Source organism: Ascidia mentula, chromosome 1, assembly GCF_947561715.1.
Source record: "Ascidia mentula chromosome 1, kaAscMent1.1, whole genome shotgun sequence".
Classification (NCBI taxonomy): Eukaryota; Metazoa; Chordata; class Ascidiacea; order Phlebobranchia; family Ascidiidae; genus Ascidia; species Ascidia mentula.
The window spans coordinates 14,909,594-14,981,682 of record NC_138566.1 but is presented as its reverse complement, the minus strand read 5'-3'; the positions used below and the strand labels follow the sequence as shown (position 1 = coordinate 14,981,682).

At 38.8% G+C, this 72,089-nt stretch overlaps 3 protein-coding genes and 1 pseudogene across 3 annotated transcripts; 1 reads left to right on the top strand and 3 right to left on the bottom strand.

The window, feature by feature from the left end:
- The first annotated feature begins 17,999 nt into the window (after positions 1-17,999).
- LOC145888398 (general transcription factor II-I repeat domain-containing protein 2-like) lies at positions 18,000-18,738 on the top strand. Its single transcript, XM_082979139.1, has 3 exons — positions 18,000-18,077; positions 18,242-18,434; positions 18,494-18,738. The coding sequence occupies exons 1-3, from the start codon at positions 18,000-18,002 to the stop codon at positions 18,736-18,738; spliced, it is 516 nt and encodes a 171-aa protein (XP_082835265.1).
- A 21,255-nt stretch (positions 18,739-39,993) lies between these two features.
- On the bottom strand, positions 39,994-40,539 carry LOC145888387 (uncharacterized). Its single transcript, XM_082979127.1, has one exon. It carries the CDS (start codon positions 40,537-40,539, stop codon positions 39,994-39,996), a length of 546 nt encoding a protein of 181 aa, XP_082835253.1.
- A 330-nt stretch (positions 40,540-40,869) lies between these two features.
- LOC145888376 (uncharacterized) lies at positions 40,870-45,076 on the bottom strand. The gene is made up of 3 exons (XM_082979117.1): positions 44,671-45,076; positions 42,401-44,503; positions 40,870-42,173 (listed from the first exon to the last, which is right to left on the bottom strand). The coding sequence occupies exons 1-3, from the start codon at positions 45,074-45,076 to the stop codon at positions 40,870-40,872; spliced, it is 3,813 nt and encodes a 1,270-aa protein (XP_082835243.1).
- A 3,046-nt stretch (positions 45,077-48,122) lies between these two features.
- LOC145888370 (uncharacterized) lies at positions 48,123-49,323 on the bottom strand (annotated as a pseudogene).
- Between the last annotated feature and the right edge of the window lie 22,766 nt (positions 49,324-72,089).

Genomic DNA, 72,089 nt, shown 5'->3' with positions numbered 1-72,089 from the left:
CTGAAATATTCTTCCATTTTCACTTGACAGCAAGTTCAAAAACTTTGCATAGTCTGTTTTAAACCCTGTAATAGCACATATTACATGTGGACAAAAACACTCATAACTCCAATATTGTACACAATTATAGGAGTTTCCAAAAACAAATCATCTATACAAACACATGTAAAGTCAAAATGTTGATGATCTAATTTGTAAATACCATAATGTGGAAAACTATGAGCAAATTGTTTGGAAACAACAAAGTGAATTTTAGTACCAATCATAAATATGCAACTTATTTTGCCAATATGCCAATCGCATCCTATTTCACACAAAGCAATGTACATTCCAATTTTATATTGAATTGACTTAAAAACATTTTGTGAGTACTGTGGTTGGTCAGTGCCAAGGATGGTATCTGACAAAAACAAGGGTGTCTCCAGCAAACATGCTTGCAAAAGTTGGTGACTATGTGCTAAAGTATAAGTTACATTAACAAAGTTTTTCCTCTGTATCCTTTACATAAGACAAAATTAAAAGAGGAAAAACTCTCAAAAAACATAAGTTTTGACTTGCGTTGCCCGGAAGCCTTTTTGCTCCACGTCCAAATACTGGTGGTTTTGAGAGTAAATCATTTTCAGCAAATGGAAATGACTGCAACTGAAAGTTTAAGTAATCCAAAGAAAACTATTTTTCTTTGACAAAATAGTAAAGGTATAATATCGTGTCATATGGAAAAACTCCTTTGAAGAGATCATGTGCAATGCAAGGTGGTAGTCCTGGAGCGGTAACTTTAAAATATTTCAATTCATTAAAAATGCTACCTTTCTTGACACCTTCAACTGGGTTATCACTGTTTAAACACAAATCTACTGCTGAATTGTATGATTGTACTGTTCGAATAGACTTCTCTTTTTTCCAAGCAGTTTTAAATTCAGATCGCGTTATTTTGCAATACCCGCAAATATGGGAGGATGTGCGGAAATTTGTAGTAAACCCCCCCCCCCCCCCCCCCCAACCAGTGACTACCCAAATTGTCACCCATAATGCACAAAATACTGCCATGTACAGGATAACCAAACCCCAAGTCGATTCCTTCCTCCTCTAAGATCTTTATATCTTCTATTAGTGGACGAAAGAGAGTGTCCTGACTGTTTGTGGTAACAAAACGCTCTTTGCATAACAGAACCAGCTGGAATCCATCAATCTTTGACCTATTATGAGGGTATAAATTGGCCAAAGTGTAGTACACAGCTAGAATTTTATGCTTACATCTTCCCAAACCCAAAGGATTTGCAACTTCAAAAGAATCTTGATACAAGATCTGGAGGCTTTGCTTATGAGAATTAAGCAATGAGTTTTTTTTAAATACCAATCCATCAGAAAAATCATTCCACTTTTTATCGGAGGTTAAGAGTTTTTCAAACTGATGTTTAACCATTGAATCTGTAAAAAAAGTCTTCAGAGATTCTAGAATGGGGACATAATGAAAAACATGTTCATCACTTCCAACAGTCATACCACTGCCAATTTTCATCGCCACTGGTGCAACATACTTAAAGTTTGCTTGAAAGTAACGTTCTCGGCAATATGGAGATCTAAGTGGACCTGTGGTATGGAGTTCTTTAATCTGACTGCCAGCACTTAAAAGCAAAATTTGAGCTACAACCGTTCTTGACATTCCATGATTTTCCAAAACAGATTCAATTTTTGAATTAATCGCACTTGAGTGCTCATCCATAACATCATTGAGATCGGTAACTATTTTATTTACAGTACTTACAGGAATAAGGTATTTGTACTGCAATATAAAATAAAACCAGGCATATATCAGCAGGTTTTTCTCTTAGATTTTGACTCGTTGCCGACGCCGACGCACACGGAGATTCATCTCCCAAAATGCTTCCAAAACAGTTCGAATCACTAAAACTTGTGTCATGACTATCAATCGAGGGCAAGTAGCTGTGACAGCGAGACAAGTGTGATGTAAATGATGATAGAACTCTGTACCTTTTAAAGCATAAATCCATAGGACATCGAATTTCGTGGCCTTGGCGGATATGATGTTTTGTGTGCTTGATCAGTCCTTTCATACAAATAAAACTTTGTTTACATATGTCTACAGAGCACACCAAATTTGATTCCATTGCTTGGTGCCTCAGCTTTAGGCCTACTAAAAATAATTTAGTGTTTAAACTTAAATCATCTACTCTGATAATGGGCTACTGCGTGCTACTGTTACACATAGTCCTCTCTATAAAGCAACTTTAAACACATTATGCACAAAAAAGTAACAAAAACCTTAACTGGTCAAACTATGCACGTCTGCCAACAGAAAGCCACAATCCTGGCTTGAACCTACGTCGTCGAAAAAAATATGTCAGCAGTTTGGGCGATTTGGATTGGATTATGCATTCATCCGGAACGAAACATGCTCGATTTACGGTCATGTACGCGTAAACAAAACTTACATTTCGCATCCGTAAAAGTTTACGTAGATTTTACCAGTAAAATATACGAGTTTTTTTTTTACAGTGTTGCTATGATTAAAACGTCATGCGTCGCTCACCTTCATCGAGAAATCTTCTTGCCATTTTTCGAGGTCTCTCAATCTCATCACAGCTCTCCATATTTGATGTTTGCAGGGCCAAATTGCATTTCTGCAGTGCTTTTGCGAATTCCACTTTTTTAAAAAAACAACATATTACAATATATGTGCAAAAAGCCATATTTTTGCAAAGCTGCAGACAGGTTATGTTCACGCACTGTTTCGACCTGTAAGGTTTCATCATCGCAGCTGTTGAGTGGCACTGTGCTAGCTTTTATACTAGCAGGCACACTAGTCTCCACAACAGAGACGACGAACCACTGTGGAGCGCACTATGGCCAAACAGATCTGCTTGGTAACCGATAGTGCAAAAGGCAAAAACACCAATTTAATATATGTGCAAAAAAGCCATATTACTGCAAAGCTGCAGACAGGGTGTGTACATGCACTGTTTCGACCTGTAAGGTCTCATCATCGCAGCTGTTGAGTGGCACTTTACAACTTTATGCAATTTTAAGAATTATAATAGAACAAATCGGATTTGTACAAAATCCTTATTGGGTGTTGTCCCCAGTTTTCCTCGTCTGGCAACTCACCTTTTTTGGCTTTTTGCCGGGCTCCCACCTTGGGCCAGTAACACATCAAGTTCTGGAAATAAATACAACATAATCAAAAATTCAAACTTATAGACAACACATACTTTTTCCTGCGTAATAAATATACATGAGTTATGGACAATTTCAGCTGTTTCTTCATTAACAAATATTACAACAACAGACATTTTTAACAAAATATGTTGAACCTGCAATTAATACCACAAATAGCACTCTGTAAACAACAAATATCATATTTCATGCACAACCGCCATAAATATGCATTTATGACCAAATTTCAAAACAATAGCTTTTGTGACGGCCAAAATTTATTGGTTGAATGTCACGCATAGCCCTACGCTATCGGTCTGCCTATACCGGGTCTTCGTAGGTACCAACGTCAGGTACGATGAGTCAGAAATTCGCAATCGCACCCCAGTCTCTTGGTTTTTAGTGAATAAATTGTGCAGCGAAAGAACAACGAATCAGTACGCTAAATCGTTCACAGATTCGGGATGACAGCAGTGTAGAATGGGTGAGACAAAATACATCAGCAACAAGACAGTATCGGGGTAGACAGTACAAACAGGGCACAATTGAGATTTCTGAAGGTCACAGTACCACGTTTCTAAAGGCACTGTGGAGTTATCTTAGCGTCTAAAACACGCAAACAAACGTCACAAATTTGCTACATAGTCAACTGGCTTACAAAACACTGAAAGAGGCACATGACAGGCCTTTAAGTCTACATAACACTTGTCACAAATATGGAAAGTACTACTAGAATCTCGACAAGGTCTAATCTACATTAATGTTAACGATTACTGTGGCTATTTCCCGCCAGGAAACCATGCGAGCACGCTTTGCGAAACAAAGGAATGCGATGATGTAATGCCAATGTGCACATATACACACAAGGGTTCAAGTTACACAGAAATGTTAACATCTTGCTTTAATACAACTGTTTTAGTGTCCTCCGCAGTAGTAACAAATATGCCCAGGTTTTTAGAATAATGTGGTGCAAGAAAAAAACTTTTTGCATTATTATACACACGACAAAACAATTTTTCACATCTACGTGCTTCAAGGATTTCTATGCACATCTCACCCTGTTGAGCAAATTCACAATATAACCATTATTCGGTTCCTTGGTATATGTTTTTTGTTGCTTGTGGTCACTTTTGCTATCAGCCTTGATTTTTTCACTAAGGCCGGGTCCACACAGAAACTGTCGCGAGCGTAGCGTACGCACGCGCTGGCGCATTGGCTTCCACACAGAGAGAAGAAACTTTGGGCTGGCGAGCTCGCGCGCTGGCGGAAAGAAAAAATCGGCGTCCTCACTCACGCCCGGCGTATTTTCGCTGCCAGTTATCACACTTAGTCCTTTCTTTTGTATGGCGTTGAAAAACGTGGGATTTCTGCTGTTTATTACCGAAGACATTACGGCCGTGGTGAATGCGGGTCTAAAAGGCAAAAAGTACTGCATTAGTCCAAACCATTACCAAGAACAACTGAAGTATGTTTGGCTGGTTATGCACAACTCCTGCAATTACCACATTCACAAGGCCCTGTTTAAAAACTTTTGCCTGCATCTACAAAGGAACAATAACACCAAATGAAACCTTTGAAATGAGAAGTTACTGGTTTGAAATCAATGGCGGATATTATGATCATTATGTTTATTACTACTTCAACCACTGGAATATATTGTCATGGTGAACTAGTATTCTGAACAATGCGGCTGATTTTTAGCAACGAGTGCTGGATAAACACAGAAAAATGATATTTTAGACAAATATACAGTAGCATGAAATCATACAATGTATCACTTAATCAAAACATCATATCACATGCAATTTTAAAACTAAACAGTAGATGATGCAAAAGATAACGATACCAAACATAACAATTCAACAACCCGCAATTTCTTACACATGTTTATTGTTAGTGGATGCATGTTCATATTAAAATGAAAGATACTTCACTTAAAATAGAAAGCAGACTTGCTTAAAGTATTTCAAATAAAACCAAATGAAATACTGCTCCAAAAGATATTGAAATCATGTCTAAATATCCATTAGTTTATTGTACAACAAAAAGCTGTTTGGTGAATTGGCCAGAGTACAATTTACATTTTCTATTTGAACAGCTTTCTCATTAGCTAAATGAAACTACCTAAACTATGCAAAAGCTGGAAAATAGAAACATGCCATATAATCAATGTCTAAATTATCATAGATAAGTTAATTTTGTTTTTCTACATAATACTATGCGTGTTCTTTTGAAGCATTAATTCAACTAAAACTGTTCTTACAACTTTATAAAGCGATCATAATTTAACAAATTTCTATTTTGGTTTCAAAGGTAAAATGTGTTGTTAATTAACGTTTTTTTAAAATAAAAATGTTTGTGATTAATTTTCGAAAGTAATTAAACTCAAAAAATACTCTGGCCCACATCAAACTTCCACTTACAACCCCCATACCTTCGACCCATAACCTATTTCCAAAGCTTGCGGGCGTGAGCTAAATCAAAATGATTTCGCCGGCGTATACGCTCGGCTCACGCTTCCAAGCTTTGTGGCTTTCTCATAAAATATCCTGGAATATGGGGCTTCAAGAGAACAAGTTTGTCTGAAATTATGTCCAAATGTTGCACATACTGGTTTAGGTCCACGAATACACATGCACGAAAGTTTTTTCATTACTCCAAGGCACACTTGGTGCGTGTAATCAATAGGAAACTGATCTACCATAACAATAGGTAGTTGGCAAAAAGGAGATGTAATATGATGATGTTCTGCACTACTTTGGTGGGTAAGTCAGGCGACCACACCACATTCCTTTTTGGGAACATTTATCACATCCATAGAATCCTGAATATAGTTTTGAACATTTTTGCCCTGGCTGGTGCATCACATATAATGCACTTAATCCTGAATTTAAATGTACATTCACCAACTTCTAATCCGCTTTTTAGAATTTCGTTCAATTCATATTTATAAAATCTAAGTTGGAAGGTTTAGATGTTCCATATGTTAGTTCAACAGGAAATATACATCTAAGTTCAACAACACTGCCAAGCACTGGCCAAAAACAAGATTTTGAGCTCTTGAACAATGGTAGCATGGTTTTTCACATTCTGCAATATAAAATGTAGCTACTTTCTCAATCCAAAGAAGTAATACTGTATTCCAGACTTAATTTGTACATCTACACTTTTGGCTGTTGACAAAAGGGTACGGCATGTACATGGCAAATTACTGACACAAACAACTGGTCCACACTCCTGCATAACTTTAAGCAAACTATCTACTGCAGCATGGTTGACATTGCATGTAGTGACCCAGTTGACAAATTGTTCTCTAAAGGGTACAACTGACTTTTCTTCATGATAAGTTGGGATGATGCAGCTAATCTTTAAAAATACTGGGTGCTAGTGCCTTAGGCTGAAAAACAGCCTTTTGGAAGGATGCGGAAGCTTTAGTTTTGTTTACGTCAAGGTCGTAGCTGTCAGAGGTACTGTAATAGGTACACAATGTTTTTTCTCTTGATGCGTTTACACTTAATCCATTCCGATATTCAAACACAACAATGTTAAATTACACACAATGCAAAAAGGTTTGACTATGTTATATACACACTCGTTAACGGACTGTTTTGGTAACAAGTTCGTTATATCACACCACAGTTACCCGTAGATTCAGTTACTTGGAAATGGACATCTTACTTAGCTTGCACCATTGTTGTCCATTAATAGGTGAGATGTAAAAAACAGGTGTTACTCTAATGTTGCTCAACGTCCGAAAAAGGCCCTGGTAACATATAAAGTACAGTCCTTATTTTACATTGGATAAGGACAAAAACACGAGGCAACATTTTCGGGAGACTTCACCACGTGTGTATGTTTAAACTTTACAGAAAAATAAATTGACGCAAAACAATATTATTATTAATTAAACTATCAAAAGGAAGGCATTTTTCAAATAAAAATGTTTCTGACAACGGTTTCTTCGTGTGTCAAAACACGTGACGTCAAGTTTTGTCTAACGTTTGCATTATTTGGTGTACTACACGTAAAAAAACAACGTGTCGAATCAGCGTCTTTGCACCGTTCGTTACTTCAAAATGCAATAAACCAACGTTTACTAACGTTAAATCCTTGTTATAAATGGGTTCATAACGTTCGAAATCAACGTTTATGTTAAAACAAGCGTTAAATCTTTATTGTCAATGAGTTTCATTAAGAGCGTACAAAACCAACGTTCATGTCATTTTAAACAATGCCCAATCGTAGTTTGAAACGTATGAAACCAACGTTTATATTACGTCAATCGAATTTTGGAAGCATTATGCTTGGCCCAAGAAATGTTTCCCATTAATTGCCCGTTCTTCTATATATGGGGTATGACACGAAAGTGAACATCCGGCCAAACTTCGACCGTCAGTGATGTACCTTGCTTGAATGTTTCACATGTCCCATATATATATACATATATATATATGTTTGGTAACAGGAACATCACCACCACATCAGTCACAGGTATTGTGTCACTGCTTGAACTACTACTGATCTTTCCGCTCCCTGCCTCCGTCCCAATCTGCGGCACTGGCCAAACAAATTTGAATTTCCTTTGGCAGCTGATGCCCGAAGTTTTCGTGTTTGGTGTGATGTAGAACATCTAAGTTTGAAAACAATATCAAACAAAATGCAATGCTAAAAAATGAACTTTGACACTACGGTGATTGATGTTCCACGGTGATGATTTTTATCAATTTGAGAAATGACCTAGCAGGCATACATGATGTGAGACTGAGTCATAATGACCAGTGATTTGACACCTCTCACAAGAATTATATCCACTGTGGGCCGAGTAAAGAGAAAATCAATGTCTGGTCGACTTATCTGTGCAACAAATCCATACAGTCTTGTATATGGAATGAGCAAACAGTAACTAATATTTCCTGAAATGCATTGAAATAAATATTTCAAAGACTATTAAGGACTTTCATTCGGTCAATCGATTATTAAAGAACGTCGATTTAGAAATTAAAACCGATTAACATATCTGCGCGAGATTAACCCATCTGGAGCGATTGACCTACATGCCAGCTGCGCTTGTACGGAATTTCAATACACAAAAAATGACGTTTAATCAAACAGTTTCTCTGCACCACCATTCATAGGTCTATATGTAAGGTTGGGATTGGGTATGAGAGTTTTGTATGATCGAGGTAGTTCTTTGTGAAAATGGTGCAAAGCTTGCAAGAGTCTTGCTGTGATTGGTCATATGTATCACAATCATTACTATCTAAGAAAATATCATCAACTTCCTAATTTGAACTGACAGAAGTCATCGATGTCCCGCATACATTGTGTGACACATTGGCAATTTTGCGACGTTTCCATTGCTGTGTTCTTGCAAGTTTATGGTAAGGTTTGTGAAACGAACGTTTCGTTTTGGTGCGTCCCACAACGACCTAATAAACATACATTTATATCAGTTACTGTTGGTTCTAATCGGGTTCATTTGAAACGTATCAAACAAATGTCGAATCGTAGTAAACGTTTCAACGAACGTTTATATTACGTCAAATACAACCCATATCACGCCACAGTCACGTCTTTTTTAACGTCGTCGTTTAACGTCGTCATCCAACTAACGTCCATATTCTACGTCAAATTTTTCGACTTTTAATCGACATTTACTTAAAAATTAGTCAAGCGAGTCTAAAACAACGGAGTGTGTTTGCTGGGTAGTTATTTGTCCATATATGCTTTGAACGTTAACGGCTTTAGCCAGGCAACCAAGAGGCCCTGTTTCGCGATACCTTTCCTTTTTGAACTTTTTTCCCCCATGTCCCATCCTCCTTTCTTAATTCCGTTTCCGGGAAAATGCATGCGGTTGGCTCAGTGCTAAACTTCGTGTCCCCTTGTATGTTTGCTATCACCAACTCTATTTGTAATATGTATCGAATTTTTACCAAAATACTTTTTAGACTTGTGTGGATGTGGCCCGACAACCACATAAAGTACTTGGGAGTTAAAATCCCATATAAAAGCACAAAGATTTTCTTGAATACGAAAATATTTGAATTCAACCATAACAGTAAACAAAATGGTATGCATTGCATGCAGAGCAAAGTCTGGGTGGCCCTTATTACTATGTAAATGAAAAGTTTTATTTCGCAAAACAAGTTTACGAATATTAAGCTTCAAGAATGGGCAATCCCTAACGGAAGCCCAATAGCACTCGTTATATACAAATAATTTCAAACCCCGGAAACCAAATTAAAGTAAATTTGAGGGCATTGGTAAAGAACGACGTTTTATTTGGCTTCAGACTGGTTGACACGGGTGAATATGTTTTTTTGTGGACACGAAACGGAAACAATTTATCATATATGTAAGTGCATCGCTAGATGCGAAATTAATGAAAATTTTTTTTATCACTGATCAACTTAAACTTTTTGGTACAGAAAGGAAATTACAAATCGGGAAAAACTAATTAATTTGATTTTACTAATAGCAAGATTCTGTGTTCCTTTGACAAGTACAGCAAGTTGGGGCAGCAGCAGAAAAAAATGCATTACGAACTAATCAAGTAAACGAATATTGAAATACTTTTGTATTTCTTGAGCTCTTGTTAAGAAAGACAAAAAAAAATATTATACTGTTTGGACTATTAGGTGTCCCGAATAAAATATTCTTAGGCTACATTTTCCACTTAATCGTTTGTAAAGTCCCCCTGCAGTTGCCTCCTCGGTGTCCTGCAGCAGGCATACTCTTTTTACCGCTGCACTTGGCGTTCAAAATCAGCATTCCGAGTGCCCGTGATTTATGATCTGTTGTTATCGAGGACACTGTGCAAAGCCAGCACAGTCCTTCTCAGGGCTGCGTTTGTCTAGAGAGGAGAGCTGCCAGTGGCCACCCCGTTCCGTATTTGTGGAGACGCACAAAAACGAGATATGTTAAACTACGCCCAAGCAGTAGTTTCCCGGCCTGCTGTTCCGGCCCTGACTTCCAACAAGATCTCTCCCAACATTATCCCCTTCGGCAAACCCTAGGCCCTTTACACCCAAATCCCATAGACTCCAACCTCAACATTAAGATCAAATTTAAATCCCTCCGCTCAGAACCCTCCTCCTACACCACCAATTTGAAACAGCACGCCAAAAAGTTGACGATTGCCCAACTTTTCCCTTCACGTAGAAAACCCCTAATTACACCAAGGAAATATTAGAATATACCCAACAATTTTACGCAGCATTATACTCATCTCAACATCTTGCCTCGCCTCCCCCTACTGACGAACTTGCCCAATTCCTTCACAAATTAATCCCCGATCAATACTAATCTTGGCCATATCACAATAATACATAAGCAAAATGACACCACCCTTTTGACCAATGATGTGTTGTGACAGACTTATTGAGGACACTGAGCAAGGACTGCTTTTGTTTTGAAAGGAGAGGTGAGCTGCTAGTGGCCACCCCGTGCGTTATTTGTGGAGACGCACAAAAAATCATGCTAAACTACGCCCAAGCAGTAGTTTCCCGGCCTGCTGAAATCTAGATGTCGAAGCCCGCTATAACCCTGGGCTTAGAAAGCCAGAGCTGCATAAACTATTAAAACAGCTAAAAGTCAGTACGGAAAGGTCGTATTAAACTGCGCTTCCGCAGAAAAGGCCAAAGAGCTTGCTGCCAACGCGCACTGTGACGACGAGATCCGGGTGTTTCTGTCCAAAGTTCACCCGCGCATTAAAAATCGACGCACGCCCCGGGGTGGAAAGTCTATGACGAAAGCGTCTATTGTGACAAGCGCGTTACCATTATGAAGAGCTCTGTGTTGGCCCAAAACCACATACCTGAGCGCCTTCGCCTGGGCAAGAAAATTATTGAAGTAACAGCCCACGTTAAGGCCGCCCCGACAGCAAAATGCGAAGGCTCCAGAAACGGCCGATAAAGCCGTTGCGACTCCAGACGTCACAACTGTTGGCTGACACCGCTGCAACGTCAACCAACAACAACAAGTCTTCAGAGGCGCAAGCACCCTCTAGCCCCAATGTCGGCGATAACAAGAAGACACCATAGGCGGTACGTCGCAGTATCCTGCAGCCCGTGTTAGTTGACACCGCTGCAACAACAGTGGTTTCCAGTGACGCAACCAATGGCGTCATCCACCCCGAAGCCATTGAAGCGGGTCGAAGAGGGTAAACGCAAGACCTGCCCAACACCGTCACCGAAGAAGAAGACATCATGTTGCCACACCGCATACACAGGCATTTAAAATGTCGCTGTGGTAACTGGGCTCTCGTTTCACCAATAAACGGTGCTATCGCTTACTTATCAGCTGCACTTGCGGTGTGTGCTATATAAACTTATGCCCGGGGAAAAGGTTGTTTGTAATTGCAAAGCCATATTTCCCGACGACTTTAATGCAACTTTTTTTGTAAAGCCACCACTGCCACCCACCCATTTTGTTTGTTATTTTGTTTATGAATACAATGGCGTCGTATTTGCGTAATGCACCCAAGAGGAGGGCCATGTTTAAGAGCCCATCACCCAAGAAGCAATACACAAAATGTTGCCACGAAATCCTTCCTACTGACGAACATCATCATACATGCAAGTGTAATACAATTCACCGGAAATGCCATTGCAACAAATGGTCACCCCAAATTAATCGATGTCAAAACTGCGAATGTCCAAGACTTCACATCCGACTGAGTGCGCGAGGACCTCAATGCAACAATGAAACTTATTGTAAACTGTCATTTTTAAGCCGTATCCAATCTCCGTTATTGTTTAAACCCTTTTTTTGCGAAAAAGCATCATACGTGAGTTATTTTCTTTATTAATCATCATTGAAAGGATGTACCATTTTGTTTTTGGAACTTCTTTTGGAGCTAAATTGTCAACCGTTAATGTGCATCGAGGAAGAGCTTGAGGTCGCTTGTTTAGCCTGTCCGGCCCTTTTTAGGGCCACTACTTTGTTCTAATACGGACGAAAATTTGGTGGACGCCCGTTTTAACCCAGGGCTAAAGCGTCCCGAGATTTTGTCGTTGTTGCGGCAACATAACATTCGCTGGCGGACTTTCCTAGAAGGTCTTTTACAATTCTCAAATGAGACAAAGCACGTGAATTTGCCATGGCGCTGAGAGCTACTGGAAAGCCAGTGTACGCAACCGCACATTGCGAGGATGAGTAACCCTCACAAAGGTTCCCCCGCGCATCCCGATGCAAGCGCTACTTACTTATTTTGCGAAATACGCCCCTACACTTAGAGGGTGGAAAACAAATGATGACTGCGGCCTTTATGGAGGCAAACGCATTAATATTATGAAGGGTTCTGTGCTAAAAGAAAACTCAATTCCAGAGCGGGTGCCCCTCGGCAAAAATGTGGTCGAGATCAAATATAACGTCCAGCCCAAGAAATGCGAATTTTGCATGGAAATGGGCCATACTAAAAGCGAAGGCAAGCCGAAGAGCGAAAGCAGTCAGCCGTAAAGAGAAGTACTGGCGATAAAGCGCCGAATGTACAAGACAAAGAAAACCGGTCAGATAAGAAGGATCCAGAGGCAAATATGTCTAACGCCGCAACGTCAGGTCCGGCAGCTGATGATGCGCCGGACCTCAACAAGCAAGCGTTGATGTAAGGCAATCGCTTACGCCGATCACCCTAGTGGTGGCTCATCGGCATTCCCTCACCAAAGCCCTCGGCCTCGTTGATAATTTTAACCCCACCAAAACCGAAGCGATTGCCATTCTTCGCCCCCCCCCCCCCCCCCCCCCGTTATGTGAGATAAAATGGAACCCTAAATCTATAACATCGCTAAATACCCCAGGCGCACCATCATACATTACCGCGGCATGGCGCAAAGCTCTTTACTATCCCGCGCCAAATCTATAAGTAACCCGTTTCTTACTTTTGATTCAAAATGAATCCTCACGAAGACTATACTTTTACCCTAAATTTCATACCTTGCTAAAACTTACTCCCTACCGACCCTGCAACGAGAACGGATCGACGGCATTGTGGTAAAGTTCGTCGTCGGCCCAAACAATCCAACCTTGCCAATTAACAACCTGGCAGCCCGTCCGTCGTGACCATTGCGGTTACGGCGCGGCAAACATTCCCCTCTACGCTAACCTATCACTTCTCTATCCTATCAAACAATATGACAACCATAAGCTCTTTAAACTCGTATCAGAAACATTCTTCCGCACGCAACAACACCTTTCCCCCACTACAAATTCCTTTTCGACCTTCTCGAATCCTTGAACCCCACCGAACTGATGACGCGCAAAAAAAACCCTATACCTCCAAATTATCGACAACGCCACAACACCTCACCAATTCAACGATTGGGCCCAAATTCACCACCCGATATTACCTAAAATCTTTTAATCATCGCCTCGCCCACAAAATTTTACTTTTAAACTGTCAAAAATCATACCTCCCTGTGGACCAACAACCCAATGTTATCTGTGTAATTACCCTTTTGAAACCTTTACTCACCTTTTCCACAATTGTCCTTCCATTCAGTCTCTTCTCACCTCAATCCGCAACGCTTTTCGAACTTTATCTGACCTAAACACCTCTCCTTTTGACACACCTTTACACATCGCCCTTCCCAAACTTCACAACACCAAAACATTAGTAGCACTACGAAATACCTCACTAACACACACTATTTAGAAAACACGAAACAGAATTAAACACGACATACCCCGGCACTTGGTAACATCCTGCAAATCCTCTCTACATTTTAAACTAGATGTCCAGCGAAACAGGGGCAACCCCTTTCTCTAGGAGGTCCTGGCCGATGTTGTCAACGCCCTTGACTAGAGAAATACCGACACCCCACGGATAAACAAAACATAGGCAACAGCCGAAATAAGCGTAAAACGCCCCACTTATGGAATATAAAGACCTCAACAAGTAACCTTTTCTCTGTACACGTTTTTATTGTTCGTTTATTCGCATTTGTGTTTTCTCACGTGCCATTAAATTGCGCCCACGCGAGGACGAAACAAAAAGAAGACACTTCATCAGGTGAGGAGTCACCTTACTCCTCCTCTCCACATGTGGTGTACTCTCCACCAATGTCAGCGTCTTCAAACATCAACCTCCACCCCTTGCAAGACCGCTGGGAACAAGAAGAGCAACTCCCCCAACAATCAGTTCACAACTCAGTGGACCTACAATGATTCGCGCTGCAGCGATCCTACGTGCAATCGGCTCCACATCCGGTGCACCTGTGGGCGATACCACGCAACCGAAACAGGCGTAACGTGTAAATGCGGCATAAGAATCCCAGAGGGCCCTTCTCGCTTATTAGTGTATGCCACTCCCTTTTCTTTCTTCGTGGTTGTGTTACCTAACGCGCCTATCAAAAGCAGTGATTTCATCCAGTCTTAGAAGTTGTCTGTTAATGATCTGTTGTGCTAAACTATGTTGAGAACACTATGCAAAGCCAGTCCAGCCCTTCTAAGGGTTGGTTTTGTCTAGAAAGGAGGGGTGAGCTGCCAGTTGCCAGCCCGTGCGATATATTTGTAAACGCACAGAAAGCAGTTAATATGTTAAACTACGCGCAAGCAGTAGTTTCCCGACCTGTTGTTTCGGCCGGAAATGTGCCAGCGGTCGATCCATTTGATACCGACCCTAATCTCGACGTTGAAGCCCGATTTAATCCCGCACTCAAGAAGCCGCTCTTAGCTTTACAAGCTCTTAACACAGCTGGCTTTGGAGGTTTTTTTCCCTACCCGAATGAAAAAGTTCTTGAAGCTAAAGAGCTTGCTGCCACTATAAGAGCTAGCGGCAATACAGTCTATGCTAACGCAGTGTTTTTGCCAAAGGTACACCCGCGCATAAAAATGTCGGCGTTGTTAAACTTTATGTCGAATTACGCCCCAGTCAAGAAGGGGTGGAATGTTTATGACGACGAGAGCGTCTACGGTGGCAAGAGCTAAGTTTTGGCCCAAAATCATATCTCCAAGCGCCAGCGTCTTGGCAAAAAAAAACTATTGAAGTTACGTATGAAGGCCAGCCCAACAAAATGCGATCATGAAATGGGCCATGTCAAAAGAGATTGCCCAATCTTTGCAAATCACGTGCAAGAGCGAAAAGCGGCTGCAGGTTCTGAACATCAGCAAGTGCAAGATAATGAACAAGAAAGGAGTGGAAGCCCGTGCATTACTTCCCCCTAGAAGAACAATTAACGATAACCCAGCCCCTTTTCAGATCAGCATTTACATCCTCCGCACCCTAACAATAAATTTCTCAACCATCCTTCAAAAACTACCCCCGATCAACTCTTCGACACGCTTTCAAGCCCCATAACCCAAAAGGAAGTTAAGCACCGAGTTCTAGTCGCTCTGCTGGGACTTCAAAATTCTACATCTCTGCATCAAACCCTTCATTTCCTCAATTCTATCCCCCAATTAATTCGCTACAGCCGGTAATTCTACATCTGAAGCAACTTCCCTCCATCGTGACCACGCCTATTCATTTCACTCCATTTCCAAAGAGCTTTTAACTATTTCTTTCCCAAGGCTACTTCTTCAGTTAAACCTTCGACGCTTTCCCCCTCTTTTTACTGATTATCTTTCTGCCCTTTATACTTCCGCCAATTCCCTGATCTATGTCAATGGTTTCGCCACCATGGAATTTCCGATCAGGAGAGGCGTTAGACCCCCTTAGTTTGTCCCTCTTCCTGATCGCCTTAACCAGTGTTTTTTCATCCTGTGGGACCATCCGCACTGGAGCGGATGTGAAAATCTGCAGTCGCCAATATCCACCAGCAGAAATTTGTAATTTGCATCACATACTGCTAAAAGGATAATAGAAAAGTACCCTTTATGATTGAAAAACTCAGAGCCACTGTTTGGTGGACATTTAATACGAATATGCTTCCCATCTATTGCCCCAATGCAATTTGAAAAATTCCAATGATTTTCAAAATCCTCTGCAATTTGTTTAAGATATTGAGGTCTTGCTAACTGTGGAATGACCAACTCTAAAGGAGTAAGATAGCTGTCTTTGAGATGCTCCTGTTGCCAAATATCTGCATAAATGTATCCACACTTTATGTACCAGTGGCAATAATGACTTAATACAACTGCTGACTTTACGTACTTACCTAAAGGTAAGTATCAAACGTTGTTTTGGAGTAATTGGATTGCGAAAATCAGTATGTCATTAAACTGCTGTGGATTTAACCTCGAATATTGCCGAAACTTTTCTGGGTCATTCCGTGTTAGCAATTTATCCACAAGTTTGTATTCCGACTGTATGTCACGCTCCAAAAAAATGTCATCAACCCAAACATCTCTGAAAATTATGCAGTTGTTGGTATTGCAGAGAAATCCTAAAAAGTTCATTACCTCGGCGAATTTTCATCAAAAATAGAATAACAACATACCAGCTGCTGTTGGATTAAAAACAGTTTTTCACACATGAGTTTACATTGCCATTCGTAGGTCAATGACATTCTGAAGTCTTACTAAACGGAAGTAAAATGATTTGGTAAAGTTACCTGTGCTTTAGTAGTCATTAAAAATCAAAGCAAACATGCAAAAAAGCTTTCTGACGCGCTTACGACGCACGATGGAGAAGAACTCAATCCTACTCTATCGCAGCGTCGTTAGATCGACTTCTTTCGTCGTAAGCGGCGCCGCCGATTGCTTCTCCGACGCAGTGGGCATACAACTGCTAAGAAGGTCGCAACCGTCGTATCGGAAGGCCCTTACGACGCGCTTACGACGGCAGTGGGCATCAGCCTTAAGATACCCTCATATTAGAAATTTGGACTTGCACTAGAAAAGTGAAACGTGTTGTTTCCCAGTGAAAGTCTGCGATTGCGATAAAGGGAAAAGGCGTGTTGTTCTAAACCACACAGTTATATGCACCAAAAATGTATTAAAAATACAGTAGTAGGCATCTGCAAAGAACAATAAAAAGAACAGATAAGCAGATTTAATACTCAAGTATAGCTGGCAGTTTGAGGTAAGAAATAGGTAAAACCGGAGAGATTATGCTTTTGACAATTTAAAAATCATATCCATTATCTTTCAAAATGGTGTAGAAAGTGTCTACCTTACTTGGCCTTACAACAGTGTTTTTGGAAACTGTATGCACCGGATCTTCTGCAAATAGCGCTGTTTGTTTGTGGCGCTTATGATATTCAATGTTGTCACAGTAATGCACAGCCAGCTACAGAACAAAGCAATCAAAAACATTTGGCTTCTTCAGTTCGCGACTGTCAACCCACAAAAATGCTTGGAAAATAAATCCACCTTCGTCTACATTGGCGACAATTAGAGGTTGCCGGGCTTTTTTAGGTTGATAAAAATGCATCACATGACAGACACTATTTACCCAAACGGTTTTCACAGGCGTGTGATTTGGTGCATCTTTAGATCTATTTATATTGTAATGTGCAACAAAAAATATTAATCAAAGATTAAGTATATTCATACTCTGCAGTCCTAAAAATTGTTATAACATTTAACCTTCAAATTGGACATTTTAACAAAGTTTCTGCTTTAAATGCATACAAATAGTATTGTTTGATTAATTATGAGCAAATGAATGTTACACCCACCTTAAAATCGCGTGACTGTTCCATGTGGCCCGCGTCAAAATTTCTTTACCCAAAATATATTAAAACAACAGCTCAAAAAAAATTGGCTCTGCATTCTCGGTATATTGCGAATGGCCTAGTTAATCGATCATAGAAGGCCATTTGTAACAACAACAATGTGTACGTCACAATGTGACCAGTTATTGTTAATCGGTCAGTTAGGCTATTCGTGAAAAGCGTTTTGTAGAGTAGCCTACTTCTTAAATTAGCAAAATTTCAAGTTGTATAATGGCTTCTGGAAAGAAAAGAAACATAGGTGATGAAGGCAGAATGTTCCAGAAAGATTGGACAAACTCGTACTTCTTTGTAAATCTGTAGCAGCAAAGAAGAAAACAAATTTAGAGCGTCATTATGACTCCTGCCATGGTAATCTGAAACAGCTAACAGGGCAGGCGAGGCAGAATAAGATTAGTGTCCTTAGAAGAGAGTTACAAGCGCAGCAAAGCACTTTGTCAAGGTACTGCAAACAGGAAGAAGATATTGTCAGAACGAGTTATGAAGTTACTGAACTGATAGCGAAGAAGCTAAAACCACATGCAGATGGAGAATTCGTGAAAGAAAGCATTATCACCGCTGTCAAGCTACTAGCGCCGGATAAGGTGGAATTGTTTCAGAAAGTCAGTCTGTCTCGAAGAACCATCACAGATCGGATTAAGGATATGGGTGAAAATATTGAAAAAACATTGAAAGAAAAAGCTCAAGCTTTCGATTTTTTTCTCTAGCCCTGGGTCAGTCGACCGACATAACCAATACCGCCCAGCTAGCAATCTTCATTCGAGGAACAACTTCAGACTTTGAAATACAAGAAGATTTGTTGTCATTGGAAACTATGCATGGAACAACAAGTGGTGAAGACTTGTTTGAGAGGCTTGTAGTGGCAATGCGCAAATTTAATCTACCATTTGAAAGGTTGAGTGGTCTTGCAACAGATGGTGCTCCAGCCATGGTGGTTCAAGAAAGGGGTTAACCACACTCGTAAAAGAGAAATGACACGTTACGGCCTTAATGCAAGTGATTTAGTGGTATGCCACTGTCTCATTCACCAAGAAAACTTGTGCGCGAAGTCGGTTCAGCTTAGTAATGTCATGCCAATAGTGATAAAACGCATCAATTTCATCAAAAGCAGAGGTATGAACAGCCGCTTGTTTAAGCAATTACTGGAAGATCTGAATACTGATTACCACGACCTTGTCTACCACTGTGCCGTTCGTTGGCTGAGTCGCAGCGACATGCTTAAAACGCTTTTACTTGTTGCGAAACGAAGTCGAGACATTTAATGCAAGATTTTTGGACATAAAAAAATAAATGGAGTTAGATATTTTTGCCTCTCCTTTCAATGTGGTTGCAACTGATGTTCCTAGTAACTTCCAACATGAAATAATAGAGCTTCTGAGTGACGTTGAAAGCGATGTACCAAAACATTCCACTGCTCAACTTTTATCAACACTACATAAATGCTGATGATTTTCCAGTCATGCGGAAACATGCTTTGAAATATGTGTCTCTGGTTGGAAGCACCTACCATTGCGAGCAGTTTTTTTCCAAATTGAATCTAACAAAAAGTCGGCTTCGCTCCTGACTGATGAAAACGTGGAGATGCAGTTAAGAGTTGCAACATCTTCCGTGTCAGCAGACATCACACGACTCACCAAAATGAAATAAATCATTGCCTACTTCGCTGCATTCGAAATTTTTAATGGCCCGCCTGTGTTATTTCTCACCCCTGGTTTAAATAATCACCATCTGTTGGCTCCATAATCAACCTGGAATAGAAAAATTATTACAAAAAAATCACTGCTATTCTATATATTAAATAAACAGGATTTTCATTTACACAACATTTTTCAAAATTCTCCAGACAAAACACAGGATTTGAATGTACATGATTAGAGTTTAAAGTAAACAAGACCTTTCAGTTTGGTTTAAGTCACCAATGATTTTTGCCACTGTTTTCGGTACTTCAGTTCAACGATTTACTAAATTTTCTCAGCACAAAAGGGGTCTGCAAGTTGTGGGAACCTTTTAATAAGCATAATATGTCATAATGGCAAGATAAATCATGTCTTAACGATAAAAAGAATCTTGCTGACTGTCGGATGATTTTGACCCTAACCATTGGTACCAAATTCTTCTTTGGCAAAGTACCGCTCTTACTTGATGATGAGATGATTCCACATCTCCTTTGTCCACAGTTTGTGAAGACTAAATATAAAAGCTGCACATTAATATGGGCCAAAAAATTGGCAAATTATATCGACGGGGGGACTTCAAGCACAAATAACATCCGAAACAAATTGTTTGTTCGTGCAGTTAACGGTTTACCCCAAAAAAGCCTAGAAGCAAATATAAGTTTACTCCATTAATAATACTGGAGTCGCCTGTCTACTGATTTGTAAGTTGTTTTAAACGACTTAATCGCGGAGAGTAAATACGCTCACCTTCCTTTGAAACGCCTCGACAAAGTTTCCCGACGAAGTAATTTCAGGTGTGGCCTATGCAAAACCTAGTCATCATTTTACTAATTAAAGTAGATAAATATTACAACATTAATTTATTTTTTGTCTAATAATGGGTAGAAATCCTTGCAACAATATTTACGACGTTTTCACAAAGCAACCTTTGAAAACCAGTCTTTGCAAACTTTTTCTGAAGACCAGCAGATGTGCAGAGTTACAATGCAATGCCAAATGTTGTAAATCACAATAACGGAGATGAGTGTGCAAAATTTCTGCTGTCATTGAAAGCAAAGCACTCAATGAATGATGTTTCAATTGATGATGTAAATTTTTCATTGGTTACGTTTATTGAAAGTTATGCAAAATCCCTGGAAATAAGTTTAAGTGAGGCATATCTGACTGGCGGTATTAGTCTCCAAAAAATTAAAGTTATATGCAATGTAAAAGAAGCATGTGACTTGGTTGTTTTATCGTAAGTTTTTTATCGCCTATTTTCGGTTGGTTATTGTGTAATTTACCAAAAACAATGCTGTATGCAAAGGAACTGGGATATCGATGGTTGTGAAAATATAAGACCAGGGGCGGCATGATGAGAAGTTCCTCGTTCGTTAAACTACCGAGCTCGCTAAAACAGACATTAGCGAGGCGTTTACGAGCGAGGACCTCGGTACGGAAAATGGTATGCCGAGCACATCTCGTTAGGACCTCGTACAAAGGCGCAAAGAAAACGAGAGAATGCGTCACTTTTCAGGAGAAAGGGACCTTTGCGTCGCCTCAAGTCCCATGTTTCTGAATGCGAGTTGCGCAATTTGCCATAACTTGCGCATATGCGGTATAGAATATTGAAATTAACCCCACATTTTTTGTTCGTTTACATTATTTAGGTAAGTTTACGATAATATGAGACCGAAATCACAAATCAAATTGTTGCTTTGGTTTTAGGCTTAACAGTTAAGCAAATGTCCTAACATTGTACTGATCAAACTCATTTTTAATTGTTATAATTTTTTTTAAATTATATTACAATTTTACCACACATTGCGAGTTATTTAAATCATTTACACGCCGGAAACGTACAATAGGTATTAAAATACTCATAGTCTCCCGATTAATATTGTCAAAATTTTTAAAAATGCACAATAAGTTGAGAAATATCGTCAGAAAATTTACAATTGGTTATATTGTATTTACTTAGACGTTATGAAAAACAACCCATGCAAAATTGACACTAATATATATTCGAATGGTGTGGTTCTCTCGATGAATATTTTTGTAAAAATATGTTGTTTTGCTGTTAAATACCCTATATTTTAAAGCTTTTGGAAATCTTCACAAAAATATTAAAACATACTGCAAATGTAGGCAAGCAAAATTAAACTATTACCCCCAAGTGAAACATATCCCATGAATACTTGGTTATTTTTAGCCTATTTTTATAACAAATAATTGCAAAATATGCTGCCATAATGCAGTTTTTCGACAAAAAATAGTTTAGCGAGTGGTCTGAGATCCTCGTTAGTTAGCGAGGAACTTAACGAGAATCGCTTAGCGAGAACGCGGCTCGTCATACCAAAAGTTGCGTTAGCGAGGTTTTGCGTCAATAGCGAGCTCGCTAAACTTAGCGAGGTGTGCTCATCATGCCGCCCCAGTACGATTAAACACAAGAAAGCGATTATTAATGAAACAACCTGAGAAGTTTTATTCATTTCACTTTTGAAAACCACTCCATCTTCTAAAAAATCCTAATCTACTAATGGAAATTGATGAACATCAAACAGAAACTTTTGGAACTTAAGAGTTTTTGCGATGGCATGTTTTGGAAGTTTCGTCCCCTGTCCAAACCCATTTGGTTCTAAAGCAACTAGGCACAAGAAGTAAATTTCTTGGGAGTTATAACATAATTTGTGACTGGGACTGAAGATTTTATTCACAATACTAGTGTCTTTGGAATGATAGGATGTTTTTACTGGATGTTAATGATTGTAAAACCAGTTTTGATCTGCCATTCATAAGGAAATATGGCATTGATCAAATCTTGAAACCGTTTGTTGATTATCTCAGCATTCTTTCATCGGTAAGAAATGTGTATATGCTGCTTGCTTACTGTTACATATGTATACAGCATAAGATGTTGTTGACAAACACTTTTCGTGATTTGATGGAAGAAAAAATATCCAAGGTTGCTTAGTTGCATTTTTGGATAACAAGGTATTGGTTAGGCTACAAGAATGTGTAGAACATGCTATTGTTGCAAATCTACTGAAGGGAATGAAATGGCAACAAAGGTGCAGATGAATTTTATGGTAACTTTTTCTGAAGATTTTTAAAGAATTTATTGCCACTCTGATTTTGAATCAAGGACGTTGTCATTGCAACATTATAAAACAGTCATTACTGAGCTGTGGTGCATCATCTTCTTGGTCTACATTTGGGGAATTAAACGACTGTCTATTCTACATAAAGTTAAATCAAACTGCGCTATGTCACAAAATGGCAAACAAAGAAACAGGCAAAAAAGGTTTTTTTTTCATGAAGATTTACCATTGCTAGTTTCTGTTGCATTAATGTTCCAGCTTTGTGCATGATTGAATAAAGAACTATTCCTAACATTTTAGTCAAATACGCACCAGTTCTCCCCATTTTAGGGCCCGCTAATGGACATCCCTTTTTGGTTTTATTTTGTCATACACTACGCACACAGAAATTGGACATAGCCAAATCAACTATCACATTAACTAATGAAAATATATCAGGATTTCAATGAACAGTGTTGCATTGCCAAGTTCTATAACATCTTACATGAAATACAATTTATGTTCATCTGACTGTTCCTAAATGGATGGCAAGGTCCTTTCTTTCGGTAGACTTGTCTATAAATATCTAAACTAAAGAAAACCCCCTGAAATTGCTTAGTGATACAAGTGTAACACAAAATATATTCTTGTTTATTCCCATACTGGGAAAGACAACACCAACACAGAAAACAAACAAAAATGTGGTGGTATTAGGTTTTTATCACAAAATTTTTTCAAACTATTAAATTTATTTGTTGTTATTCCAGGTTCTTTCTTGTAGAGTTGTGGCAAATTAGAGATGGGTTGTTCTTCGTTGCTTAATGACCTTCTTGTGGAGGGCTTTGCATTGGAAATAACTAGTTTTTGAAAATGATTGATCAGAGTATTTGTACTTAAATAAAACCAATCCAGGTTTATCTTTTTGTAACTTCAACTGCATTACCTTGGAACAATAAATCTTTTCGCCTTTATTTTTTCCTTCATTTATTAAACAAGTGGACCTCCAGATTGGTGCAAACTGGGGAAAACTTGATGGAGATTCAAAATCATAAACACTGCTGTAACTAAACCTCTCAACTGATGGCATATGTTTCTTGAACGCCATTTTTATAGCCATTTCCCATTGGTCAGTAGAATATATAGTTTTCTTCCTGGTTGCACCTTCAATTAAAGAATGAGCATTGTTACCAAAAAATTTAGAGTTATCTCCTGGATGTCAAGAACCAAGGTAGCATAAGACAGCATCACAATGATAGTTTTGTTGTTGTTTTGACGACCGCATCTGTCACAAAAAAGATGAACTACTCTTTTGCCAAGTTTTTCCAAACTGATTAAATACTTAAACACAGCTGTTGCAACTTCACAAGATCCTTTTTTTGCCTGAAAGGACAGAGTAATGTCATCTCAAAATCAAAAGCAACAACTGCAGTTATTGGTGATGTTTTGCCGGATTCTTTCATTGCTGCTTTAAAAATTCTTGATTCATCTTTTTCTGATATGTGATTTAGATATTTTGAAGTTTGCTCCTCACTTTTGCTTTCAAGAGGAGTGTTATTGTAACTAACACATAGGTCACAACAATCTTTTTTTGGTTTATGAATTTTTAAGTTGAACCGGGTGTTATTTGTACATTCTGTGCATTTGTTGCACGGTCAAGTTATCAGGAAGATACTCCCAATTTGAATCTTTCCTGACATAGTGCGACTCAACTGTGAGAAACTGCTGAATGTGTTTTGTGACAAGACCTTCTCTTTCACTGTCGATTTTGTTGTGGTTTCCCATCTTGCCCCGTTTATCTGGCTGCATTGTCCCGGTTTCGCTTATGAAACCTTCTAACTCTGGGTGATAAAAGTAATATTTCCTTGCATGTTGTCTGGACCTTCTTTCTCCTGTATTTGTTTCTTTTCTGATTCTACATCTTTGTTTGGGAACTACTTTAACATATTTTGCTATGAATGATCGCTGTAAGTTCTAGTATCCAGAAGTTTGCATTAATTTTCTGTCTAATTTCACTGTCAAAGTTTTGGTTACATTTACTTCTGCATATGTCACAGCCTGTATTTATGTTTTCAAACGTTCCATTTTCAGATGCTGAACCATATTTTTCAGACTCCTCGGTCAGAGTCGCTGTCTGTAAAATCAAAATCATCTGAACTTTCATCACTGTTGTATTGCATTGTGTGTGTATTGACTCCAGAAACAATTTATCTGTTTCTATGTCCCACTGCACTATCCATTTTTGACCTGAAGCTTGTAACACAGTTCCTAAAACTCTATAGAGTTGTCACCAAAATTCAAATATGACCACCTGTCCTTTTGCATTAGGAGCATAAAATTGCCATGCTTCTGTTGAAACTCTGGACTGAATCTTGATTCTACTCATTGTAATTTTCAGTAAATGTAAACCCGATTTTGAACAAAAACTTTCACTTGTACTGACACTCCTGAAGAACAACTCTTGCACAACCTTTGTATGGGGATAAGTGCATATAATTTTAAATCAATGCCAAAGTCACATGTTTCGAATTTACCATAAAATATTTTTTAGTTTTGAAGTAGATGATTGCATATTTTTGTTTCTTGTTTTTTTTTCAGTGTAATTGTAAGTGCTCAAACACAAAACATATGTCCATGCTAACTTTTGATTTAGACCACCTAGAGAAATGAAATATAGAGCAACAAGAAGAGCTATGTCCATGTTGCAAAAAACATCAAAATTGGACATAGCCCAGTTTGGTTTTAGGGGGCGATATGCCAATGTCTGCCGCATGATTCGATGCATATTATGTTTGAGGGTGTGGTGCCCTTTGAAATCAAGTTACTGTTACGCCACTTTATTGATGATAATATAAGATGGTTTGATGAGCAGTTTGCAGAAATTGATCTGTATGGATATGAAAACAAAGACAGGCCCTTACCTATTGACGGAAGGATATTGAATTCAAATGGTCACAAGCTCAACCAAGGTGGTATGTGCAAACTAATGTTTTTTTATCTTGATACATTCAGCTGCACAAACAATAACTTTGTGCAATCTACTACAATTTATTCTTGGAGAGGATGTGCGTGTTGCTTCAAATTGCAAATTTTGTTTGGCTTTGAAATATTCTTCTTTCTTCCCTGATAGTGGAGCATCATATTTTATTTATTAATGCTTACGGAGAAGAACATGTTACACCAAAGTTTCACTATATGGTCCATTTACCACAACAAAACATACAGTTAGTGTTTTTAACCAACAAATATGTTTTCAACACTATGCGTATTTAAACCTTTTAAATACGAACGTACAGAGTGTCAGAAGTGCAATGGAATAGTATGGGACAAAAGGAGAACAGGATGAGATTCCGGATTTTGTCAAAATTAAGTCTATTTATTTAGTAAATCAACAAGTTGTTTTTGTGGTGCACAATTTAGTTACAGAATGATTTCCCAAGATATTTCTCTTTAGTGTATTATTTGCAAGATGTTTTATTTGTTTATCCATTGCACCCACAAATCATTGATGGCCAACCCTTCGTGAAACTGCGAAATTCAGTGCGGGTTGAATCTTTGCAATAAATACTTATAGACTGCAGAGATTGTTTTCCTTTGCTGAATTTCACACGTTGATGCCAAAACTGCAGTGTGAGGAGACATTTTCAACACACGCTGCTGCGTTAAAATGCACATCAAACGTGTTGTTCTTTCCCAATTATTGTAAAATAACACATCAAACAACACAGAAGCACGTCACTGTGTCCAAACGACACGTCTAATTTTCTATCCTGGCAGCTAATCTACCGAAAGTGCATTAATATACAGAGATTATCCGTGGATGTCATGGAGAACCTGACGCATTACATACACCACTTGGATGGTGTCTGCAGGGGAAAGGCTAAGAATCGGTGACTAACTGATCCGTGTGGTCAAATTGCTTTCATTTGACTAAATTTGTAAGCAATTCTGAGGTTCTTGAGTCACTTCCTCGCTCAAACCACCACATTTCCTTTCTTGTGTTTTGGGTTTAGAGTTAACCATGATGAGTCAAGTGTGCGACCCTTTAGGTTTCATTCAGCTTTTTCTTCTACCCATGGTGCCTTTGTAACATGGGATGACTCCCTTCCTTCAGATGCATTAGTGCAATGGGAAGGATGGATTAGACAGTTGCCTCTGTTGGAGCACCTGTATATTCCTTGTTGTTTAAGGCCGCGTTTAGGGTTTACTTCTGTACAATTTCATTGGTTGGGATGGTAGTAATTTAGGATATGATGCAGTGTACTACTTTCGATAAGTAATTAGTCAGTTTGTATGACAGCGAAGCTCGGTACTACGGTGGTGCGCGAGTTGGATTACGTCATCGACAACGTGATGTTTTGGACCGATTCCTTTGAACCAACGTCTACTCTTTTTTAACAAAAAGGTAAAAATCACAACATGTTTAATTATGATTTGTTTATTAATATAATGTATGTGCAATATGCAAAAAAATATACATAATAAAATTTTTTTGTAGGCAGGGTTTCTACCATTTCAAACAACTTTCTGCAAACTAAGTCACATTTTTAGTGTTATAATCACTTCATAGCCTTTCATGCAACAATACTGCAGAACCCCTGGATAACACAGATTACCATATTTTAGTCAAAGAATACCTCTAAAATAATTGTGTAAGCTGCATACAAATGACCACTGTTTTTACCTATAAGGTCTCACCAAACGGCCAAGCAAAGACTGTTACTTTGTGAAACTAGGTGCAAAACTAAAATAGTACCCAACATTTTTGCTGACATGATATGCTGATATTGTTGATTCAATTCCTAATCACACCAGCTTGATAAGAACTTACAGTTCAGTTAGGACGCCTTGTAGTAAATTTTGTTTTTCGGAAAATAATGTCACGATAATGTTCGTAAGCTTATTTGTCCAAATCACGCGTTTTTTACTAATTAGTGTAATTTTTCATACGTTGACTACACGACATTGGCACTTTACGCAGTAGTCTTTGGTTCTGTGCCGAAGTGCTCATGCGTGACGGAAGTATACTATGCTATAATTATTCAATTTAGCCTACCGTACATGCTGATGTATAAGTTGTTTAATTTCAAAACACAAACAATTTTTTGGGTAGAAATTTGTATTTCGAGTCTCTATTAAACAACAGCATTTAACTGAACGGTTGCGTAGTATTGAAAACTTAGCAAAAACGCAAGGTTTTTGAATGTTTTGTCGTTATTTCAACGTGTATTCTGCCTGGTAGTTCTCATGCGTTAGTTACCAGATCCGACATTTTTGCTATTCGACACCCTGGATGTGCTGAAGGACGGCTGCAACGAGCGAATTTGGTCCAAGAACATATGCATCAAATCATCACTGAATTGCTTGTCATGGACTGTCACATTAGAGAAGGACATTGTGGGGTGATACATGTTCTTGCTTCTTTACATTCTGCGGTGAAAAGTGTTTTGCGGAAATGCATTTTGTGCAAATTAAGACGCGCTAAACCCGGGACGCAGATAATGGGGTAAGAGGTCCCTCTGGAGCGGGTTACAATTGGAAACCTACTTTAGGCTTGTGGCAACACGCATGTTTCCTGAAATTCAACACTGGAACACCAGACGGAAAGGATGCAGGCAGAGTTAAGCTAACAAGCTGCTGTTGCACTGCTGGACAACCACGTTTTTCCTTTCTTTTCTGTTATAAAACGCCCTCGTAGTAATCGCTCGAGCCCTTTCAGTCTCTCATTATTCTTGCCATTTGCGCTGCTACGTTCTTTTGTTAGTTAATTTGATGCAATTTAGTCACGTGATAAACTCTTGTTAAACGCGTTTGGAACAATACAAGTCTCATGCAGGCCACGCATTCGAAAAAGACCGATTTTGCGAATGAATGATCTCCTTGTCGTTTTGGCTGTCGTTCTAATAATCCGTCCAACACATTCGTGAAAGAAAATGCATGTGTTTTTCTTTTTAGACAAAAACGTTTTCAAAAAAACTCTTTGCGGTCTGTCGAGTCGATCATCGTTTTGCTATGACGAAATTGCATCCCTAGGACGGCATAAATCCACTTACCCGCATTATCCATTTATGCAGCTACGCCTCTAGTAACTCAACTGTAATTGCGGTATTTTTTATGTTCTTTCAAAAAACAAACTATCCCAACAGTTGCGTACACCTCCGATACAAACGTTTAACTTCGTATAAAGCGATTTGAGCTCCAATTAGTCTGCATAAATTGCATTTCACGGTGAATGGGTGCCTTGAACGAAAATCTTCCTTATATACTGAATGAAGCATTACTTCGTCAACTTCAAACAAATTTATGTTGTTCGTAAGTGTTAAAACTTTTGCATGTATTCCATTCATTCTGCTTCTCTGTTTTAATACCTCTTGGTCTTATTTCAGCAATCTGAAAATTCCAGTTTTTGAATAAAACTTGATGTGACGTAAAGGAAGTGTGCTTTACAGAAATAAAACAAAGCTTTACCGTTCAAGTCATTACAGTCTTATTTTGGAATATTGGGAAGCAAACTCAGTCATATATTTGAAGACGGTTTTGATATTTACTCTCTTTTATAGCTTACAGGGTGTGACAGGAAGATGTTATCAATCAAAAATATTGTAAAGGCTGCATAAAATGCTTTTAAAACAGAGCAATCATTCCTATGACGACAGGTTGACAATTCATTGTTGTGCACTTAGCAGCGCTGATTTCTTTTATATCTGCATTGATTGCATAAATAATTGAACATTTGGCATAATTTTATGCAAATTTTCTGTAAGCTTTGTTATGAACTGAAAGGCCATTCGCAAGCAAGTCAGTAATTTGGTGCTTTCCTGTAAAGCTAAGAGCAACCCGATAACTCTCTAATTCATCCTGCGACAACTGGGATATATCTTGAAGGGCTAAAGAGGTCAAACTTTGTCAAAATATCATCTGAAATGATCCTCACAAAAATTTTCTCGTTATGAGTCATCTGAATTGCAGTCAATTACATTTCCTTCAAGCTGTTGTTGAACATATCTTGTTCCACTGGTATGGTGTCGCTATGACTACTATTATCAGTATAACTGAAAATCTCGAATGTTATACAACTGATACAATAGAGGAAAGGAAATATAAAACACTAAGAGTCTTCGCGGCCTCTCTCACTACGTTTGCGCTCATACAGCGAACCGGACAAATTGCCTTTTTTTCTTTTACTCTCGTCCCTCGAATAAACCCCGAGCGTGCAAAAACGTTATTTTTGCATTATGACAGAAACCGCAAACTCAGAGAACGCTGTAGCCATCAAGCTAGCTTTAAAAACATCACAGGCGATCAGACGAAGAACTATTATGTTGTTTCGGCTTTAGATCAGGACACAGCAAAGCGTCTACTCAGCCTGCTGGACAATCCGCCCAATGATGACAAATACGAATCAACTAAGGCACGATTGATCGACACATTTTGTTTTTCGCGTTCGCAGAGGGCCAGGAGAATGCCATCCGCTTTAATGGATGATTTGCTAGCTTTACTTGGTGAAGAAAAGGAATGCATTGTTTTTCAAGAGCTGTTCTTGGAGCGCAAAAGGCGACAAAACCAACAAATAATTATCAGAGAATCATGTTAATTGTAACCGTTAGCAAAGCACAAACAGACACAGACTTGGTACACCGTGCGTTCTTATTGCACCTCGGATTCGCAATGTTGCTGTTCAGGATTAAGATCTTCGGTGACACTGACGTGTAAATTATCTAATGTCAACCTTGAAGCACTCTGATTGATGTCATCATTTTTGTAAGATGCGCGTAATTTTCCATGTGAAGAAATTTCAGAACAACTAGCCGTGTTGAACTTGTCCGCGTGCAACTGTTTTTGGTGGTTAAATGTAAATTGCCTCAATTTGTTATGCGACTCGAAGTTGTATTGGTGAGTAAAATACCGTCTGTCATGTTACATGTGTGACTGTTCGCTAATCTGTGTTAGTTTTGTCTAGTGAACGTTTCACAGTTCGTTGACTGTGCCGCAGAAAAACTATACTGTTCTTTGCTGTCGGTGCGGTCAAACCCCTGTGACAAGGTTAGCTGGCCGTGGGGCCTGTTAAGTAAGCCGTGATTCATCGATCGACGATTGATTTGGTCAAGACAAACATTTCCACGCCGTAAATTGCATCAGAAAAAAAAAACGGAAGATTTTTCAGCGATACGCGAGTTTCTGCCCCAAGTAAATGCAAACTTTAAGCTCGGGTCAGCGAGATACCGAGACAAACAAAAATTCGATGTAAGGGTCGCAACGTCGATAACGAACTGTGACAGTTCGTTAACTGTGCCGCAGAATAAAACGACACTGTTGTTTGGTGCCGTCAAACCGTGGGGCCTGTAAAGTTAGCCGAGTTACAGTTTTAATGACTAATCGTGGCACCCACCACCTGTTTCAGGGTGACTGGTCGAACAACGTTTAGGTCGCGTGAAGCGCATCGTGAAACGTTGCTCTTTATATAAATTCGGAACACCATGCCTATCCAACGTACAGTAAGTTGCATCTTTCTAAAATCATTTACTTGATTTACAGCGACCTCACTGTGGGTCGACCCAGCATACGACAAGGTAAAGTTGTTGGACTGTGCAGTGATGACAATGGCGACACATAACAAAATGTAGCCAAAACCCTAACGTCTTGGTTACATTTGACGTTTAATAGTTCAAGACAGTTTGAGAACAGTTCCTTGTAATAACGCGTGACTCATAATAAAATGTAGCAAAGTCTGAATGCGTCACACAAAAGTTTAGCATCGTTATGATCTTACCCGCAAGCTGAAGTGAAAAAAAACGACGAACAAGATGTATTTTATCAATAGTGAAATGTTGCTATAACAAACAAAACTGATAGCAAAAGGGTCGAACATTGGTTGAACAAGTAAGTACACGAACGACATCCGCACAACGATTGAAATAATGAGTGGAGCTTAAGTACGGTCTGAGCAGAAAATCCAGCGTCGGAAACCATGCATGACAAAATAAATTACAACCAGTCATAAGCAATCTGGCTTTCTGTCTGCAGTCGGTAGTTTGAGTCGGAAGTGTGGAAGATTACACAACGATTAGGAGAATTACGACTGTTTGTGTTGACATTTCAAACAGATGGTTAACTATGCAGAAAATAATCGATGACAGTTAGGTTTGGTATAAATAATCGTATGTAACAATGCAATAGGTCATGCATGGGTGCCAGTGTTTTGGATGAATGAGCGCAAATGAACAGGCTATTGTCGGAGCGATTTGGGGCAGTTACCATGATTTCCAGGGTTATTAGTCGAAAAATGTTTTTTTCTGGTTAAAAATATACAGACATAACAGGGTCTGCAGACAGTTTGACATCGCAGATTACAGACAAGCCAGGAAAATGGGCATTTGAAAAATTAGCATATGATGTCATACAAGCTTATCCAAATTCATTCAAAGATACTATTGGAGATGTGGTTATGAATCATTGTCAAACCAATCACAGATGGGAGAATCGAATTAGAATATGTCACCCCTAATGGCTACAACAAACAATGGTTTGTAGGAAAAAGCTCCAAACAAAAGACCATGTGGTTGTGTGAATTAGTGTCTTCCATTGTCACCAAAATACTGGTTGTTAGAGGAGAGCAAAAAACAAAACCCAGATATGTAAAGCCAATATGTTTATTTAAACACTGCTCTTTGCTGATAAACAAAGATGGGAAACGCTCATAATATGGTCCAAATTATCAAAACCATCTGTAAATTTGTTTGGAAAAGAAGATTATGGAAAGCAGCCTTTCCAAAATCATCAATAATCTTAACTTGCAAATTAAAACCTTGTTGTTTGATTTCTGGCAAGTGAGAGTCTTAAGCCTGCCAAGTTGAAACGACATCTTCACACCAAGCATGATTATCATTGCAACAAGCCTGTAGAGTTTTTTCATCGCTTACTGCGAACATCGGAAAGACAAAGACAATCATTTGAAAGTGAATTTGTAAATGAAGGGAAGTATACAAGAGCATCCTTTGAGGCTTCCTTGTTAATTGCAAAAAGTAAGAAACCTTACAACATCGGTGAAGAACTTATTGTACCAGCTGCAATTAAAATGAGCGCAATTGTTCACGGCAAAAGAGGCCAATGAATTGCGAAAAATTTCACTGTCAAACAATACTGTGTCCAGGCGAATTTCCGAAATCAGTAAAGATCAACGCGAGCAACTCATTCCACGAACTAAAGAAAGCCGTAAATTTGCCATTCAGCTTGATGAGTCTACGGACATTTGCAATATGGCATATCTTTTGTCAACCATTGCATGAACGTACTACAGGGATGGATATTTTTCAGAAAGTTGGGCTATTTTGGACGGACTGTATGTACCGACGGAGCTGCTGCAATGATAGGACATACAGCTTGGTTTCATGCAAGAGTGCGATCTGTGAGTGATACAAACTTTTACACACTGATTCATCGAGAGGCCCTAGTAGCCAAAAATATTTCTCCTGATCTAAATGTTGTTGTGCAAGATGCTGTGAAAGTTATTAACTTTATTAAGAGTCGCGCACTCAATACCGTATTTTTGCAAATTTATGTGGTGAAATGGAATCAGAGTTCAAAACCCTTTTGCTGCATTGTGAAGTAAGGTGGCTTTCAAAAGCAAAAGCTGCAAAAAGGCTATTAATGTTGAAAAATGAAGTCATGATTTTTCTAACGGACAAAAATTCAGATTTGGTCCACCATCTTCGCAATGAGAGCTGGCTGTTGAAATTATGCTATTTGTCAGATTTGCTTGAAAAACTGAACGAACTTAATTTGTCCCTCCCAAGGAGAAAACACATTGAAATCTAAAATTGAAGCCTTCATCAAAAAATTAAACATCTGGAAACAAAAAGTTGAAAATGATTTATTTGAAATGTTCTCATTTACAGAAGAGTTTTTGGCTAACAAATGGTGTGGAATCAAATATTTTCTTCCAGAATTGGACAAATTAGATTGGAAACAAAGTACCGAGCATCTCTCTCTGAAATCTCAGGAAGAACTTGCTGATCTATCTTCTGATTCTAAGTTGCGGCTTGAATTGTCTGGAAAAAAGCTTCACACTTTTTGGCTAAACGTCAGAGCGGAATATCCATCATTATCTGACTCAGCAGTGACCACACTCCTGCCGTTTGTCTCGACGTATCTTTGTGAGTCAGCGTTTTCAAAACAAAATACTGTTCCAGACTAAGCAACATTGAAATCGCCTTGAGACTAGCATTAACAAGTATAGAGCCACGTCTGGACTTGCTTTGTAGCAGAAAGCAGTCGCACCCATCACACTGAATAAGTGTTTGCTTTTTTGTTTCCAGAAGGATACCTACGTGTCAAGTAGTAGGCTTCGATTACCGGTAGCTTGATTTTAGTTTATACTATCTCTGAAGAAAATTTTAGGAGATTAAAAGGGGTCGCGGTTTATATTATATGTGTGAAAATATCTCGATGCATCTTTACATTACTTCAGACCCTAACGACCAAAGCCCAATCCATTTTCATCACGGGTTGGACAATTCGCCAACTTTAGGCAGCCACTGCACCAAGTAAACTCTGTTTCCTCTATGCAAGAAAAGTGTAAAATTAACAACCCCACAGGTGACAAAAGCCTGTGACCAACATGAATCTTCTGGTGATGGATACTTCATGATTCAAGAAACGAGTTAAAATCTCTAGATGACGCATTGTCACCAGCTGCTGTATATGGACCCAGTAGCAATGCCTCGTGTAAAAACAGACAACAATGTTCAAACTGCAAAAGCTATGGTGAATTGTCTGTTGAGTTACAATCTATATGTATGCGAAATGGCTAGCAACTGGAGAAGGGCTTGAGCAAAACCCAACAAAAATGAGGTCATTTTCACTGCCCATGCAACCATGACTAGGCCTTATACGACTATGAGTTTGCCGAGGTAAACATTTATTTTTTTCCCTTTGTACCAGGATTTTTTAAAAGGGGGGTCCAAATTGTTTTGGGAATTTCCCGATTTTCAGGTGTAAACAAGTTTAATTGTGTTCGAGAATCGCAAAATACGAACGCCAGTGTATGTGCCAATCGGCTTCCTGACTTGCGCTATGGAACACTCGATGCGAGTTTTTGCGACGTAGTTCTTCGAATATATTTGTAACCAACCAGTAGCCAACAGTTGTTTTCAACATGCGTAATATTGGCAACGTGTTAACCATAGTATACTAAACATATAGGGTGGAAATGCAGAAACCCCGCTTAACTCCTTCTCAGCGTCCGATTTTACCGCCGTTTCCTCGCATTACTGCGTTCTGCAAGCACAGCACGATGACGTATGTGCATGTGGTCTGAAGTGTTGTTGTTCGTTGTTTTGTGACTAATATTGACCCAGTAATTTGGATATGCAGCACTTGGAATGTGGGAAAGAGTGAGTTTCTGAAAAGTAAAAGTACACAAAACGGTGGTGACTGCTGACTTAGCATATTTATGGTAAGATTTGCAAAGTGAATTGTAGTTTTATATGGTTTGTTGACATTAAATGGTAAAAGCATGGTTCCTTTATTTGTTATATTTTGACATTAAAATATGCTCACTGTCTTTCCCACTACCAAAAACATTTATGTTTGATTTGGTGTGCAGCCATCATTTGTTTTCGAATGCCAAATTTCTTTTCGCAAGTCTACGTAGTTTCGTATTTGTTTCCTTTTATGCAATAAAACATTGGTATTTCATTTTGTCAATCACAAAAACTGTCTTATCCTGCAGTTAGACCAAAACTTCAAGTTTCAAGAAACTAATCCATGAATTTAAATGAGTAGTCAATACAATCAACATTATTTTGAGTTATATAAGACACAACTGGAAATGGAATGTTTATGATAGCAGGTTGTTTATACATACAATCCAAAGAATCATGTTGGAATTTGTAGCTTATCAATGCATCAGTTCCAAAGCACTTCATGATCAGAGGAGATTCTGTAGTTGTTTTTCCATAACTATTGGGATTGTGACTTTAATTTCATGCCACTTTTTGATATGGCAGCTTATACAGAACAGTCGTATTAAACCTGTTGAAAAATATAACAAAATGAGATAATACTCCATGGTGCAAAAATAAGTTATTGACATGCTTGTTAGGCATAATATCTCAAACCTCCAACTCACTTAAACTCTACAAGCATCCGTTTTGAAAAGGAAAAGTTGGTCAATACTCGTTCCACCCAATCCAAAGTAAGAGTGCCAGCCATTTGGTGTCGCCGCTACTATGACACCTGCGATGGACTACAATATAAGGTTTGTGCCGTCAGCTTTTACAGTTAAAAACACAGTTAATCGATTTTTCTCATGGCCAGTGGTCCGTATAGGAACTGTTTGAACACCCCTTAGGTCGACGGTGGTGTTGTTGGGCATATCTGCCCATATTGGGGTTAGTGGAACTGACTGACCAGTGGTTGTCCGCCTTCTTATTGTTAAATTAAACCGTCTTAAAAACTTGCACAGCCAACCGCGAGACGCTGTAAACTCCAACAGATTGTTTTTGGTAGCCATTTTTATTGCCCAAACTATAATCAACTTCGTGGAGACGTGATGTTGTTGCTCTCGCTCATAAGCAATTTTCTACATTAATTTATCTTCTATAGATGACAAGAAAGGTTTCCTTCCACAGCCAAGTTTCAACTTCTTTTTTAATGGCCCTGGTTGATCAATAAATTTTGACTTGTCGGCAACCCAGCGTCGCACCATTGATTCGTCTACTTGAAATTTCCGGCCTGTTTCACGGTTTGAATGTTCTTCTGCAAACCTGACTACCTCAAGTTTAAACTCAACGGAATATGCACGTCTTTTACAGGTACTCATATTGACAACTTTCTGAATGTCGACACAAACTGATATGCTTTGGATAAACACTTGATCCATTGTTACCAGCATTTAACTGTACGTAGTACGCAGTAAGGGTGAATTACATTAAAACACAGAACTACAGACATAACGTCGGCGTAACATTAAAAAATGTAAGCCGCGGCTTACAATCGAGTAAATACGGTACATATACTAAGTTATCCCACAAACATTTGTGATTAACATTTACCATATTTTTGTACCCCAAAAATTGTAGTATATGTAAAATTGACACAGAATAGTAGCATTGACAATTTTTGCGAATTGCAAAACTTTCATCAAAATGCCAAGACGTTTTCCAGCACTCCTCTTGCACAACCACGCAAGGAATGCTTGCAGCCTCATTCCAATGAACAGGGCATTTATGTGCATCTTTGTAATGTAGTAAAAAAAATCTCCACTTATGTGGCAGCCTAGTCGGTCCAACAAATGTTTGGTAATATCACTGGTGATTTTACATTGATATTACATGTGTTCAAACAGCTGATGATTGCTTTGTTCAATAAACGTTTTTCTAATTTCTGTTTCCGAGATTTCTATGGAATTCGCATATCTCGACTAATTCTGGTGACGGTTCTTTAGCATCTACCCAAGTCTGGCCTATAACACCATTACATTGATTAAAGTGAAAAAATGGACTTCTTGTTTTTTTTGGACGAAACTCACAGATTTTGCAGCTGTCTGAGTTTGGCTCTAAAAAACGTACCGAATAGTTTGCAATTAGTTTATGATGCACAAGAGTTTTAGTCGTTTCTTGTATTTTCTTTGTGTAATAATGTAATTCTTCATGCTTTTTTCTGTGTTGATGCAATTATCTGTTAACGTACTTCTTAATGCCAGTTTCTGTACGATTTCTTCAATACGCTTTTAATACATTTTGTACAGTGTTTTATTGTTGATGTATTTTCCATATGGTCGCATCAAATTTTGATGTAAACCAAATGCAGCATCTCCCGCGAACACAAACGGCATATCAGGTGAAGTGGTGCCTGGTAGTGCCTTGGGCTCCGGAAGATCCAAATATCCATCTAAAACAGCTTTACCAAACAAAGACTTTCTGAAGACCCAGCATCAATCATTATGAAGTTGTAATACTAAAATTTTTTTTGTAGTTAAAGAAATAAGATCCGGACTTGGCAGGAGATTGAATGGTACAATGTTTACCTGAAATAGTATTTTTACATGTCAATTTCACTTCCTCCAAAACAGCATAATAAAAAGACACCATACCATCTATTGCACCAAGGCAATGTGGAAAGTTCCAAATGCTTTTAAAATCATTTGCAATCTTTTTCCATGCTTTTTTGTCAGGAAAGGGCATATATTTTTCATGAAACACATCCCATATGGCTTCACCTGTTTCAATTATAATTTTGTGCACTATTTATTTGTTCATTCTGTATGAGCATCCTATTTGAAAAAAAGAATCGCCAGTTGTAAGATACCTGAAAAATAAGGTGAGTGTGACTAATATTGTTTTCCTTTGTTAGGAGACCACATCTCAAAAATAATGCTGGAATAAAAAAATGTAACCTTGAGGTGATATTGGTTTCGTCCAATTAGTTGTTGATTTCTTTACTTTTGCAGACACACATAGTTCTGTACTTATTTTATCAAACACATGAAAAAAAAGGTTGGTCTCATCATTCACATGTATCTGTTCAAATTAAAGTAGTCTCCTGAAAGTAAAATTATGTTGATAAAAGCCTATGTAAAATGAGCACTTTACATTGACGCAGAGTTTCACGTGTTTGCAGAATAGGATGAACCTAATATCTTCGTTTTCTTTCCATTGTCTTAAGCGTACACTACGCTCGCGACAGTTTTGTTTTTCAGACTGGATGTCTGTGAGGGGGTTTTCGAAGACATGCCAGATGTTGTTTCCCATCCATTTCCATACTGGATTGAAAACAGACTTATTAGTGTTAATTGTAGTGGGGTGTAAAGAATGCAGCCATTCTGTTCTGTGGTTGATATTTTTGTATGTGGAGCTATTTATGCAGATTTTATCAAAATAATTTAGACAGTCATGTGTAGACTAAAATAATCTGATTAATCACACGTAGTAACAATGGACTGTTTGTTAGTAATAATCGAAGTACACTTGTACACTGTAGCTTTAAACTGTCAGATTGAAGCTATACGTCAGGGCTGACCTAGTTTCAAGTCTTGGTTACGGTTATACTAATAATTGCAGAAAGAGTTTAGCCAAGAAATGTCGTTGAGGAATAATTGCAAAAAGAGGAAGTATGAAGAGGAGAATAGAACTTTTAAAACAGAATGGGAGGAAGAGTTTGGATTCACTGATAATGGAGGTAAACCTGTGTGTCTTATTTGTCATGCTTCGCTCAACCATTACAAAACCAGTAACTTGAAACGCCATTACGAAGCAAAACACAAAAACTTTCACACCAACTATCCACCTAAGTCGGAATTACGGAGGAATAAGCTTAATGCGCTAAAATCTTCAATAAATGCCCAGCAGAACCTGTTGAAAACATTCAGAAAGAAAGCTGACAATACCACTGAAGCTAGTTTCGTTATATCATGGAATATTGCGGGTTCAAATCCATATTCAGATGGAGAATTCATCAAGCAGAATATATCTGAGTTGGTTGCAGTGTTAGATCCTAAGAACACAAAACTTCAGCTTCACGACACACAGTTGAAAGACGGGTATCTCGGGTTAATGTTGATGTCGAAGACAAACTGAAAAAGATTAAAAAAATTCCACTGACTCTTCCGAGAAATAGTAGTTTAGAGTTTTACTTCGAAAATACAACGACGCAAAACTAAACTTCCCAAAAGCATTCGCTTGGATCAGGGAAAATGGGGGGGTGACATTCAATATCCCTACTCATTGGGTCAGAAGTGTGGTTCGGAATAAGAGTGAGGGCTGAAGTTACTGAAAAGTTGACGCTTGCAAGCGGGCTTTATAAATCGGGAAAGGAACTTGCAAGTACAATGACAAAATTAGTTAAAACAGAAGGTACCAAGGAATTCAAACGACTTCTTCAGGAATCCAAAACCGATGGGGGAGTGATTAATAATTTATTTGTCGCGTTTGACCACTATAAGTGAAGTGAGTAAAGACAATAGTGTAGAAAAAAAAAGGAAAACCTGAAAATGTTGTTGACAATAGCCTGATGGAGGTGATTAATGGTCAAATTTGTGTGTAATAGTATGACATACTTTGTGCTTTAACAGAGTAACGACAATAGTGTAAAAAAAAATACATAAATCAAGCAACAACAACAAAAGAGAACATAAGCCGACAGTACCTGCAATGCTCTTTTAGAGGTAGCATAGTATAGACATGAATACATAGTACAGTCCTACAGTAATGTTTTATAAATTTTGGCGTGCGTTGCAAACAGAATTGTCTGTTGGTGATGGATGCAGTTGTTAAAGTTATGTGTAAAAAGGTAAGGAATGCTAGGATGTATCAAAGATTCAAAAAAAATCAAAAAATGGTGTATTTGTTTATTGAAGAAATTTATTCAACGCAAAACTTTGTATGCATTAAATCAGACATGAGATTACCTTTACGCCGCATATTCGGCAACTAAAATATGTACATTTTTTACTTCTACAAATTTGATGCAATATCATCACTGAACTTGCAACAAACTTGAATGGACATGATGTTGATTCCATTGACTGATTCTTTCCCGAAGCTCCTGCTCTGCGCCGACAAAATTTGTTCCATTGTCGCTAAACATATCAGTCGGGACACCACGGCGACAAGTGAAACGACGATATGCGTTAATAAACGCCGAGGTATCCAGTAACGGAGACACTTCCAAATGCACTGCCCTTGTGCATAAACACGTAAAAACACAAACGTAGCGTTTAACTTGACTTCTTCCAAGCTTCACAAAGAGAGGCCCCATATAATCTACACCAGTACTTGAAAACGGAGGTTTTCCAATTGTAACTCGCTCCAGAGGCACCTGCCCCAATATCTGCGTCCCGGGTTTGGCGCTCCTTAATTTGCACAAAAGGCATTTCCGCAAAACACTTCTCACCGCGGAATGTCCTTTAATTATCCAGTACTTGAGTCTTAGAGAAGCAAGAACATGTAGCACCCCACAATGTCCTTCTCTAATGTGGCAGTCCATGACTAGCAATTCGGTGACATGGTGCCGATACGGCATGATGATTTGATGCATACGTTCTTGGTCCAAATTCGCTCGTTGCAGTCGTCCTCCAACATACAGTACATCCTTAACGCGACACGGGTTGAGAGGACACAAATTAGATTTGTAATTGGGTGTAGTAGTAGTATGGTGCAAAGCTTCTGCAATACTCTCATAGTTCAACAAACATCTTACATCCTCCGGAAATGACTTTCGTTGCACAAGTCGAACAATGCTCAGTGTCGCATTTGTTATCTCGTGGGTTGTAAGTCCCTCAACTTCAAATGTTGGTCTTCTATCCTCTCGGCGAGAGAATTTCCAAATTATCCACCGTTTAAAACGCAGCAACTACGCGACCGCCCTCTGTAGCCTTTTGAAACACGAATAGCGAAGCAGCAAAAGATGCAGCACATCGAGAGACGCAATCGTGACATACACACGCCGCTGCCTCTTTATCTCCAAATCGTCCTGAAATAAACCAATTTCCAAATTCGGCCGGCTTGGCCAAAATTTCGCCTCCTTCTGCAAGAACTCCGGTCCTTCAAACCACGTCCGTACATTACTGTATTCTTTCGGCATTACACCACGCGAAGCAATATCCGCCGGGTTATCCTTGGTACCAACGTGATGCCACTGTGAAGGCTTCGTCAACTCATGAATCACAGCAAGACGGTTGGCGACAAATGTCTGAAATCTTGTTGAAGTGTTGTGGATATAGTGCAACACGGTCAACGAATCGGTCCAAAACATCACGTTGTCGATGACGTAATCCAACTCGCGCACCACCATAGCACCGAGCTTCGCCGTAATAACAGCGGCTACCAACTCAAGCCGCGGAACGGTAACGGGCTTTAAGGGAGTGACTCGGCTTTTGCCGCAAACTAATGAAATACTGACATGACCAACCGAGTCAACAAATCGAAGGTAGCACACTGCACCATATCCTAAATTACTAGCATCCCCAAAGCAATGTAATTGTACAGAAGTAAACCCTACAGGTGGCCTTAAACAACGAGGAATGTGCAGGTGCTCCAACAGAGGCAATTGTCTAAGCCACTCTTCCCAGTGCACTAATGCATCTGAAGGAAGGGGGTCATCCCATCCTAAACTTAAGTTACAAAGACCCTGCAGAAGGCACCGCATGGGCAGAAGAAAAGGCTGAATGAAACCTAAGGGGTCGTACACTTGACTCATCATTGACAAAACCCCCCTACGGGTATATGGCTTGGGTGATATGTTTACTCTAAACCCAAAAGAATCCTTAACTATGTCCCATCGGACACCCAGTGTACGACCAACTAACTGGTGTTCAAAGTCTAAATCAAGGAAGGAAATATTGTGGTTTGAGCCAGGAAGTGACTCAAGAACCCCTGAAGAATTGCTCACAAATTTAGTCAAATGAAAACCCTCCATATCCAATATTGTGGTAACGTCCCTTACCAAGGTAATTGCTTGCTTCGTAGAAGCGACTGACACCAGCCAATCATCCACATAAAAATTGTTTGAAACACTCTTTGCAGCATCTTCACCAACAAGATGGCTGTTATCCGACACGGTCTTTTTCAATGCAAAACTTGCACAGCTGGGAGAACTTGTTGCCCCAAACAGGTGGACCATCATTTGATAATCAACTGGTGGCTTTGTGAAATCACCTGCAGGCCACCAAAGAAACCGCAAAGAGTCACAATCCACAGGCTGGACTCTAACCTGATGAAACATGGCTTTAATATCCGCTATAATTGCCACAGGGTCTTGGCGAAAGCGTAAAAGCACACCAACAAGAGAGTTGGTCTCTATACCACGTTTTATCAGTACGCTTCAGACATTCATCCGGAATCCGACGAGCAAATCCGTTTTCAATGTAATTTATATTGCTCACAAAGCTTCTCGTCATTCTGTAAGCGACGCATAAGGTTCTTTAGTCTCCTCTCTGCCATATTTCTATTGTACGGCAGCTTTAGGTTATCAGACTTCCAGGGCAGGCTCATTTGGTAATGTCCATCCACCAAAGTGGCCGTGCTTTCCATCACAGCAAGAGCCCGCTTGTCCTCCAATGAGTATGTGGGCTTATGACCTCCCTGATCCATGAAGTCTCGTCCAAATATTTCATCAAGTTGACCACACTGATTACAGCTAGTCTGTACAAAATTTACTGATGCTTGAGGCTTTCCCCTGGTGCGTTCTGTACCAAACAGACACCATCCCAGTGGTGTATGTAATGCATCAGGTTCTCCATGACCTCCATGGATAATCTCTGTATATTCATGAACTTCAGGCAGATCAGCTGCCAGCAATAAATCAACCCCACCATCTCGAACCACAGGTAAGTCTAAATGGCTAATATGTGGGTATCTTAAACTGTCTTCTCCAACAGGAATGCTCCCAGCCAAGCTGGGTAATTTCGGAACAACCCTAACATCAGTTAGGTCATAGGCGACATCAGCGTGTTGTCCCACACCATGAACAGAAAGAGTCACACAACAACTATCAATCTTATGCGTCCCTGCTATAGTTTCAATAGACAAAGGATTCAACCTGCCACTAAGCCCAAGCTTATCCATTAGGCGAGAAGAGCACAGGGTCGTATTCGCACCATTATCCAAAAATGCATATGTAAGTACACATTTATCCGATGTAACAGTACGTACCTTGACGGGCACAACTTTCAATCGCACATTAAATGATCGAGCAGTAGACGTTGAAGCAACAACACCGACCCCATTTACCGTATCTGGGTCAATGGAGCTTCGCCCCTTCTGTGACTGTCCCAATGCATTGTTAATCTTGCTCCAATGTAGCAGTGTATGATGCGACTTGCTACAACCTTTTACTTGGCATGTCTCTTCAGATGGACATGCATCAATGTAGTGTCCATCCCCAAGGCACTTAAAGCACAGTCTGCAACGACGGGCCAACTGGTATTTCTCCTTGAGGGACCGTCCTATAAATGACTTGCAATCCTTCAAGCTATGTCGTCCACCGCAATCTCGACATTCCACCAACCCTTTACAATGATGTCCATCAGACTCCGTGTTCGCTACAACCGTATTAAACACACTTCGAGATTGTTTACCAAACTGGTTCCTAACCTTTGTCTTTTGAGTGTCCCGCACAAGGTATTTCATCATCGGCGACAGAATGTCTTCACACTTAACTTCCAAGAAATTAAGCAAAGTCTGGAACGTTGGAGATATTCCTTTGAGTCTAAGTTTCGAACACTTTGTAATGAACTGTGCAATATAATCCGGTGGCATTCTCTGAGCCACAGCCTCCAAATTCTGTGGCAAGTCCAGCGTGTAGCGACAACTCCATCTTCCAAACAATTTGTAACTTTCGGCTGCCTGCGCACGAAACATTTGCAAACCTCGAAAGTCATTTTCTCGCAGCTGGTTCCTTCCAATCAGTTTGTCCATATGTGCACGAACCACCAATTCAATTCGTCCATGACGATGGTGTAGTATTTTCAATGCTTCAGAATAGCCCATATCAGATGGCAAACTTTTGCATTCCACAATGTTAGACCTTGCACGTCCAGTGCAAAACTTACAAAGGTAACTAAGTTTTTCAGAGTTACTAAGGTTCGTTTGATTGATCTGACGATTAAAGTCATTCAGGAATTTGTGATAGTTGTACGGGTCACCATCAAACTTCTCTATGGTCAAGCGTGGCAAATTAAAACTTTGTTTGATCATTTCAGCAAAAAACACCATATCTGAAGTCGGTCTAGTACCTGATACTGCAGGTCCAAGAGGTTGGTTCATAGGGCTTTGATCAAGAGTCCCATATTCCACGTCAGCGTTTCTCCCTTTGCCTGGAATATCAGTATCGGTTGCAGACAAAATACCAGTTTCCCTCCGAGACGGCGGCAAATCTTTATGCGCCCCGTCCAATTCTAACAGTGGACCCAACGAGTTTGATGCAACAAGTGGTGATTCGTGATCAGCACGAACATTTATAGATGCAGCATTAACATGTGGTCTTCCTAGTAGAAAAGGTGATGTTGGCGAAACATCATGAACCGAAACTTTTCCGCCACGCCGCTCATCGAAAGCCTTAGTCAAGCACGTCAAACGTTTCATTGGCAACCTTTTCCTGGTGTACCATCTAACGCAATATCAGACAAAGATTCTGATTAAGAGCAACTCTCACTGACATGTTCAGCAGCCAGTGTGGCCTGTGCCACCTCTTCCCTGGCTTTAGCCATTTGCTTTTTCAATTCAAAGCTCTTTATTTTACCTTCAAGTTCTATACGTCGACGCTCAGATTCCATAGTTAAACGACGTTGTTCATCTTCCAACGTTAAACGACGTTGTTCAGCTTCAACAAGCAGTTTTTCTTCCTCAATGGCAACTTGTTCCTGAGCATACTTTAGTGCCAGTGATTTTTCATCAACAAGTCTACGTGCACGCGAGCTGTTGGAACGCAAACTTTTTCCAAAGGAACCACAGTTTGTTGAAGCGTTTGATTTCCCTACAGAACCATTTCCCGAGCGCACAACGTCCAGTATTTTAAACAGTTCCTTAGAAACATTGGGCTCCTCGCCTGATTCATCCATTCCAATCAACTATGCACGTTGCGTATTACGTCACAATGTGAGTAACTCAAAACAATGCAGTTTTGACTTTAGTTTTAAATTCAATGTAGGATACAGATCCTTAATTGCCGTGTACTTTTTTATATGCGTGCAATTCTCAACCTTTTATTCCAATTTGCAGTTTCACAGCAAACGATTTAAAACTAAATGCCTACACGGCTCCACCTTATTCAAATAGAATGCAACTTATCACAGCCAAGAAGGCATTAAAATAACGTAGAAATAACTAGATTGCAATGGATACACTAACTCAACATTACAAGCACGCGCACAACCCAAACACAAAATAACTTTCCGCGCATGAGTGCACCCACAGAAATCATACTCAGTTCTGTCCGTTACAGTAGGACTCGAATTACCTTGTAGTTCATGTGTTAAAAATTTCAAGCCAATCAAGTATAACAATGATGATTATGAAAATAATATGCAGAAACAATTTGTGTCACACTGTCACTTTCGTTGGTACTGGTAGGGCCAATGAATTCTACTTTTCTGTACAGTGTTTGTTTTATCCAGTTTGTAAAGCAACAACGTTTAGTAGTCAAAATGATTTATTGTGAAACAAGTGTAAATGTGCTTACTCGAGTTAATTTTGATAAATACTGCACAAGTGTTAAATGAATTGTACAAGCATCAAGATACAAAAAAGCAACATTCGTTTTGAGGACCTAAGTTGCATTTTGGAGTCCTGAAGGAAATAAATGCATTTCAGGAATGCTGACACTTGCTTGAAAGAAGAATGCACTTGTGTTAACTGTTTTCATTTGCTGCTGGATGTGCTATAATATAACAAGTGTAGGAATGTGTATTGTTTGTTTGTTTGAACTGCGATATGCGTTTCCCTGACTCCGGACTCCTCTTCGTAACTAACCAAACTTGTGTTAGTTTGTTTTATTCACCAAGACGAAAGATATATGTTCAGAAATACAACTCAACCCCAGAGTAGAATAAACAAACGGTGATTCTACGCTAAAGGCGTACCAACGTGTAGAATGAATTCAACCGCAGAACCCACAAATTATATAGGCAATCAGTTATGCGGCTTGCGTGCGAACCGCGATACCTAATTACGTGTTACGAGAATTTCTCCTGTTTCGTTCCAGGAACGAGAGTTATTTCCTGGTAGCACCATTATGGTGGCCCATCGCTATCACACACATTTTAACAAAAAAATATCAAATGCGTATTTTGTTTTGCATTATGACTTTATTTTTAATTACATTTTTAAAAGCGATAATAAATTGAAATGGAAAACGCATTTTTAAAATTAACTTCGTTTTAAAACAGATTTCAAACTTGACTTTGAGATGTATTTTGAATAGAACTTTCAAATAAATTTTTAATATCACTTTCAATTTTATTTTGGAAATCAATTTTACATTTCATTTTCAATTTTATTCTGAAAATAGTTTTAAAATCTATTTCGAAAACCATTTTCATTTGAAATAGCGCTATCAATCCCATACACATACAATAGCCATTGGCCCAGCGCTATCAAATTTAATAGAAATCATACAACGTTCTAAACAAACTTCGTAATTAGTGCTGCAATAAAGTAAAGTGTTGTTTGGTTGCAGACGATGTATTTATTTGTTCCACGTCGTTCTGTTGTACTTGTTTGTGCCATGCGAGGCTGAATTAAAACTAGACAACAATCTTCTTTATAATTCCAAAAAGTTGCGTCAGTTTTCGGGAACGAGATTGCGTAGTATATTCATACTACAGTTGCATAAGACGTAAACGTAAACCCTGTTCGAGATGAAACGAGTCAAGGAAACGTGGGAAGATTTCGAAAAAAGGGTCGGAATGAAACGCAGAAAACAAACTAAGGCTGTTCCAGAGGATATAATGGTCCAACGGTTATCTTCGACACCATCAGGAAGAATAAAAAAATTTGAACCTTTGGACACAAGGGATTTTGTTCCCTTCTCTTACGAAGAAGTAAATTTAGAAAACATAAAATTAGCTTGTGAGTCTTATTACCAAGCACCGCCTGGCTCTTGTGATGTACTTGCATCGGACAGAGGACCTTCTTGTTCCAGATATGAACAAATACAGGGCAAAAAGTTTTACTACGTTAGATTTATGGAGCCAGTAGGGCGTGACAGGAAAAACCTTGTTGAGGAGAAACCACCTCAGCCTGTACAAAAGTCTATCTCCATAAGCACCCTTTTCAAGGCTGGAAAGTTAATAAAAAATGAAGTGAGGTCTGTTTCTGTGGACTTAGAGCAGTTTGTTCTAGATGATTGTGCATGGAAAAGTAAAGCCAACTTACTTTTGCAAGTATCATGCACCAGCTTTGCTAGTGGTGCCTTCCGCAAGGCATTTATGGCAAATCAGGTTCCCCCAAAAGATAAACTTGTAGTAAAACTGTACAATGAAAGTGCTGCTTCCACCATCCAGGAAGATTTACACATTTCTATGGAAGACCACTGCAGAAAGCAAGTTCAAATGCACACAGTGGCAAAAAGTTTGACAGAAAAGTTCTCTGAAAAAGTGCCCATTGAATTTGGAGAACATTTGAAGTATGATGATGTATTTTTTTGCAAATACAATGAAAGCCCTGCTACTGTGGAAAACTATTATTCTGGTGAATTCGTGAAATATGTAAACAATGATGGTTCATGCTGTAAATTAACCAACAATGTTCTACAGCAAAAATGTGAATGTCTGGTGCACTTTAGTTACATATTTTCTGAAGAGAAAATGATGTTGCTCGACATTCAAGGAGTGAACCACACATTATTTGATCCCGAAATTGCTACAACACATCTCTTGGATGAAAATGCAGAAGTGTTTTTTTGTGCAGGCAATTTGTCAAGTGTTGCTATTGATACATTTATTGAGAGTCACATTTGCAACAAATTTTGTGTTATGATGTGTCTTCCTCAACTAAATCTAAATAATACCTAAAGCATGTTTTTGTTACTTTTATGTGACTCTGTAATTTGTTTCAATTCTGCTATTACAAAAGCAAACATGATACATTTGTTTTTATTGTTTCCAGTTATGCAGAAAAATTTTGCCGTAAAAAACAATAGATGCTGTCAGCATCTCCACAAGAAATTAATTCAGGATTGGGAACAAGCTGTAAACATTTATCTTTTATACTGGTGCTTAACCATTCCTCCTGGGCATGTAAAACACCAGATATTTCAGCAACTTCTTTAAGGTCACAGTCATTAACTGTAAGACCTTTACAAGTTGTGCCATAAAATTCAGGACATTCAAAAATATGTTCAGGTACACCAGTAGGTAAAAGAATATTGTTTTGATTGCGTATGCGATGACTGTTCCAATTTGCCACAAAAATATCACATTCACGTTGTACAATAGGTTTGTAAATATAAAACAGTAGCTGACGGTCAGTTAGACAATGTGGATCATACTTTCCATTTGTTATTAATGATCTAAGTTGTGCTTTGAAAAAAAGCTCTAATCTTTCATGCAGCTCCCTCCACCAGCGCTCAATTTTATTTGTGTTAGAAGGACCATATATAACACTCTCTGTCGGATCTTCTAAATCTCCATGTTTGTTCCTGAGATATGTATGTATTGTTGCCATTTTTCCTGTTTCAGTTCCTCTATCCAGTCTTAAAAACTTTGCCATTGTTTGAGTTTCATATATGTGCTCCAAATATTTCTTTCCGATAATCTGAGGGTTGGAGTTTGAGTGAGTAACAAAGAGAAAAAACACTTTACGTGAAAATATATCTATTGCACCATATATGCCCAGCGGAAAAGTGTAGTTTTGATATCCACACAACTTGTCGTGCCCATCCAATGATACTTTTTTTGAGTTGAAGAGGGCCACTACAAGCAAACAGTTGTTTAAGTTTTTTAATTTTCTGTCTTACATTTCGACTAGCAACACCCTCAGGGTCTTTTTCTTGCAACACTTTCTGAACTAAATGCCTTGGCACAAATATTTTATGTTTACACCGTAGCTTTTGATTCATTGCTCGATAACCCAACAGTTTACCAGGTCCCTGTAACTCTTTATCAACAGCAGCACAAACTTCATTCAAAGAAGTGTCGTATCTTATGTATGTAATATCAAAATAGCGAAGTCTTCGGTCTAGAGTTGCAACACTCCAAGAATATTCAGAAAACCTTTTCTTCACCAACTGCAAAATTTCTTTTCGCTTCATGTTTTTTGCAACACAATTTTGTAACATAGCTTTTAAATCACTACTCTGTTGCCACATTATAACTTTTGCACCTGGATGTGACTAGACCATCAATTCTACAAAGCTGCAAAAATACGAAATCATAAGAAAATTTGCAAAAAATGCCAAAATAAGACCAAGAAACTTAAAATCAAATTCAAGATCCGAGCGCAGCGGTGCATTAAACTTGCATTAGTTTAATTGTTTTTATTCTTCCACACGGTGTTAAAGATAAACGTTGGACCATTATATCCTCCAGTCCCCCAAAAACCTATTGTTGGCATCGCAGGCTGTCAATGCAATCTCGTTCCCAAAAATTGGCGCAACTTTTTGGAATTATAAAGAAGATTGTTGTCTAGTTTTAATTCAGCCTCGCATGGCACAAACAAGTACAACAGAACGACGTGGAACAAATAAATACATCGTCTGCAACCAAACAACACTTTACTTTATTGCAGCACTAATTACGAAGTTTGTTTAGAACGTTGTATGATTTCTATTAAATGTGATAGCGCTGGGCTACGTGGGGATTTAAAAAATCGCATATTTCAAATGAAAATGAAATTCAAAATGAAAATGGTTTTCGAAATAGATTTTAAAACTATTTTCAGAATAAAATTGAAAATGAAATGTAAAATTGATTTCCAAAATAAAATTGAAAGTGATATTAAAAATTTATTTGAAAGTTGTATTCAAAATACATCTCAAAGTCAAGTTTGAAATCTGTTTTGAAACGAAGTTAATTTTAAAAATGCGTTTTCCATTTCAATTTATTATCGCTTTTAAAAACGTAATTAAAAATAAAGTCATAATGCAAAACAAAATACGCATTTGATATTTTTTTGTTAAAATGTGTGTGATAGCGATGGTCCACCATACACCATATTGCAAGTCACTCTCCATTACCTAATGGAAAGTTACCCAAATGTGAACATTACATCATAACATAAAACGTTACACAAGTCGATGCAAACTGGTTGTTTATTCATTTTTACTGCATCTTATTTATGAAAGGATTATGTTAACAAAATCAACCATAAAATACAAAAGCAGGCTTATGTAAACCTTTTCTGTTTGTCAAAATAAAACAAATATGACAAGAATGCCATGACACAAGTATATGTTATGTAACTATCACATCTTCTGTATATTTGTTTCAAAAATAAGATTGGGCTGGTATGAAACATTCCATTCAGTCTTTTCTGACACTCAATTGTACATGGGATTACGGGATTAAGACAGCTTCTGAAAAGGATCCTGTGAAGAAGGACAGAGATAATTAATACTACTAAACATGAAATTTTCACTTGAATACTCTTACCATGGTGTAGTTGTGAACACATTCCAGGAAAATGCAGCCTTTTAGTTTAATCAGAAATTAAAAAAATATGGGTTGCAGCAGGCTTTCTAGTTAAATCATCTATTATATCTGGCAAAGTAAACTCACATTATAATCAAGAACCAATTTGCAGCAAGCATTTGCGTAAACTAACTGCCAATAACTTTTTTCTGCATGCTTAGATTAGAAATATTGATAATTTATTTAGTACAGAGTCTGAATTTACAGCCTGTCAGCCCGAGACAGCTTACCTTAAGCTGACTTAAAAGCCCCATGTAAATTCGTCGTTTTCGCGCGTCGAATTTGAAAATCACGTGACCCGGTCACGAGTCGACTTGATGCTCGAGTCGACTTGGCCATGGAAACAGGGTTACTGCCAGAATTTTCTCCTGCTAATCAATACAAATGCACGTCTGAAAGAGGAACAAACTAATTCTAAACACTGGTTTAAAATTAGCGAAGGCACAATTACAGTAATACAACTAACACAAATTCTTATCCTCAGATTGCACTATCATTTCAGGAAATAAAATATCACATACATCTGTTATACATATATCCAAGAGCAGTTAAACACCAATGCTTTCATGTTACTAGTTGGCCTGAACTACTTGTGGAAAAGCTGTTCTTGAAGTTACAGCTGGTATTTTTCACTACACATAAAATGCAAAAATTATCGAATATTCTACATCAGGAACACACTTCCATTTAAATTTTCTGCTGAACCTTCCTTCTTATATTTGTAGTTGACCATCTATTGCTTGACCACCTGAAAATAAACCTTGTGGTTTTATCGGTGCCCATGCCATTTTATTTCTTTTGTATATTGTTTATACATAGTTGTTTTGTAGCACAAAATACACATGATTTTTTTCCAATATTGGTGTATAGCAAAAAACTAGGATACCATGGATTAAAAAGCCCTCCAATTTTTACTTAACTTTGCTCATGTACCAACATAGATCACTTCAATGCACACTTACCAATGAGTGACATATAGCTGGTGGCTGTTCTTTGTTGTCTACAGCATTTTCTAAGATATGCTTGCATCCCACTTGTTTCCTAAAACATATTTTTTACGTCATTTGGCTCATAGCCATTATAAAAAAAATGTAATTAATCTAAGACTCAAAATTGATCCAATCCGTGCAACAGTAAAATCATATTTGCCTCAAGTATCAAAATATACAACAAAAACTACCAATAAAACAAAATATTTCCACAGGATGATGCACAAATTAGTGACCTATCACAATTCCACCTGGAAAGAAACCAAGGCCACATTTATGCCAGGCTGAATACCAATTGTACTTCGCAAAAAATATCAAGCCTTAATTAAAGAATTTCTTCAATTTGTCGTGTCAGTCTCTGATCTATGACTATATGCTTGCTTGTGCACTGCTTTTCTAAGAGACTGACTATGAAACCATTTTAAAAGCACGAGCTTTCGCGAGATTGATCTCGTTTCATCAGGTGCAGCAAATAACGTGTCAAATAAAATGCAGTAACAGCTCTAAAAACAAGAAAGAAAATAGGAAAAAGGCACGAAGAGGTGATCATTGTTGGTCATTGAGTGCCCGTGGCATCTTGGTGCGTATAATAACTCATAAAGCCCCAGTCTCTATTGAGACCGTGGTTGATAGAGTCAAATTTTTCGATGAGGGGTTGTTCTGCCGTCTCTCTCGCTAGTCTCGTTCTTCTCTTAACCTTCTGTAGCACCATGACCCTCAAGTCTTCAACACTGTGGTCAGGCTCGTTGAAATGAGCTCCTACCGGTTTCTCGTAGTTGTTGTGCCGAATATCATTTTTGTGTCCGTTCATTCTGTCTTAGTGTTTGTCCGATATACAAAGCTCGTTTCCTCTCAAGTTCATTTTTGCCATTAGAGCATTTGAAAACAATCTGGAAGAACAGATTCACGCTTGGTGTAACCTCCTATTAATCTTAACTGTGCAACATGAAATTTCAAAATGTATATACCTTGAGAAGATTACTTTTCAAGTTAACTGACAAGGAAAACAAGTGCATGTGCTTCTACTGACAATGTCAAGTTCTAGCTGTATTGCACATTATCTTGTTGGAATAATTAAAAATCGATGACTCAGAAATTAAACCTACATTTTTGGCATCTGCTGAAGGAATAATTTCGGATTGACAGAATCTGGACTGCTTTTTAATTTATTGTTATATATCATACCAGTTTCTGTCTATGCTCTGGGTCCTCTATTTTGCCTGCAAGCTCATGCACCTCGTCTAACGTGTGCAGTTGATTCTGTATATATATGAACTGGTCCGACTGGGATGCATCTCTAGAATTACTTGATTTATTACTTTCCTTTATGTCGAGCAACATGCTGAACACTCTCTTTTGAAATCCTATACATGAAATGACATGTTGCGTTGTGCATTGTACACACTTAGATATGTATCAAATTATAATTTTAAATGGCCTACATTCACATGATTTATGCAACTTACGTTCCTCCGACATTGGACATTTACAAATGTTATTCATAATATTGTAATGTCTTTAGAGGGAAATGGAAAACAGCATGTTAGCAAATTCAGTTAGAATTGTACAAATTCTTTATGAGTCTTTTTGCTTATTTTTCTTTGTTCTGTATCAGAAAGGTCTTCCATTGTCGTTGTGTTATCATACCTTCATTCTTTGATGTTATCTAAATATGTATAAAATTAAAACTATGACCATTTACATCTGCGGTCCTCAAAACTAGATATATTTGAACTTTCACAAACTCCTCAGCTATGTCAAATGCACACTGAAAACAGCCAAAATATAATAAGCAATGGGGAAAACTCCTGTGTTACCATTAAATGATATTAGTAGCACCTATGGTACTGGCACATTGACAAAAAAATTAGGTGTCAAACTGTGTTAAAGTCCTTTAGTATCTACTGTACATAAAAACTACCAAACTACTTTTTCAAACTTGGATGGATGAAACAGTGTAGATATATACCTGATGAAAACTTTATTTTAACCAAACTTCTGCCAATTGAGTCCAGGTGTTGCTCGCTGCTTTTTTAATTTTTCAGCATTTTGGCCTTTTGGTGGACATTGTATGATTTTTTCTTTAACCCAGTTGCTTGGCACAGCCTTTCCTCTTCCACATCTCCCTCTTTCCATACAGCCAAATTCCACGCTGTCATTTTTTACTGAAAGTTGTCTAAATAGATTTGCAACATTAGTTGGTAGTATTACTTGCAATTTATCATTGGCAGCAATTAGTGTCAGAAATAGATATCAAATTTCATTGAACAACATGGGGTTCGAAACCAACTTTTTAGTTTGCAAATTTGAATGGCATCACAAATAAAACCATCATGGCATTGTTGTTTCACAAAAACAACTAACAAAACTGTTAAACAAAGCCAGTTTTTAGTAGTGAGTACAGATGTTGCCGTAACTATATCCCGTGATAACGTAAGTGCGTCCTGCACAACCAAATTCAAGTTGTGGCCCATGCAGTGGACATAAAACATTTTCGGAAACTGATTTTTGAATCGCTGCTGCACGCCAGATATTTTCCCGCTCATGTTGGCAGCTCCGTCATAGCCTTGGCCTCTGCAGTTTGATAATGATAGACCAACAGATTCTATAGTCGACGTCAGTATTTGGTGCAGTGTTTCGGAAGTTGTGGCATGAGTTGCAAAAACAACAAGAAAACTTTCATGTATTTGCAGCTGTGAATCAACATAACGAAAAATACCACTTTTCCCGACAAGTCGGAGCGAGACCTGAAAAATCAAGCTCCCGGTGAGGTTTGAACTCACGACCCTGGGCTAACCAGGCCCAACGCTCTACCAACTGAGCTACAGGAGCTCAGTGGCTTCACGGGATATATTGTGGCCAAGGTACACTGGTGCGCTTGCAACTTGTCAGGCGACCGCTCTAATATTCTGATCATAAGGTTCACAGGCTTCGCAGCCACTCATACACTGACTTGCTCTTTATTACCGATGTCACTTGTTTAATCGGCTATCAGTGAATAATACCGCCCTTTGATACAATCGATTTTGCTTCTAATTATTGCACGAGACAATATTTTCATCATCTCGCTTTGAATTTCCGCTGATACCCATTTTGTGGAACGTCACCATAACCTATAAAACCCCCTTTCCTATCCCTCCCCCTTTCAGCAGTTAGCAGGGTTAAACTAACTCCACACATTGTTAACTCAACACAAATCAACAGTGCTCAGGGAATATGGAGTCCACTTTCCCTTATGCACTGGGCTAGAATATCGTCGTCCTCTTCTATGTTGCGTTCCCATTCGCTCATGTCGACGTCTAATAATTCACATAGGCATTGTGCCTCCATGCCTTTATGTTCACATTTTCGTCCGTCCTCTACTGGTTTCGCGTTCATTATTTTATCTCCAAATCTGGCACTTCTTCTTTTCGAGGACTTTTCTTTTTCGGCTGTGCCGTGCCTTCCTCGTCGCTCGTTAAACTCGTATTCTGGGAGGCGGCGCTTCAAGGGCGCGCCACCTTTCCCTCTTCTTGGACTATCCGACTTATGGCATTGCATGCACAGCAATTGGTTGCCATGTTTGCATCTTGGTGCTGTGTCTGCATTGAACACTCTTTCCTCCTCCATGTCCGTTTCGTCGTCGTCTTCACTTGTTTGTGTATCGATGCTTTCCACAAAATCTCTTATATAGTCCGCTAGTGGACAGATGTCTGCATCTATAGGAAGACCTTCTTCGATTTCTTTGGCCATGTCTTGAGCCATTTCTACTACGACGTCATCGGTTAAACTGCCCGTGATCTTTTTCTCGCTGCCTGTATTGGGATTGCGCGCTTCCTCGGTCCATTGGGCTACAACGAAGCGGTGTTCCGCAAATTGCTCAGTCTGGTGATTGGATCTTGCAGGTTTGTAGTTATGAAACAGCAGGTGGCCTTATTATCCTGCCTGTCTCCGTGGGTTTTGGCACTCCAATTGTTGTGGAACATAAATTTTATTGCTGATATCAATTTGTCATCCGAGAATAATGCTGAGCCGGCGTCATCTATTTTAAGTACCTTATGTTTGAAACGTAACGCCATCTGACCAACTTCAGCGCTGTCGTTGGTCATCACACTTGCTACCTATGGGGGGAACAGGAACATTCCTAAGAGAGTCTTTCCCGCTTCTCCGTGGAGTACAATATGAGGAGCAAGTGTGATGTCGTCGTCCTCTGGGTTACGCGCTTCAAGGGCTGCTTGGATTAAGATAATGAGGAGTTCTTTTGTGTTTAGCTTGATGCCATTCCACTTCATGTTCTTTGCTTCGTTGACTATGTCTTTGATTATTTGCTTGGCGTCTTCTTTAGCCCATGGTTTGTTCTGCTTTGCCATTCTTTTAAATGCCTTCTTCATCTTTCGACTTTGTTTACCGAATACAGCCGTCTGGTTGGCTCTCTTGGCCAGGAGCTCAGGATACGAGAAGTCTTGGGCTATCTTGTCTGCTATTTCATGTTAAGTTGGAACTGTTTTCCTGTTTCGTGATGACTGCAATTAAACAAGTCTTGCTTTTGAATGAAGTAGTATCCGAGAACAGGTTCTTCAACTTTTTGAGTGTGGTGCTGTGTAACTGGGAGGAAATTTTTGAATGATCGAGTGTCTAACAGAAATGACATTTTATCAATTCTGTCGTAGACATGCGGCAAAGAGTTTGAGGCTGAATTAAAATATTGCTGACGTTTTGGAGCTTTTGGAACCTGATTCTGTCTGATCATACAGATGTTGATATTATTGACTTGATTGTAACTGTAAGGTTTGTTGCATTTTAATGCCTTGTCACCAAAGCGTGCATGATAAAAACACAAGCCATCTGTTGGTTGGTGTTGGGTAGACAGAGTTTTCAATTGCCCCTGCCTTTGGTATTGTCGGAAGGGCTGTCTGTAATTTCCTTGATGTAGTTGGTAATAAGCGTTTCGATTTCTAGACTGTTGCGCACATTCTTGTCTTGTAGGGTGGTCATATTGTTACTTTTGTTTTGTTAAAGTTTGCAATCTTTAACAGTTCTGGGGCGGCATGATGAGAAGTTTCTCGTTCGATAAAATACCGAGATCGCTAAAACAGACATTAGCGAGGCGTTTACGAGCGAGGACGTCGGTACGGGAAATGGTATGCCGAGCACATCATGTTAGGACCCCGTATAAGCGCGCAACGAAAACGAGAGAATGCGTCACTTTGTAGGAAAAAAGGACCGCTGACTCAGCGAATAGCCACGTGCGGCATGTTGTTGCCAGTCTTTGTCTGTGTTTTTGTTGATAAATTTGTAGCAACACTTTACGATAGATCTGTTGATTGTGTACATTAGTTGAAGCAAATTAGGAATATCGAGGTGGACCACAGATAAAGTAGCTGCGTTAGTGTCACATTTTGGGTTCGTTTTCCAGTGAAGTGACGTTTGCCTCAGAGCAACAAGCGTGAAAAACAATCACCATCAACTTAGCTGCGTTAGTGTCACATTTTGGGTTCGTTTTCCAGTGAAGTAACGTTTGCCTCAGAGCAACAAGCGTGAAAAACAATCACCATCAACTTAAGTTTATTGTATTGTTTCCGTATCCTTACTTTGTTTTCAAGGTGAATTCATTGAATATCTCTGGGAGCAAAAAAAACAGGAGGTTCAAATACTGCTGTTCAACAAACGGACATCCACTACAGAGTTATAAACATAATTTGAAAGCAGTCTGTGGATGGAGCAGCGGAACTCGAAACTATTTGCAGTAATGTAATTTTAATCTATGCTTTGTCTTATATTTCTTTTAAGATTATTTATTTTTTGTAGCTGAACCCAAGATCACAAGTCCAATGGCACCAGATGAAACACCATGTTCTTCCACAACAATTCAAGATGATCCGCAGGTTTCAACAAGTCCAATACAATTTGATATCCCATTCAGCAGACCCAAGTGGAAGCTTTTTGGAATTTCTTGATCAGCCAATGAGTCCGGCAATATCAGAAAGATCATTTCCGAAGTCGAAACCAAATTCTTCAAGGTGTTGCATAGAAACTGTTTGATTAAACGTCATTTTAATTTTTCATCAACGTTCTTTAATATTCCGTCCATATTCTCATTTTCGATGATGTTATAAATAGCGCCACGCAGCCTTAAGCTAAAAAAAACGAATTACGCGCACACTAAGAAACATCATACGTGTATTGAACCAAGGTGTGTTTGTTTATGTTTTAATTAAAAGTCGCAAAGGTAGTTTCTTTGGCAGATGTTCTTAATAGTCTTAGGAGTCAGATTGACACGGAGTGTTTCGTTCTGCAAACCTAGGTCCCTGCAGTATTACAAACTTGTGTCCAATACAACAGCAGCAACTGGACCAAATAGTCATAGCAAATGAAATTAGGCGCAAGAAAAATAAGTCACTGTCTTCAGAATCTACTGATGACTGTTGATAAGTGTTTTCTTTCAATAAAACCTCATGACTGAAATGTGAATGATTTATACCAGTTTTTCATGCAAAAGTTGAAATGATACGATTTTGTTCAGTGTTTCCTTGTGCATCATCAGTTTCATCATGTGGCAGATTTCCTGGTGTAGTGGTTGTAGCAAAGGAATGCTTCTTTGCCTGCATATGTTGTGAAGAATAAAACAGCACATGGGCTGTAACAGAGTCTGCCTCCAGTGTGATCAATCACCCTCCAAATGCTCTAAAAATTTTACATGCTGATAATGAAGATGGTTGTAAGGTTTACTCTTAGACCACATACTTTTCCACTATTGAACGAGTCTTCTTATGTGACTCTTTGTAAACATTCTCCAAGCAAAACGCCGTTTCAATACAACATGTTGTCAAAATTTTCGAATGGTGCAAGATATACGAGTCATGGCAGGATCCCGGCCACTTGCAAACGACATCAAGAAATACCATGTTCGCATCACAAACTGCCTTTAAGACATGAAGTGTTTTTGCAAACAACATCCCCAAAAAAGTCATTTTAGACTTACGTGAATATTTATGGAATGAAAACCTTTTCGATTGACGTAAAGATGTTCATTTTCCGCGGGTGCTATTATTGGTATGTGTGTCCCATCGATCGCTCCTACTACGCCAGGAAACCGTCCGACAGCATAAAATTGTTGCTTTGTATAAGAAATGCCCTGTGGTGTGTCGGGCATTTTGATGAATTGTCCTCGCTTCGAAATTAAACTGTCCAAAAAACGACCTAAAACCCGGCTAACGGCTGTTTGTGACACGTTGATGTTGTCTTTTATCGAGTTTTAAAAACTTCCTGAGGCAAGTAACTTGAGTGATATTAACACTTGTTGTTCCACTGTTAATCACCTTTCGCTTTGCAATTTTGGCTGTAAATCATCACGCATAAGATCACAAAGTTCCAATAATGCAGTTTTAGATACTAAGTCAGTCATATCTAACGGACTTTATCGTATTTTTGGTCTTTTGGATGATCTTATAACTGCAAAATATGCTGCCATAATGCTTGGTCTCAGATCCTCGTTAGTTAGCGAGGAACTTAACGAGAATCGTTTAGCGAGAACGCGGCTCGTTATACCAAAAGTTGCGTTCGCGAGGTTTTGCGTCAATAGCGCGCGGTAGTTGGGTTGCGACCATAGTTTTGGAATTTTAATTCCAGCTGTAAAGTTAAACGTTTGTACATATGTTGGTCGGTGTTCGAAATCCTTGGGAGGTAAACTAAATGGGTTTCTGTCCAAACTTTCTCTATCATTTGTGTTTGGTCTGGGGGAAGTGCGACCTGAAACTGTGGGATTATCAGGTGGTGGTATGTTTCCAGGATTTTCAGCCAACAAGGTGTCGGCCGGGGTTTCCATACTTGCTCTTATTTGAGTTTGGTATCTAGTTCTAGATGCAATTGTTACCAGGTGATACAGTTTTGCGTTTTTTATTGCCTTTCTCTGCCAAAATTGCGGATTTTACCACGTGCGGCAACGTGATGATTGTATGTTAGCGTTTTGATAAAATAAATGTTTATTGAATCAGTAATCCCGTTTACATGACGGTTTAAGACAGCTTCGAAGCTGACTCGCCGATCCGACTCTCTCGTTTTCGGCGAAGAGAAAAAGGCAATCGTCTTAAGCCGTCTCAGCCTTCGATCTAACGCGGAGAGTGGTTTACGGGACGGCTTAGGCAATTGGGACAAGAGGCGCAAAGAAGTTAGGTTTAGGTAATTTGTTTATTAGGTTGTGCGTTTAGGATTTGCTGTTTACAACAGAACTTTAAAGTATTTGACTAGTTTTAGTACAACTACGTGTGTATACTGTATGCTACAGGGGTTAGAAAGATGTGCTTACTCCTGTTTCAGTACATTAATTTTGATTAATATTGTGCAAGTATTGCATGAATTGTGCAAGCATCAAGATACAAAAAAGCAAGATTTACTTTGGAGACCTCAAGGAAACAAATGCATTTTGCAAGGTTGTTGACACTTGCCTGAAACAAGAATGATGTATCCGTAAATATGAGACTCATGTCCATATTGATGTGACATGTACATTTTCCATCACAAAAAGAACATTTTTTTTAGCAACTGAAACTATTATTTGGCTTACCACAGCCATACACTTGTGTTAACTGTTTTCATTTGCTGCCGGATGTGATATAATAGAACAAGTCAATGCAAACTGGTTGTTTATTCATTTCTACTGCATCTTATTTATGAAAGGATTATGTGAACAACAATCAACCATAAAATACAAAAGTAGGCTTATATATAAACCTTCTCTGTTTGTCAAAATAAAACCAATATGACAAGAATGCTATGTAACTATCACATCTTCTGTATATTTGTTTCAAATTAATCAACATTGGGCTGCTCTGAAATATTTCATCCAGCCTTTTTTGACACCCAATTGTACATGGGATCAGACAGCTTCTGAAAAGGATCCTGTGAAGAAGAACAGAGACAATTAATACAACTAAACATACAGTTTTCAATTGAATGCCTAACCATGGTGTTGTTGTGAAAACATTCCAGGGAAATTCAGCCTTTTAGTTTAATAAGGAATTAAAAAATATGGGTTGAAGCAGGCTTTTTAGTAAAATCATCTATTATATATCTGGCAAAGTAAACTCGCATTATAATCAAGGACCAATTTGCAGAAAGTCTTTAATGGCTTAAACTAACTGCCAATAACATTTTTCTGCATGCTTATATCAGAAATATTGATGAATTAATTAATGCAGAGTTTGAATTTACAGCCTGTCAGTCCGAGACAGATTAACTTAAGTTGACTTAAAAGCCCCATGTAAATTCGTCGTTTTCGCGCGTCGAATTTGAAAATCACGTGACCCGGTTACGAGTCGACTTGATGCTCAAGTCGACTTGGGCATGTAAACAGGGTTACTTATTCTTCCTGATGGTACTTCCCTGTAGTTCTAGTGTTCTTTCTCCGAATGGGATGTTGTTAGGAACAAACTGTAGTAAATCCAATAGTAAGGTAATTCCGTTTAACGCTTGTTAGTCCTGATAAGGATATTCTTTTCTTTGAAAAAGGACGAGGAGAGACCAGTTGCGATAATAATCCGTTATCCGTATAATCTGTAAAGTTGTCGGAAATTGTCTTCTTGTTTGTTAATGACTGGTGTAGTTGACTGCTTGCTGTGCTGGAACGAGTGTGAGTTAACCTGTTCGGCGTGAAATGTACCTGCTAAATCCGGTAATGGTCGGAGTAATATCCGGACAAGTTTTGATGACACTGACTTGTGCAGTGAACTCGCGAAACTACTGGGCACCAGTTGTCGGGGTGCCTCCCCTCCTGCGTGACCGTGGGGTCTCGATGGCAACTCGTCCTCGTAGGCAGATTGCCTTCTCTATCTCAAGGTTACTGTTGGAGTTCGACTAACACATACATCCACCAAGCTTTAAACCAGTCCAAAGTTATTCACAAATCCGTTTATTGTCGATAATCCAGTAATATAATATAGCACTTCACAGACGTTTCTTCAAAACATGGACAGTACTAAAGCAGAACCAACAGCCTTGACCCTACAGTTAAAACACACTGATTTGGCAGGCGCTAGTTGCTCTGTTTTTTAGTCTGCGAAGGTGGCCGATTTGGTCGATTACGTCAGTTATTTCTATAGCTTGATTAGCTAAGTGGCCTAAATAGATTATTTATGTTTGGGTAGACTTTGTTATGTTTGTTTTAGCTTTATTTATAATTTGCGAATGCAGTATTTGTGTTTAAATTAACCTTATTTATCATTACATGGTTTATAACACAACAATAATGTGGCTGCTTCTGCAGCGACCCAAGGTGTGCAGAACGAAACACTGCCGTTTATCCGACTCCTAACCCTATTAAGAACATCTGCCAAAGAAACTACCTTTGCAACCTTTTAATTATTGCACAAAACGATAAACAAACATACCTTGGTTTAATACAAACAACACAAAACGCGCAGCGTCCAGAGCGTAGTTCTATCGCTTCGAAAGTGTTCTCTATCCTCTGTCCATATCGTTTTCTATCTCCTCGGTCTCTTTGACTTAAGGCCGTGCGACGGTATTTATAATATTTTCGAAAACGAGAAAAATGCGATTATTAAGGAACGTCGATTTCGAAATTAAAAATATAAACCGATTAACACATCTGGCGATTAGATACGAAACGATTAACCTACATGCCAACTGCGCTTTGTACGGAATTTCAATGCACAAAAATTGACGTTTAATCACACAGTTTCTCTGCAGAAAGTCCCCCGCTTCGAAAGTGTTTGTTGGGTGAATGTCAGGTGTTGAACTTGCGTCACGGATTAGCACGCTGAGGTTTTATCGTGCCGAACATCGTCACGAACCGGAATAGCGTCGTACCGTAGCATTCGAACGTATACGGAAGTTCGATGAAGAATGGTGTCGAGATCTGTAGACATACTCGAACAAACAATAGTTAAATTACCTCATACGTATCGCGCGTTGTTATGACTTGTCAGGTGTTTTGTTTGTAATTTTTCAAATTTTTATTTTTTTTACGTGACAAACAGCTTCGGTTTTATGCGATGAAGCAAATGACATTTAATTCAAGGACAGAGAACTTGAGGATAATATACAGATAATTATAGCTTTGAGTATTGTCATGTGTCAAAAGTTCGAATTAATAGTGAAAAATCAAACTTGTCTTTAGTAATTTCCAGGATTGGCATTTAATACAGTCCACTAGGTGACGGGCTTTATGGGAAAAGGTGTTGCAATGTGAAATGTAACTCGTGTTTTGGCCGTAATCACGAATCTCCCACAAGGCAATTTGTTGACACGCAGTGAATATATATGTGTGTGATGCATCAAGCTGCGGTCTGAGAAAAATAAAAAAAAAATAGTCGCATTTAGAGTAATCAGTGCAAAAGGCTCAGCAACCAAGCGTGTGTGGCTTCTGGTCACTTGCGAAGTGGAGGTGTCAAGGTGCGACTAGCAGTCACGTGCTGCTCTTCGGACTAGTTGTCCGGTAAATGTGAAGAAAAAAATGTGTGCATTGAGTGAATGCGTCGCGGCCAGCGCGATAGCCCTGTGATTGCTCACTGAAAACTCCATTCTGTAAATTATGCATTTCTCCTGTTTTTTTTCCTATTGACAAGTTGATTAATTAATGTAAAGTTAACGTTTTGGAATTAAACATGACAACCACAAGTCTAAAATCATTGTTATACCGTATCCTACATCACAGACAACAAATAGGATTATCCAAGTCCGATGTTAAGTCAACTTCGGGTATAAGGAAGCCGTTAGTCCCGCAATTAAAAAAATTAATTGACGATTCGGAGTCATGTATTAATTAATGAAATTTAAAAACGTATTTAATAATATCGGCACAACATTGTATAAGGTTGATTAAAATGCTGGTTAGGCATTACGTAACAATAATTACCATTTACTTACGTTTTTACAAAACATGCTTTTCAAAGCAGTTTGGCAAAATGCACCAAACCTTTTCGAAATACCCAAGTGCTTGTTTCCTTCGTTGTACATGTCTGCCAAAGTATCTTACAGGGAACAAACCTGAAAAACTTGCTTGACATGGTTATATCTCGTATAATGACTACAGTTTAGCTGTTTAATTGCGAAGTTATTATATCAGAAAGTTTAAATTTGCGTGTTTAAATATCACGGAAGACAAAGTCACCAATTTCTGCAGCGACCTAAGGTGTGCAGAACGAAACACTGCCGTTTATCCGACTCCTAACACTATCAAGAACATCTGCCAAAGAAGCTACCTTTGCAACCTTTTAATTATTACACAAAACGATAAACAAACATACCTTGGTTTAATACAAACAACATAAAACGCGCAGCGTCCAGAGCGTAGTTCTATCGCTTCGAAAGTGTTCTCTATCCTCTGTCCATATCGTTTTCTATCTCCTCGGTCTCTTTGACTTAAGGCCGTGCGACGGTATTTATAATATTTTTTTGTTATATAATTGTTATAACTCCCGTGTTGACCACTTAGAAACGGATTTCTTTCAACCGGATTCTGACAGCGGTGAAGTATTCATTTGCATGTATGCCAAATGGCTTGCTATGGGTAAAAGCCTTGCACAAAGATGTTCTGTATACCTTTACAGAAAAGAAATATTTGACAGTATTTCTGGAAACTGCCTAACTGGCGATCTTAGAAGACAGAAATGCAAGTTTTGCAATGACAATAATGTACTAGATGCAAACAATGGTTCAATTGAAGATAAGATTAAAAATTATGTCAGTTATAAGAATTGCAGTAGTTACGTCTGTGTCCTTAGTTTTGTTACGAATTTTCTTTCCTTCACGTCACCTTTCACTTTTGTTAGTTATTGTATGTATTTCATTGTTTTCACCTTTCTTGTTGGCACCTTGTAATTTCACTGTTTTCTTTCGTTGTTACCACTTTATTTATTACTTTTAAGTCTCGCACACCTATTTTCACCACACTATTTTATTACCTCCGTCTCCCCTCTTCTTCCTATTATTTTTGTATGCCCCGGATGTGCCGCGTGTCGGAAAGGCGCATCCTGATTGGTTAGTACTTTTGGTGCAACGAACGATTTCCCTAAAACGTGCGAGTCTTCTTCTGGGCTTCGCGTTGTGAACATCTCAGTGTTGTGTGAGTTGTCGGGATCTTTGCCAGAACGTCTTGTATTGTTTTTAGTCGCTTTGAGTTTAACACGACGTCCAATAAGTTAAATCAGCCTGGGTTACTTTGGCTTTGTGGTGAGCCGTTATTGCAGGGTTCTGGGCAGTATCAGAATTAGGGAGGCAGTTTTGTGCAAAGTACCGAATTAGGTAGAAAGGTTAATTGGGGGATAACATCGCCACCCAAAAACATCTAACCGCTTAATTGCAAAGCTGCCGAAATAATTCCGTAACAGTTTCCTTCGTCTAAAAAAATATAAAATGTAGGCTGACAGCTTTACATGTCGGTTTAAGACAGCTTCGAAGCTGACTCGCCGATCCGACTCTCTCGTTTTCGGCGAAGAGAAAAAGGCAAGAGTCTTAAGCCGTCTCAGCCAAAGTCCATAGAAAACACGAGTTGTCCAACCCATTGTTACGCGATAGAAGCTCATGTCCGCCATTTTGTGTCCAAAATAATACAATGGACATAGACGGACTAGAGATGTTTTTTTGGCAGAAAGTGTAGAGCTCTAGAAACAATTTTCTTTAGTCGTGATTAATGAAAATTTAAGTTTAATTTAATTAGATATAACAATTCAGTGAAAAGGTAGCGATTTTGATAAAAATTTACCTAAATACGCACCAGGATTAAGGTTAGCTAGTGCAGTTTTAAAAAGATTCTCACATAATGGGAGGTGAGAAGTGAGAATGGGATTAAAATGTTCCGCTTTCCCATCGCTGTATTCATTCGCAGACGCTGGATACAAAATTTTCGCCGAGATAAGTGGGTACCAAAGAAGAACAGCCGGCTGTGCGAGGTTCGACTGAAACATACTTCGTGCACAAATCAGTTATTATTATTAACTCTAGTGTGTTTAGAAACATTTTGAACCGAACCAGTTTGAACAAAATAGAAAAGACGGTCTGAAAAAATTGAGGTCGGGTGCAGTGCCAACATTATTTAGTTTTCCAAACTGCCCAGCTAAACTATCTAGTCAAAGGCGCCTTTTGAAACGGCACAGAAATATCAGAAATCAAGGAGATTTTTCAAGGAAATTAAGCTAAAATTTAAGCCTAGTTAGTAAAGCGTATTTATTAATTTAGCATACAGTCACGACCAAAATTCAGAAGCTGAAAGAACAGAAAGGAAAGAACCAACAGAAGTAGTACAAGTGACTTGTACAAATTGCTCAAAATATGAAACAGAAAACAGGCAATTAAAGCGACAGGTACAAACAGAAATATTTGTTTTGCTCTGTTATTATTGTTTCAAAATTTTACAAATGGTCAGAGATGAAGTTAGATGTTGCATTCACCATCCTGCACTGCCTGATCAACTTCTTTACTTCATGCCAGATGTGCCTCACCTTATAAAAAACTTACGAAACCCAGTTAGCACATACATTCAGTAACTTAATTCAAGTTCTAAAAGTAACAAATGTTTTCATATTAATTAACAAGAGGAAGGTGAGTTAAAGCTTGCCCCGAAGCCGACACAAAGCCATATTCATCCAACACAATATCAAATAATGAGGGTGAATATGGCAGCTCAGGTATATATGTAACACAGTAAATAATATTTAATTTTTATATCTGTCGTCACCTTAAAATTCCAATTACGTATTGAGTCATTCAACTGCTTCAGCCATAAACAAACTTTATCCTGAAGCACTGACAACTGGATTTTTTTGCCAGTATATTAACAATTGGTTCGACATCATGAACTGTCGATGCATGCAGGATGCCCTTTTTCCAAATTCAGCAGAAAAGTTAGACCAGCTAACAGAGGTAAATTATGATTTTAGTGAAACAATATCAATAATATGATTGTTACAAAAAAACTTACCAAAAATATTGCATATCCACATTTAAATTAACATAAAATTGTTTCTGTGCAATCAGGAATAAAATTGGCTACTATAAGTTTGTTAGCTTTGTACCAGGAGCTTGTCGTTCATGGCAACTATAAATTTTTAATGTCCGAGCGGCCAACCTAAGACGCCCTTATTTTCACAAGTTGGTAACAAGGGATCATCACTCCCAAAGCCAACACAATTTAGACTCAGTCTAAGAATGATTCGCCTGTCACAAATGATGCAGACTACTAGGACAGGAAACTATGAACCAGATGATACCCCACATTTAGTCAGTTTTTTAAAATCCCAGGGAAATAGCTGTGACCCATCTGAAGGCCTTGTGTATGATGAAAGAAGCAACTTGACAATCCTGGCAGATACAGCTTCATCTATACTGTCAAGTTCTGAAGAACAGGGGTTTTATTAGGTTTGTGGTTGGGCAATCCACGAAGTCCTTGAAAAAGTGCAACATGCACATTATATTGCCGAAGTAAAGATACAATGCCCAGTCAGGAAGGATTTCTAACCCTTTTTAGATCATTTACCCCCAGCAATAATTTCCTGTGCAAAGAAACAACATTCAACGAGTGGTCTCGTTGCAAATAAGTCTCCTCTCCTTTAAATCATGCAGGAACGTACCATTAATAGTTGCGCACGTTATCTCAGTCATTAAATCAGCGACGGGTATATATCTCAATTCTCAACGTATGTCAAGATTGGGAATGTGACGGCTTATAAAGGACCAAGGTGTAAAAGAAGAGAAAAATAATTATTAGAGGTTCCAAGCAGTGATTGTTATCGGAGGTGCAGGTAAGAGTTCGGTGATTATAAAAACGAAAGGGATGTGAACAGACGAAAAAACGATATTTGAATAAATTGTCGGTGACTTTAAACAATATGCGGGTACTACAAGGAATTTTTAACGACCAACAAGAGACGCTACAACATATACCTAGTGCATTGCGTCCAAGTTGCTTTTTTTGGCTGAGCAACTTTTCCATACATGCAACTTTAGAATCATCAATATTTTGAACAGCATTGACAATGCTGAACCCAAAAATATTTTCTGCTTCTTGAAAGAGGCAAAAAGTGTCAAACGTCATTGGATCTATATGCAAAGTGGACACAAAATAACAACTTACCACTGAGGGAAATTGCAGTGCATGATCAACTATTTCGACAACAGTTAATTTGCCACTCTGTACATCAATGCTTTGATCAAATGTTCTTGCCATCCTGTCTTTTAGTATCACTTCATTGGCTGCTTTTTACATTCCTTTACCATTGGTTTATCTTCCATATAACTTGTGTAAACGCCATCTCGGTACTTTTGTCTTAAACTTTCCACCCATGTTCCCTAAAAAGTGAATATGTCTATTAAAGATATATAGTCAAGTGGGGTAATTATTGGACGAATTCTAACAACGTTGCATAATTTCTGTAAAAAGTTCAAGTTGAAATATTTTTGTTTGTTCTGGGTGAAGCCTTATACATCACTGCTGTGATCCCAAATGAAAATATTGATCTGTTGTAACTATTTTAGAAGATATTTTAGGTTTTTTCTGTCCGATAATTACCCCATCAATTAGGGTAATTATTGGACACATGCGGGGTAATTGTCGGACAGTGTCCAGTAATTACCCCATATGTAAAACATTAGATAAAATTTTTATGATACTTTATGGTATAGTGTGTTAATGTTCCCCAGTACAAAATAACACTCTGAACCTCACTGCAATTAAAACAGGGATTGTGATAATCTATAAATTAGCAAATTCTGATTTATTTAACCAACAAATTTAAACGAACACAAAACAACGGAATATATCACATTTTTCTCTTCATATTTAAGACTGGTAAATACATTCATATTTTCTGTCCAGTTTTGCCACTTTATTGTAGGTTTCTTTAATTTTTGTGTAGTCTTAAACTTGCCATTTATGGCCTTTCATGGCAGTTACCTCAAGAGGACCAGCAATGATGTCATATGCCAGAAAGTGTCTCTGGGCAAATGCGAAGGCACTTCTTCCAGAATTGTGCAATTAACACCAACGCATGGCTTTAAACAGTCAAGAGTAATATGCTGAGTAGAACCTCCTTCTTCAAATAAGAAACGGTGTAGTACTTTTCCAACAAACAGATTGTTCTTCTTTCATCAGAATAAAAAATACCAGCAAAACATTTTCCTTGGATATCTGTTTCTGCCACTGGTAAATTAATTTCCTGCCAAACTCTTCTCAAATGAAATTAACCTTGTCTTTCTGTGTCGGGTGGAAATACACCCATCTCTGGTCTAACTGGTTCTTCAATATTATCATCACTATCTTCTCTGGTTCATCCTCGGGAATAAAATATGATACCACTCTACCTGGTTTACCCTGGTAAATAAACCCAGTCGTTTAAGAACTGCAGGATGGCATATTATCTTCAATATTTGATGCTTCCTCTTCTGCTTTATTCTTGGAAACAATATTATCAATTTCATCTGCAGTTATTGGCAGCCTTCCACCATCTACCCAAGCATAATATCGTTTTTAATTTGGGATCAAAGCGATGCCCTGGGTACATATCCCGGTTAAATGGGATAATGCCACATTTTCTAAAGCCACTTTTGATGTTTTCCACAGAGAAAGCCTTTTCCCACACTGCATCACTTGAAAGCAATGTGCAAAACTCTGCCATGGTTAATCCTTCCCTAGAACTAAGTCGTCTGAATAGCTCTTGGCCCAAATTTTCTTTCAAAGATTTGAAAACTGCTACATCCAGTGGTTGAAGAAGATCAGTTGTATGGGGTGGCAGTTTTCGGAGTGTCACATTATGCTTTCGAGCGTGCTCTAGTGTCCCATACCACAAATGGGATAGATGGCCATCATATATGAGCAATCTTGGCTCTGGCTCGTTGCCATCAGTCTAAAAGTTAAAGGTTGTAATGTATTTATGTTTAATGGGAATATGAACTACAGTAAAGGATACAACACTTTAAAGTTACTTATTCGTAAAATTTAGCCCATGATATATGCATACCTCTGTATAAGTCCTTGTCACCTGCTCAAATTGTTCAAACCATTTAAAGAACAATTCACTGTCCATCCAACCAGATTTATTTGCATAAATCCATGGATAATTAGGAGCATTTGCTGAAATTCGTGGTCGCCATGTTGTTTGAACCTGCTGACCTTGAAAAACTATTAATGGTGGTAGTTTCTACCCACTTGCAGAGCAGGCTGCCATGACTGTGGTGTTTTCACGGCCTGACCCTGGAACAATTTGGAGAGTCTTCTGTCCTCTTTCAGATATTACTCGACATTTTCTTGGTTCATGTGGTAAACCTGATTCATCTGCATTCCATATTAAATCTGGCCTTTCCTCAATGCCTAATGACTGCAAGCAGCTTTTCAATAGGTCAAAGTAATGATTGATTATGAAAGGATTTTTTGTTGCATTGTAGCGGGTTGTGCTAAGCTTTGTCGCTTCCTTTAAAGAAAGATTGTTTTTGGATAAAAAATTGGTCATCCAATCTAGCCCTGGACAACCAGGGACACCTTTGTAAGACAGCCTGTGTTTAGCTACATAGTTATCTGTGTATTGTATGTAGCTTTGAACAACTTCCCTCACGTCTTTTATTCTGGGTGCAAATCCTATATTTGCTAAATCTACAATACATGTTTTAGTTGTTCTGTTTCACTTGCTGTAAAAACTGATTTAGATCCTTGCCCTGTAACCTGCTTTTTATTTTTCTGCAAAGATATGTGGAAATGAAGGGTCGATCTTGGAATTCCATATTTTTCTGCCAGTTTCCTTATGCCTGTACCTGATAATTTGCTTTCTTTACAAGCCATTGCTAAACTCCTGTCATTCCATAGCTTTCTTGGTTTATGTATGTATTTTCTAGGCCAACGGTTCTTAAACTTTGTTGCTCGCGACCCCCCCACAACTCGAAAAATACACAATTCAAAATCAACTCTCGAGCTATTTATTTTTATTAACACTCGTCAATGGGAGGGGTGGGATTGCTTTTTTGAAACCAGGTGTTTAATGCGTGGCTTTGTGGACGACAATGCACATCGCAGATCGGCTGCACAGTCGAGTTTGTTGCGTGCTTTTGTCTTTACACTTACAAGTGCAGAAAACCCACTTTCACACAAATGAGTTGTGGAAAATGGAAGTAGAGTGCGCAATGCCACGCTGCCAACTTTCCTGTACACACGTATTTCACCCAGAAATCGGTGATAGGCATGGCTTCGAAGTCGTCTTTTGCGGTCGAGTTAAACTTCAATTCCAAGAATTCTTCCTGCAAATCATCCGAAAGAAGGTCTTCATTGAGACGAAAAGGATTTCTAGTCACCTTCCAATCTGCCAATTCAGTGCTGGCGAGTTCTGGGAAATACCGTTCAAATTCAACAATTGAAAGTTGAAGATGCGCTTCCATTTCGTTCTTAAGCTCGCCCTTCAGGTCAGCATCGTTTTTATCGAGGGCTGCATCTAGGTTTGTAAATGAAGCCGCGTTCCCACGTTGAACTCGACGAAGCCACAGTCCCAGTTTCGCTATAAAACCACGTATGATATCGGTGTGATTAATGCGGTTGCTATTCTTTCCTTGCAAATGACGATTCAGTGTATTGAGGGCTTCAAAAATGTCAACGAGGTATGCCAATGACAGTTGAAAGCCGTCTGAGGTGAAAGTGCAAAAGATCATGTTTCCCGTGATCTTCGAGAAATAACGAACAGCCGTATGAAACAACAGAGTCTTGTGATCCGAATCCAAAACCAAGTGTTGACAGCACTTGCCTTGACGTAGTTGACAATTTTTATGACAAATGTCAGCTTATAGTTTAATGCAGATGGTAAAGTCTTGGATGCCAGAGCTTCCCGGTGGATTACGTAGTGAGTGCCGACTGCGTTTGGACTTTTTTCCTTCATCCTTGTAATAAATCCACTTCGACAACCAAGCATTGCAGGGGCACCATCGGTGCAAACACCTATGAGGTTTTCCCATCTCAAAGAGTTGTTGTCAAAGTAACAAGCAACAGCTTCGAACACATCTTCTGCTTTGGTAGTTGTTTCAAGGGGTTTGCAAAACAACATTTCCTCCTCAATTGAAGTGGTTCCGATGAAGCTGACATACACCAGTGGTTTGGACAACTGAGCAACATCAGTGGTCTCATCACATTGGATAGCGAAGAAAGGCGATGCTTGAATCTTTTCAAGAACTTGAAATTCGATATCTTTGGCGATATCATCGATGCGTGTTTTAATAGTCGAATCTGATAGTGAAATCTTTTCCAGCTTCTTGCTGCTTGTCTCTCCCAGCACAAGACTGGCTGCTTTTAGCATGCATGGTTTCTTTGCCTTGGCAATCATGTACGCTATTTCAAAAGAGGCTTTGACGTTTGACAAAAGCTTTCCTCTCCCACAATTTTCTTTTTTGGTTTAAAAATATACCAACGGTTTTTGTTTCAAGCTGGGATGTTTTGTATCAAGATGGCGTTGCAAGCGACTTGGCCTCAGAGCGTCGTTGCTAAGTTTTTCGAA

What these genes read in the sequence shown, in the direction of transcription:
- LOC145888398 (XM_082979139.1), top strand. Translation starts at nt 18,000, where the DNA reads ATGGCTTCTGGAAAGAAAAGAAACATAGGTGATGAAGGCAGAATGTTC. An exon ending in GGACAAACTCGTACTTCTTT is followed by an intron (nt 18,078 to 18,241) that starts GTAAATCTGTAG and finishes TACTGCAAACAG; the next exon opens with GAAGAAGATATTGTCAGAAC. An exon ending in AGATCGGATTAAGGATATGG is followed by an intron (nt 18,435 to 18,493) that starts GTGAAAATATTG and finishes TTTTTTCTCTAG; the next exon opens with CCCTGGGTCAGTCGACCGAC.
- LOC145888387 (XM_082979127.1), bottom strand. Translation starts at nt 40,539, where the DNA reads ATGCCGTATCGGCACCATGTCACCGAATTGCTAGTCATGGACTGCCAC.
- LOC145888376 (XM_082979117.1), bottom strand. Translation starts at nt 45,076, where the DNA reads ATGGATGAATCAGGCGAGGAGCCCAATGTTTCTAAGGAACTGTTTAAA. An exon ending in ACTGGCTGCTGAACATGTCA is followed by an intron (nt 44,504 to 44,670) that starts GTGAGAGTTGCT and finishes CTTTTCTACTAG; the next exon opens with GAAGACCACATGTTAATGCT. An exon ending in ACAGAATGACGAGAAGCTTT is followed by an intron (nt 42,174 to 42,400) that starts GTGAGCAATATA and finishes GGTGGCCTGCAG; the next exon opens with GTGATTTCACAAAGCCACCA.